Raw genomic sequence first — 72,089 nt, forward strand, 5'->3', positions numbered from 1 at the left:
GACATTGAAAAACTGCTCCTCGTGTATCCAGCTACCTTCTGAAATGTAAATTATGTTAAAAGCAATAATTACAAGCTATATTGTTAGTGCTTTCTCGTATAATACTCTAGGTCACCTTCTTTCAGCAACGTTCTTCACGATACTACACAGTAACCATTCGCAAGGAAGGTATGAGAGTAAAATTTGGCAGTCAATGTTGCGTGAAAGACTATCGTTTCTCTCATTGAGCACATGTCTTTCTGTTTACATTCTCTCCGCAAAAATAAAATAGAGTATGTAGTTTACCTCGTTTACTTCGCCCTAATGGTAGATTGATATTCTAATTATAAATAACGGAATTTAAATTATGCATGCAATAGAGATGGCACTTTTTGCTATTATAATTGTGTTAGTCCATGGAAACTATTATATACCGCGCATGTTAATAGCGGATTCGTTAGGTAAAAATCCAATTAAATTATTATTAAATATACACAAAGCTAACATAATATGCTAGATTAAGATTATATATTCTGCACCTTAAAAATTCAAAGAGTATTCAAGAGTATTCAAGTGAATTGAATAGCGTACTGCTTCTGATCACATTAATAAAAAAAAGTGTGAATTAGTACAGCATTATGATGTGGTGATGATTTTAGAAGTTTGGAGTCTATGAAGAGTTTGTTTTGTATATTTGAGCCTTTCTTTTAAAAGTACATATCACTCATGTGATTAATCCATCTAAAATTCAAACACGTGTCATACTTTTAGCCAACGAATTATTACTAGATTATTGCATACTTTTAGGCGTTTTTCGATTTCTGTCCCAGTTTACAAAATTGATTCAAACTTGTTAAAACACGTTTCGCTAAGAAATTAAAGGCCATATTTAGATTCCACTTTGATTGATCTACCGAGAATAAACAGCTATTTATTGAAAAAGTAGTCATCCCAAGTAACACAGATTTTTTTTATAAGAGTTTAAAATGCAAGTATCGTACTAACTCTGTTGTATTATTCTTGCATTATTCACGTCGTATGGGGTTACTTATATATTCAAAACAGCGAAAAAATGGTGGCTGATAGAATATCTTAAAGGTCATACAATATGTATCCCAATACTTTTATAGTATCAATAATTGCTTTCGATTCAACTCATAATTCAATGCATAAAGATTGATTGCAAAAAAGTAATTGGTAAGCAATTGACACTTGGAAAATACTTCAATAATGCAACTAAATTCATTGGTGGAAACTAAGCTGCTTTTTAGTAATATAACCTGTAGAATATTGTTATATAGCATGCCACATGTATAGGTTCAAAATAAGAAATTTTATAGTTATATAACTTGCGAGAGCCTTGTTTAGAACAAAGTAAAATAAACATGATCTCATAACAAACTGTATTTGCTACGTAATGACTGACAGAAAAAAATATATAAAAAATATATTTATATTTGTAACTTCAACAAGCTGGAAAATTATTTTCAGATGATGTTGTTATTTTATAAAATAAATTAATGAAACAAATTAGTGAAACATATGATTCTACTCATCCATAATTCAACCGCCACTGTATTGAATTGAAATAGAATAAAATATGCAGATTGAATCAACCAAATGAAGCATTTTTTTTCTGAATTGTCTATTTTTTCCAAATTGAAATGAGAGCAATATAGCAACTTTTATATTTGGCTTAAAGTGACGTTCAAAAGTTGAACTTTCAATATTTACCTTATTGAATAACTGATCTTATGACAAGCTACTTGATGTTTATGTTCTACAATTGTCATATAAAAATATTGCAAACGTGATTAAATGAAAAATATTTTTTGTTATTTGTTATCGATCAACACAATTACAACTGGAAATTAACACGACATGTTTTCTGTATCGCTTATAATACACTTAAAACACATCTTTGGAAATATTGTTGCCCAAAGATGTTTTCTGTGTTGCTTGAGACGTGATGCTCCAGTGCGAGCTAACCCATCACAGCCAATTCATTTCCAGCGATGGAAGAATGGCCAGGTACCCATACAAGGTGAACAGCGTATGCTGAATGCTGCTCCTCGATTTGAGTTCGACAAGCGATAACTATCTTCGACCTAGAGTTGGCCGAAGCAAGTGCTTTAATAGCAGCCTGGCTATCTGAACAAAAGTATATTACTTTGCCCATTACGTGCTGCTGAAGTGTCGATAGCACTCCGCACATAAGAGCAAAGATTTTGGTCTGAAAAACGGTGCAGTGTCTACCAAGTGAGTAAGACTGAAACAGCCTTAGCTCACGAGAATAAACACCACCACCTGCTCGACTTTCGAGAAGAGAGCCATCAGTGTAACATACGATGCCGTCTGAAATACTTCTTTCCAGATATCCAGATGTCCACTCTTCCCGGGAAGGGAATTTCGCCAAATGTGGAAACAACGAGGAGTTTCCTCTAGTAGACCGAGTACCCGTAGGTGTTGAAGATCGAAAAAAAAGTTAAGAATGATGCTGGGATACTCTTTAAAATGAATGCTTATTGTGTTTTTATATGTAATTTACAAACGATGAGCATAATAAAACTATTCAAATTTATTTTTTCTTTGATTTTTGAAATGTAGACAAACCAAGAAAGACATTGATACCATGCACATAGTAATCAGAAGCATATTGCCATGGTTGAGCTCACGCCCATAGTAAAATTAACTGTGAAATGTGGTTCAAGAATACTATGAAACGTAAATAAAAATTGACATGGTATATTCAACCCCGCATATGGTAGTTTCTCCAGTTCCTAGTTAGCCTAGTGGTTAAGGCTATGGATCGCCAATCCGGAGACGGCGGGTTCGATTCCCGTTCCGATCGGGAAAATTTTCTCGACTCCCTGGGCATAGTGTATCATTGTCCTTGCCTCACAAGATACAAATTCATGCAATGGTAGGCAAAGAAAGCCCTCCAATTAATAAATGTGGAAGTGCTCAAAGAACACTAAGTTGGAGAGAGGCAGGCCAAGTTCCAGTGAGAAAGTAGAGCCATACAGAAGAAGAAGAAGATATGGTAGTTTCAATAATAAATCATGGTCTACCAAAATCAAGTAGTAAAAATGTTTTAATTTCACCCATGATACGGTCAGAATTACCATGTCCTTTTTTTTCAGTGTATCAGTGCAATAAAAATTAAAATTAGTTTTGTGAAAAGTTTTTCGTGTAATATCAAAACATAAATGAAACGAGATCATTTCCCTTATGCTGTTGGCGTATAATTATTATGCATGATTTGGTAAAAGTTTTAAAATTACTTGAAAACCTAATACTGTAAAATGAGTACAAAATTTGAAATAAAACAAATTTTAGATTGTCGGGGCCCGTGGCGCAGTGGTCCACATGTTCGCTTCATAAGCGGATGGTCATGGGTTCGATCCCAGCCCCGGCACTTGCAATTTTTCGTCAGTTGCTCTTTCCCCCGAGAGCAACTGACACCTGACCCTCTTCGGAGCATATAGCTCTAACGGACCCGGAATTTGGATATCGGCGAACCGCAACTCATAATGGACGACCCCCAATTGGACTGGAAAAGAACAGCAGCCACACATCAGCATCGTCGTGCTCATTATTCTACCGTGGACAGGGTAGAAAAGTTGAAGCAGACAAGGTATCAGTTCGATATAGTTGAATTAGAATAGAATACATGTAGGCGCTATACAAAGTGTAAGTGCAGCGTCCAATTGGAATCGCTCACGTAGTGCCCTAGTGGACAAAAGAGCCGTAAATTAGGTTAAGTGATTAAAAATTTAAAAAAAAAATTAGATGAACTGATAACAAAATATATAATGAATTTGCTGCTGATTGCTAATCATGTTTTCAATTTGCTATTATTTTGTTGTTGGACTTTGCTCGCTAAGTGCGAGTAGAAAAGCCAACAGCATTTTTATAGTTAAAAAGATAAGTTTGTTCTGAATGCTATCGAACTCGATGTAGTTCTTATTTGTAGTGCAGTGGAAAATCTATCCTCAATTGTTTGTCGGGTCCATTTCTGACATGTGCTGGTATGGCATTTCGGATATAATAAATAATACATAATTTAAAGTAAATTTTCTTTAATGTCTTTGCATATCAAAGTTATCATGAATATAACAATAATCTTTTGATAGTTACCTTTTCCTTATGTAAAACCTAGTTTTTATTTACTATATATAGAGGAACATTCGATGTATTTTTTTGTAGATTTGAGACCTATGCTATTTATGAAGTACAGTTTCGCTTACATTTACGATTTGAAAGCATTTTTCATGTATTTACATTTTCATCTGCCTTATTATATAATCTTTTTGCTTTAGTTGGAGAGACTTTGGTTGACAACTAATATCCGCTCACTTTAACATATTTACATAAAGAATGGGACTTACTACGGCATAGGTTAGACCTTCGAACTGACTGTTTGTACAAAATTAAATACGTACTACAAATTACTTTTTGGTATTTTGTTAAGCCTTGAGAGCATACAATTTCAACATAGTGTGCAAAATACAATATTCTAAAATAACTCATTGTGAATATTGAATAACCTGTAGGTTATACAAAGTGTAACATTTTACAAAAAAGGTGAACTATTGATAACAAATTCAAAATCAAATGTATAAATCATATGAGTGTTTTAGCGCAATGGACTACACTATCGAATTACTTGTTCATCATATTCTGCTCAACAGAGAATCTGTTGATCTTCAATATTTATCTTTTTAATAAACAGAACGTTACTGTATATTACATATATAATCAAATATAAATGTTGCATTGCATATAAAATTCATTTTATTTGGACGCTTTTAACAAAAACAGGGTTTTCAAATATCATTTAATGCTCGCATGACCGCGGTGCATATAATAATTAAGTTGTTGAGCTTTTTTGACAGATTAAACTGGTACAGAGCAAAAGTACTCTAATTGATCTTATGACAGTTGATGGGCTTTACTTGTCCATTGCATACACTTCAAAAAAAAAAATGCTGAAAATCAATATTCTTAATGTTTTGTTTCTACTTAAGTACAAAATGAAAATATAATGGGCTGAACAGTACTGTTTTGTTTTGGAGTTTACCTAAACAGTTGACGACTCTCGACTGTTGTCATTGCTATCACCGGCAGATTTCATACTGCTTCCGTCCATAGAAACACTTGCAACGTGTTTTGGAGAGGAACATTGAGTCTCATGAGGCACTAATCCTTCCTTTATTCTTTTTTTCTGCTTCATTCGTCGATTTTGAAACCATATTTTGACCTAAAAATAAAAGAATAAATTAATCATATTGCATTAGATTTAGTAAGTGGAAATTTTTCCACTTTTTTATACATTTTCCCGCCCGGTGGCACCACAAAACGCCTTGCAACAAGTATCTTCGATTTCGAAGATCGGTTTCACAGGACCACTAGCAGGAGCTCCTAGAACTCGGCGCGAAGGCTGAGATACACCGTCGAATACGGAGAGACAGCGGTTGAAAAAACAGCAGACTACGAAAGAATCGCGTGGACGCGTTCTAACAACACGTACAACACGTACTTTCATGGGAACCAGTGGACAGTACGACCTACAGAAGCGACCGAGAATCTCACCGCATCCCGCAACGGCTTCGTTCCGCGAGCCAAAATATGCAGGGAACGGAGGCCTTTTGACAGCCGGACGTGAGGTGATCAAAAGGTGGAAGCAGCACTTCGACGAGCACCTGAATGGCGTGAAGGACGTAGGCACGGGAGAACACGACAGCGGAGGGAACGACTATGCCAATGCAGCAGAGGATGGAAATGAGCCAACTCCCACGCTAAGGAAAGTTAAGGATGCCATCCACCAGCACAAAACCAATAAAGCAGCTGGAAAGGATGGTATCGCAGCTGAGCTCATCAAGATGGGCCCAGAAAAGTTGGCCTCCTGTCTGCACCGATTGGTAGTCTGGATCTGGGAAACCGAAAAACTACCGGAAGAGTGGAAGGAAGGAGTAATCTGCCCATTCACAAGAAAGGCGACCATTTGGAATGTAAGAACTTCAGAGCGATCACCATTTTGAATGCTATCGCTAAGTGCTACCCCATATCATCTTCCGTCGTCTGTCACTTACAACTAATGAGTTCATGGGAAATTATCAAGCCGACTTTATCGACAGTCGGTCGACATTTTCACCGTATGGCAAATCCTCCTAGATTTTCACCGTATAACAAATCCTCCAGATATGCCGTGAATACCAGGTCCCAACGCATCACCTGTTCATTGACTTCAAAGCGCATACAGTACCTAGTACTGTCCCAAGTAACACAATTTGTTATAATTCTGTATATAATACATGTTTCATACAAACGTCCATGTTTTGTTTCAAATATGGGAAACGTATTTTCATACATTTATATAACCGAAAAAGCGCAAAAAATGGCGGCTTATAAAACATCTTTGATGTTACTGAAGATGTTTTTCAATACTTTATTATAACATAAAATTATGTATCGAATATGTTCTCAGCAACATCATAACAACTTACTTATTGCTGGCACGAAATTAATATTTATTAGCCACATACAGCAAATAAATATGGCATCTATTATAAATGCAGTATTTAGTGATGGCTCAAATTAATTATCGGGTCTTACATTTCGTTTGTAATTTACCATCTCGATGTCTTGGCTTTAAGTCATAGTAATTTCATGTGCCGTTCAAAATTTATGGTGAAATAAGCACTTTTTCTCGTCATAAATTCATTCGCTTTCCATCGGATTTGAAATAAGAAGGAAGTTTTTTGACATCTCTGTGGTTTGTAAGAAATTTTCAAACACATTTTCAGACATGCCACATGGTGGCTTCTTGTCATAGTACCGTCAGAATGTTTTGGGATGTTATTTCAATTATGATGTATAAATGATGTTCTTTTAGACTGTAGAATTTGTCTTCGTTATCAATAAGGAAATTATATTATTTCATTACATATTTAAAATGTTCCAGATGGATAATTATTTGCAGAAATATCAGTAGATTAACAAACGGCTATATATAAATTGATAGTGTGAAACTTTTGAGCAGGCACTGTAATTGGTCTGGCCTGATATACGGAAAAACTCAAAGTTTTAGAAATACGTTCAAATTACGACTATTATACATCTCAATAACATGTTTGTCGAATACCACTAGAATCGAATGAAATACATTGAAAAAACATCATAGCAACGTATTTTGAACATATACTTCTCAATAGCATACGACGTTGTCATGTTTGGTTTTGGATGACCTGTTTTGAACATAGGTATAACAATAACAAAGTTTGAGTGCGTTTCCTAGAATGAATACCAATTAATTGTTTTAGTATGTTTCGCGGGATCAAAAATAGTGTAAAAACTGTGCTGGTAAGTGAGATTTAGCCGCCACGTAAGTACCCCCAGTGATTTTTAGGTGATGGGAGGCCTGCCATGCAAATAAATTTGAATGGTGGCGCCCATCTTTCGAGCTATGGTGACTGTGGTCTGCTTGGTGGTCTGCGCCAAGTTTTCTAGAGTCTATTAACATACCCATTTGTAACCCCGTTAAGCATACTTCTAGCGGGATCAAACCGCAAAGCATAAAATTAAAGTTGCTATCGTATTTGGATTGCCTTGAATTTTTAAGTGAAAGAGATGTTTCTTAACTAGTGATCACGTATTTAGTACGTGAAAACAACGTTTAAATAACATGTTTGAGCTCAAAGGTTATTACTATGTGCTACTGATGTTATACATATCATCTTCAATTGAAGCAAAACGATGACACAAATATCTTGTGTAACCAACGTTGAATTTACGTTATTTCAACTTTAGTGAGGATGATAACATTTTTCAGTAACTTGTTATTGCCAAACACAGTTATAACATGATTTCAACATAATATGTGTACAAATACGATTATAGTACTATACTACAACGTCTTTTTTGAAGTTTATTCTCAAAGATGTTTTCTGTGTTACTTGGGGTGACGATAGACAGGGATATCTTCGAGGTGGTTCGTCTATCCTGGATCCTCACTGACGGTGATAACAATGCTAGCCGTGAAATACAAAGGCGCATCAACAGTGAATGTTGTGCCTACTACGGGCTCCAGAAGAAGCTTTGGTCTAAACCGATTCACACGCGCACAAAATGCACCATGTACAAAACGCGAATAAGACCGGTGGTTCTCTACGGACATCATGCTCGAGGAGGACCTGCAAACACTCGGAGTTTTCGAGCGACGCGCGCTGAGGACGATCTTCGGCGGTGTGCAGGAGAATGGGCGACAAACATATCTAAAGATCCAATCTGCAAAAGAGAGGCTCTCTTTGTTCCGATTCTCTTTAACCGTTATGTGTCCGACAAATTTTTTGCTATTTTCTACACCGTGCTTTTCAAATGGGCGCTGGGTACCCGGGTACCCTGTCGGCCACATAAGGGTTAAATTGTTACGATGTCACAGTGGACATTTTGACAATTAGTGATGTGTAGATCGGAAAATGATTGTTTAATCTACCTTCCGACGCAAGAAGTAAATCAAAATTCATAAATATAAGCACATTATAATCGAAAGAGAGCAGACTTAAAGAGAGTCTCTCATCTGCACTTAGGACCTATAGAAATGTTCGGCCTGAATAGTGTGTGGCGGAAAAGGATGAATCACGAGAATGCCGCACAACAACCCTGCAAAGTTGGTGTTCGCACCAGATACGGTTGGCACAAGAAGGCGTGGAGCGGAGAGAGCACGATGGACGGACCAGATGGAGCGTGACTTGGCGAGCATTGGGCGTGACCGAGGATGGAGAGCGACAGGCATGAACCGTGTATTATGGAGAAATATTGTAGATTCAGTTTCATCTCGAATGTGATGTAATCTATATATATATATATAAATGAGTTTGAAGTTTCTTTGAGGCAACAAAACTCAAGAACAGATGAACCGATCAGCATGACTCTTGCACGGTTTGGTTTGTATTCGTGGTGGCTGTGTTTATATGTACAAAAAGTTACGAAAATGCACTAAAAAAGTAAGAAAATTAATAAATTATTGATTTTTCATGAGCTGGGAAGAAAATCAACACGAATGAAATGAAACCAATCTAGAGTGATGTGCTGTTATAATATCAACAGTTGTCAAACCACCAAGCTTGGCAATACAAAGTTTGCCGGGACAGCTAGTACTAAATAAATGAATGAACGAAAACCCTTTATAATATTATATAAGCTCTTTACAGGTATTAATATAAATGCTTTTGATAAAAATACAAAAAATGCTGTTTATTTGTATGCTCGCTATACAAAATTGTACCCATACTTTCTGGGACACCCTATACATAGTCTGATGTTATTCGCTGACAAAACCAAATGATTTTGATATAGGAATCCGAATGAAATTTTCGACTCGATCGAGTACTTATTATGTAGACGATAATTTATAATTGAAATATTTACCTGCGTTTCATTGAGGTGTAGTGAATTTGCAATTTCAATCCTCCTCGCTCGGGTTAAGTATTTATTGAAGTGGAACTCTTTCTCCAGCTCTGTAAGTTGTTTGTTGGTGAAATTCGTACGTCCCGTACTAGTGCCACTCATCAAAAAGGAAGATTGGTGTTGACCCACAGGTGTTGCTGAAATGTAAAAAAAATGAAATGTTTAACTCTCGAAGATTCAGGCATTGTTCGTCCATAAAAAGTTTCAAAATGTGGTGGTTTATGAATCTTTGATATTAGGGCTTTCGATTAAAAAGTTGAATAGTCTCTAGAATCGGTCATTCTGTCTGGTAGCCATTTTTTGATTCTTGGAAGTTTCTGCTTATATCTATCATTTTAACGTTTGACACACATCGTTAAGTAATATTAACATAACATATATTCCATTTCTGTCCATCAGGGTTGCCAGATCTGTCAAAAGACCCTTAGAAATATATATGAGCCATACAAAATCTGTAAAAGTAATATATATGCAGTCACAAAGCTAAAAGAAATATTTTGCTCCCAAATTGAAAACTGATTTCACTCTTTTTGCCATCTACAAAGGTCAGATAATTTTATTGTTCTTTACTGGCTATACCAGTCGGCTGGTATGTCTGAAATAGACGAAAAAACTCAAATTTGTTTCGAAGACACAGTGTGTGTTTAATTGACAAATTGAGAGATAAATTTGTGAAAAAATTACCACTTACTTTGGTGGAATTCGAACACACGACTGCGTATCGCTAGTCTGGCGTTTTAGTCAACTAAGCCACCGAACAAGTTACGATTCTGTGAAATAGAAGGTCAAAATTTCTGGAATCCAGTTTGACTTTCTATTTCACAGAATCGTAACTTGTTCTGTGGCTTAAAAGCGCCGGACTCTCTATACGGAGTCGTGGGTTCAAAACCCACCAAAACAAGTGGTATTTTTTCACAAACAAGACACACTATGTCTTCGAAAAAAGTTTCTTTTCGTCTATAAAGGTCACTCCTATAGCAAAAATATAAAAATAAGAAACAAAACGAATGGCGCTACAAAATATTAGAGTTAAGAACTAGCTTTAGATTAATCTTTGAACATATGATTAAAACTGAGCTTCAATTCTTTCCTTTGTTGTTATTTAAAATGAAAGCGAGATTTTCGGCCCAAGAGGCTCGGTAAAAATCGTGTAGAAGCTATCGACTAGTAATGCTCAAATTTTGGGGTTTTCCGACCACTGGATCTTTTTTTAATTTTTCTATCCGTGCATTTTAGCTTAGGTTAATATGTTTTCAATGCCTAATATTTCGATGATCTTTGCCATTTTTGTCAATGGAGTTTTTTTTCAAATTATTGGTCGTATTATAGGGTAAGAGTACCTAAGTAAGAATAATCTCACGCTCACATATTCATCCCATTCGAAAACAAGCCACGGTGTGTCTGGTAGAACAAATTTATTACAAAAAAATGGGCATCGCTAATTTTTACGCTACGTGAAAGTTGAAGCTACCAGCTTTCATTCAAGCCCAACATCGAAATATTCCATCGGGGGAACTTTTTCATACAAAAATTGGGTATGTTTGTTAAGTAGAAATAGGGATTAATTTGGAACCGTGCATTTTGTATGGAGAAAAACAGTATTCTGAAAAAGTTGTTCGGGATCCCTCGGTGGATTTTTTTGAGGGACCCTGCAAATGAAAGCTGAAAGCCTCTATTTTTGAATAGCGAAAAATTTGACGATGCCTATTTTTTTGTTATAAACTTTTCCCATACACACGCCGTGAAGCGATTACGCCACCGATTGATGCCGCTCTTTTTGTTTTCATATGTGCTCACTTCTAACAAAAAAGAAAACACAAAAATAACAAACAAAGCAAACAGCGCTTCCATCCTTTGTTTTTAGTAGGATGAAAATAGGAGCCACATGCTTCATAAGGGAACCTATACCCTATATTAAAGTGAATATATAACGAAGCCACACCTCGAATTTTCAAGAGCACAAATCTGAGGAAACAAAAGACGGATTTTGCGCTGAAAAGTTGATCGATTGGTGGGTGACTCGTTGGTCGATCAACTTTTCAGCGCAAACTAACCCTCGGTTCTTCAGATTTGTGCTTTTGAAAATTCGCAGTGTGGCTTCGTTATATGGGCTGCAAAACGGTGAGTCGATAAGGAGAGCGTCCAACATAGCTCTGGTCCTCACAAGTTCCTACCTCACGTTTCCACGGGTCAAGCGATGACAAAGACCGCCAGCTAAGCGTTGTGTGCTTAGCTGGTAGTGCAGCCTGAGCACTGTTGTCCTTCTGACTTCAGCTAGATTGAGGAGGTACGACCCAAGCGTCTGTTCACCAAGGAGGTGCGGCTAAAACAGCGTCTGTTCTGGCATCCAGCGGCTGAGTGAGAAACGCTGCACCACGCCCAACTAGATCCGAGGTGGTAGCCCCATCAGCGTGGTTGTCCCAGTGTTGGTTGGGACGTTAAAACATTAAAGAACTGGCACGATGGCTCTCCGGCGAGACAGGAGTGTTGGCGTAGGCCCAATAAGCCACCCGTAAAAATCCCCATTGCGAATAACATAGGAGAAAATACGACTTGATACAATCGGCAATGACCTACGCGACGAAATAAGTATTACGATTGGAAACTTGGAACATGGAATTGCAAGTCACTAGGTTTCGCAGGATGTGACACGATAATTTACGACGATCTACATCCCCGCAACTTCGACATCGTGGCGTTGCAGGAACTTTGTTGGACTGGATCACCAATGAACTGGGAACAGGATTTATAGTGTTGGGCAAGATGCGAGTTAAGGGCCGTTTTTCATCAACTACAGCATCATTAACGTCCACTGCCCACACGAAGGGAGATCTGATGACGAGAAAGAAGCGTTCTACGCGCAGTTAGAGCAAACATACGATGGTTGCTTACCGCGTGCGCTCGTAACGTAGAAGTGTCTCAAGACTACGCGCAGCAGTTAGCAGTGGCCCTACCAACGGAAGAGCAGCTTGGCGCAACTAAACTTGAAGATGGCTGGATCCGCCATAGGTAGTATCTCGGCTACAGCACTAGGCTTCGCGACTCCGAATCACAGAAAGTGCTGGAACGACGGCGAATGTGAACAGTTGAAAAACGAGAAGAATGCAGCATGGGCGAGAATGCTGCAACACAATACGAGAGCGAATGAGGCACGTTACAGACAGGCGCGGGACAGGCAGAACTCAGTCTTCCGGATGAAGAAGCGCCAGCAGGAAGAACGAGATCGCGAAGCGATGGAAGAGCTGTACCGCGCTAAGGGCACACGGAAGTTCTACGAGAAGCTGAACTGCTCGCGCAGAGGCCTTGTGCCACAAGCCGACATGTGCCGAGATAATCACGGGAATATTCTCACGAGCGAGCGTGAGGTGGTCGAGAGGTGGCGGCAGCATTACGATGAGCACCTCAATGGCGACGTTGCAAGTACCGAAGGTAGCGTGGTAACAGATCTAGGAGTATGTGCACAGAACGAAAGACTTCCGGCCCCAGACTTCCAAGAGATTGAGGAGGAGGTTGCCGGTTGAAAAACAACAAAGCCGCTGGAGCAGATCAACTACCAAGCGAGCTTCTAAAATACGGTGGAGAAGCACTGGCGAGAGAACTACACTGGGTCATTACCAAGATTTGGGAGGAGAAAGTATTACCGGAGGAATGGATGGAAGATATCGTGTGTCCCATCCACAAAAAGGACGACAAGTTGGATTGCGGGAACTACCGCGCGATCACATTACTGAGCGCTGCCTACAAGATACTCTCTCAAATTTTATGCCGCCGTCTATCACCGATTGCAAGAGAGTTCGTGGGACAATATCAGGCTGGATTTATGGGTGAACGTGCTACAACGGACCAGATGTTCGCCATCCGCCAAGTGTTGCAGAAATGCCGCGAATACAACGTGCCCACACATCACTTGTTCATCGATTTCAAATCGGCGTATGATACAATCGATCGAGAACAGCTATGACAGATTATGCACGAATACGGATTCCGGATAAACTTATACGATAGATCAAGGCGACGATGGATCGAGTGATGTGCGTAGTTCGAGTATCAGGGACACTCTTGAGTCTCTTCGAATCTCGCAGAGGGTTACGGCAAGGTGATGGTCTTTCGTGCTTGCTGTTCAACATTGCGTTAGAAGGTGTAATATGGAGAGCGGGGATAAACACGAGTGGAACGAATTTCACGAAGTCCATTCAGTTGCTTGGTTTCGCTGATGATATTGATATTATAGCTCGTAAATTTGAGACGATGGCGGAAACGTACATCCGACTAAAGAGTGAAGCCAGGCGAATCGGATTAGCCATTAATTTGTCGAAGACAAAGTACATGATGGCAAAGGGCTCCAGGGAGGAATTACCACGCCCGCCACCCCGAATTTATATCGAAGGTAATGAAATCGAGGCGATTGAAGAATTCGTGTACTTGGGCTCACTGGTGATCGCCGACAACGACAGCAGAGAAATTCAGAGGCGCATTGTGGCAGGAAATCGTGCTTTCTTTGGACTCCGCAGAACTCTACGATCGAATAAAGTTCGCCGTAACACGAAGTTAACTATCTACAAAACGCTGATTAGACCGGCCGTCCTCTATAGACATGAAACATGGACCCTACGTGCAGAGGACCAACGCGCCCTTGGAGTTTTCGGACGGAAGGTGTTGCGTACCATCTACGGCGGAGTGCAGATGGAAGACGGGACTTGGAGAAGGTGAATGAACCACGAGCTGCATCAGCTGTTGAGTGAACCAACCATCGTCCATACCGCGATAATCGGGAGGCTACGGTGGGCGGGTCACGTCATCAGGATGTCGGATAGCAACCCGACTAAAATGGTTCTCGAGAGTCATCCGACCGATACAAGACGACGTGGAGCGCAGCGAGCTAGGTGGGTCGACCAAGTGGAGGACGATCTGCAGACCCTACGCAGAGTGCGGAACTGGAGACAAACAGCCATGGACCGAGTGGACTGGAGACGGCTACTATGTACAGCAGAGGCCACCCCGGCCTGATCGGTAAGGTAAGTAAGGCTTCGTTATATATTCACCCTCAATCAAACAAATACATCTATAGGTTGGGGATACCCTACTACATATACAATTTGTTTTAACACAATAGCTCAAAATTTATATTTAATTCTACACGCTTTCGTACAGTGTTACAGTGTTAGCTTACAACATTTTTGAACTCAGTAAGTAGATGATCATTTTTGGTGTAGAATCAAGTCCTGAGTTCGAGAATGAGAAGGAATATTACAGTAGAGCGGAAATTGTTTCGACTTTCCATACAAGGTTGCTGATTTGAAATCGATTTTTGTTCTATTTTTAAGCGAAGTCGCTCACTTCACACATCTCATTCTTCGCAATCAATGCTCCGATTTAGCTGTTTTTTTTAACGTAACTCGCCCACATATGATATGTCAAATAAACAATGAGAAAGAATTTTTAAATTGTATTATTTTTTGTTATTGAAAAAATACCCTTTTTCAAATATTTTTGGAAATTTTGCTATAATTTCAGGAGAACGTCCCTAAAACTCGTCAATATATTGAACTTCATCAATCTAACGTAAAATCTGCTCTCAGGTGATCGAATGGTATTATATTCAGCTCTTAATTAATGGAAAAAAATTAAATTGGTTGTTTTGCAAGATATTTGAATGCTAGTTAATTTTAAAAAGTTGTAAAACTCAAAATTGTTCTATTTAATTGTTTTTTGAAGCACGGTTTCGAAATCAGCGCTAAATTGGGCTTCAAAAATTGTGGTTGTTGACAGAAGTTCACGACTTTCGTTTTATTGTGTAAACGAGTGTAATCAATTATTGCCCTAAAGTGAGACATCTTTGCCTAAAGTGAGACAGACAAGTGCGAAAAAAGCGAATTGACAACATATTGTTGGAGACTTAATTTCAACGTCATACTAGTAACACTAGTTTACCAAATAAAACAAAAGTCGTGAACTTCTATGTGATAAGGATATGGAAGGACGACTACTAGCTTGGACGGTATAATACAAACTGATTTATTAGACTCTAAGTTTTACAGACTACTATGCTTATATGCTACGGTTGCTTGTATCCTGACACTATGAACAACCAAAATTGTTCATGCACCTCGTGCTGATTTCGAAATCGAGTTCCGTTTTTTTTTTGGGAAAAACAGTTGTTGAATTACAACTGAAAATCGAGCTTTACACTGTTAAAGGTTGAAGAATTCGTCATTGAATTTTCGAAAGCAATTTTTTCGTTTAAAAAACAAATGCTCGTTATAAAATGTATTCATTGTGCTTTTTTTTCAGGTTGAGAATGTAATGCAGTGAATACATTTTCATTATAACCGTTTATGTTTCAAAAGAGAAAACTGCTTTCGAAATTTTAATGATGCCGATGATAACAATGATGGATTCTTGACCCTTAAACGATTGGAATTAACTGAAAATCGAGTATATTTGCTTTGTGATAAACCTATAGCAACTTTTTTGGTATTAAATGAAAACTGAATATAATATCTTTTGATCTTCTGAACACAGTATTTGCGTCATATTGATAAAAGTCGTAATACAGTCAGGTTTTTTTTACGCGGGGGATACGTACCGCGTAAAAAAAACTCAGTTCAAAATTCGAAAAACCGCGTAAAAAAAGTCTCACCACTTCTCGACGAATCATGCAAAAATAAGACGATGATTTTTTTTTGTATGGAGTTTTCATTTACGCGGCCGCGTAAATGAAAACCGCGTAAAAAAAGACCTGACTGTATAAGTGATTTTATTGAATAATTGCTTTAATTTTTTGCAAAATGATTTTCTGACGAAGAACATACAATTGAACAATTCTTTCTCAACGTTCATTTGAAATATAATAAGGGAATTAACTTAGCAGCGTAAACCGTGATTTTTGCCTCCTTCGCGTTTTAGAACTCAGGGCAAGACTATACACTTAAAATTATCAACAGCTTGCCGAGTTAAAAAATGCTGTAAACTAATGGAAATAGGGGAACTTACGTATTTTCGGCAGTTTTGTTCTCTTCGTCATGGGGGGTTTTTTAAAACCTGTTGTTCTCAGAGTTGGCCTCAAATCCTTCCCAATCAAGCTGAATTATATGCCCGAATTTCAGGCGATTTACTACACAAAAACCCCGCATGACGAAGAGAACAAACCTGCCGATAATACCCTTTGTCACCCTAGATGTAAATATATTTTTTTAAGCCGAAAAGTACTGAAAGTTTTATTAATTTCATATGATTTAAAAATAATATATGCAAAACTTACCCAAACTTTGTTCCGCTAGCCCTCTCAAAGGATCAATTACATGATGACTTATGTGGTATTCTGAAACAACCTGTGGTGTTGCTTTTTGAACTGGAAATAAAAAAAAATGTTAGTTGACGTTCATAAAAATAATTAATAAAAATAGAATGTTGTTGCACAATATTACAGCAAAGCAGTATACAATTTTGATGAAATATAGCGCAAGTTCTAATTATTGAATAAAATGGTCCAAAATATTATAACCAATCACAATGATTAAGACCTCAAAAAGAACCGAAAAAACCATGATCTGGTGAATTATGTTTGAAACAAGTTTTATATATAAATGATTATAGTATGATCCACCCTATAGTAATCCTTTTGTATATCTATTGGGGCAGTTATGCGTGGATCGACTGTATAGATTTATTTATTTAACTGTTAATCGTATTGCAAAATTTCACATCAAAGCATTTCAAAGAATACAGAAATACAATTCAAATATTGCTACTCCCAGTTCTGCAATGAAAGGATCAAAGTTCATTCATTCACATTATTATAGAAGTAAGCAGTGTTTCTATATTTCACACTGTATTCGGTAGCTATTTCTCGTTATCTTGACACCGTGTCAGTCTGAATGAAAGCGGATCGATGGTTTCTATTTCGTTTGGGCGATTTTTTCGTGGTGACTGTAGTTATCAGACACTGATCAAATATTTGGTAAGGTTTATTATGTTTTTGAACGTAAAACGATTTCGTGTATGAAGCAAGCTGAGTTTCTCGTCACTTCGAAGCTTACATTTGCTTTCTGATAAGCGTTTGCTACTGTACTTGCACTATACGTATAATCATGAATTGAGTGACGATATTACTAATATTTCTTCTTTCATTCGCCTTTCGTTGCTTTGGCTCAGTTGACGCGCGTATCTCGTACTCTCAAGACCGTTCAACCGAAATATGCCTGCATCATCTTGAACAGTGAATGTTATCGAATTATGAAAAAATGTACGGAAATGGCTTCATTCCATACTTCTGTGGTTTCAGTTTAATATGTATGTGATTAACATAATTGAAAACTGTTTAATTTGAGATCCAATCGTGTGCTAAACTTCTTGTCCTGCTAGGTGCTTGAATGTGGAAGACTAATAAGTTTTTTTATGCAACGAGTTGCAAAAGATGCTTCTAGTTGGTTCCAGTAGCAAATTGCATACACAAGATTGATTTATGTTGTTCAAGTCCCACGTTCGATTTTCCAAAACTCTCAATTTTTGCCTTGTAAACCTGCCTTCGGTGAAAACAAACAGAACAAAACTTTGTAAGACGGCCAAAATCAGACCTTCCGTTCGTAAGTTATGCCACTGCATGCCCAAGTAACATTTTGTGAGTCAAATAGATTAGAAGAGAGTTTTAGAACCATCATAAAACCAAACCCCTCTTCGCATGTCAGTCATGTTGCTTTTCAAAGCGCCTACTTTTTGTACTATAACTCCAATTATTTTCAAAAAAAAAATTCACTTCATACATACACTTTTCGTGGCATATTAAGCTGTGACATGAGGCGGGAAAGATTAAAATTTGTTTAAAATAACCTCGTGAATGAGTGACAAAAATAAGATTCGCATTAGAAACAACATGGGACTGGCATGTGAAGTGTGCACTTCCATCAAATATTTGAACATAAAACTCAACATGACCAGAAGAAATGAAGTACAGTTCCATGTCATTTTTTTATTTTTTTTATTAACGTGTATAAACTATCGCTAAATTTACATTTTTTAAATTAGGGTTATGAAAAATTGAAGTAGAGTAAGAACAAAGTCAGAAGTCCTAAATTTGGCTTCCTAAAAATAAGTAGCACTCCGCTGAACCCTCATTTTTTTTTTTAATTTATTAATCTATTATTTGTATCTATCAAACCTGGAAGTCATTTCTGTTCTGACCAATGGCGATTTTGTGGAATTTTGTGAAAAATGCCTACTGGTAATTTTGGTGATATATTTGGTGTTATAGTCCAATATAGCAGAATCTCTTAAAAAAATGGCACAGCACAAATAAAACGACGTGGATATTATGATGCCTTTCATTTTATGAGAATCTCTGGATATAATCTTAATCATAAAAAGTTGCTAACAATTTTTTTTGAACGTGCAGAATTTTCTTGACCTTTTATGGAAACTCTAAAAACTACGGAATTGACGAAATTTCTGATTATTATATTTTTAAATGATTCTAGGATATCTATGATTTATGATTCTGATTCATATGTTTAAATGTACTCCAGAGTTCCTGGAGTTCTTTGAGGAAAATGTTGAAGCTTTTCCTGAAATATATTCTGAAGTTTATTTTTCAGAAATATCTCTTGCAGGTTCAACATTTTCAAACTAAATTATCATGATTTTCACCAGATACTTCACTAGTATTATTCTACATGAATCTGCGATTATTTTTTTCCAGAAACTCTTTCGTGAATCTCTCAAGTTTTTGATAATTTTATATTAACCTTCCTTTTGCATCACCCTTGTGATCTGCTTGATTACTGTCATGTTTCGGGGTCTCAATGTATCGATAGAGACAGATTCACACTCGTGGTGCCACCAAGAAGCGATACTTTACGTGATCAGAGAATGCGATACGGTTCTGTTTTGTTGTTTTCGATATATTTTAGTTCTATTTGCAGGAAGGAAGTCATACAATTTTCCCTTTCATTTTGTCTATTATGTTTACATTAGTATCATCATTACCCAGCATCCTAGTATTGAAGACAAAAAAAAACAGAAGAATCCAATCGGCTTACTAATAATCAAGCATCAGGTTTTGTAAAAAAAATGGACTGCCGATCTTATAACTTTGTCTGAGACTATATGTCAAAAAATCTTACTGCATAACCGGTACCAACTACGCAAAGGAAAATCACGTTGACCATTTAACAATTACACATTTTCCACAGCTCAATGTACCAAACCAATCTGCCACCTTTCCTAAACCTTAAGGTCATGCACAACTTAAAAGCCACCGGGCTAAAGAGGTTTTAATGTCTACTCCAAATTCCACGGTGTATTATGGACGATGTAAGCTTTTGGACTTGCATTGGAGACTTAGCCCCATGACCCCTTGGTGCATCAATAAAATAAAATTAAATAAAAGGAAATAAAATAAAGCATTCCCTTTGCATCACGTTGGGAACAGCTCGTTGACGTAGTGTACGGTTTTGGTTAGAAACGACCTTTATGCACAAGGAAGGTTTTAAGGATTTTTGGCACGTACACCAGACTTTTGTTCAGGTCTACCATAATGTTTACTACAACAGGGACAGGCAAAATTTCCACTTTTTAAAAAATATTCAACTTGGATACCTGTATGGCACTACCTAAGGAAAACTCTTTGTCCTTCCAAAAATAACGATAAGACTAACGAATGTCATCAATATGTTAAAATATAGCTTAGTTTCCATACTTTACAAGAAAAATATAGAAACGGGTTCAAAACTATTTTTAGTATTCATTACAGCGTGTGCGAATGATAGGAACCCTGTACCAGTTGTGATTACATTATTTAACTTCTGTTCCTGTTCGCATTATTTGCATGCGTTCTTTATGGGATTAGCCAAAAAGGGTGAAAGCCGAAATTTTAAGGAAAATGATTTATTTATTCTATAATTTGAACAAAATGTGGAGTTAAAATGAGTGTAACCATCATTTGTGCACGTAATCTGTTGTTCACATTTTTTTGTTGATTAACATCGTTAAAGGATGAAAATCAACTATGGCGAATAATTGGTACTATAGCCATAATTGGAACTCTGACCCTAGCTGTAACTTTTTTAAAAGTACAACAAATATTCTCAGTTTTGTACTAGTTTCTAGGACACATTTAACTTTCACAAATTTTAATAATTTTTGCTCATCTCCTACAGTATTGTCATAAAAAAAAAAATAACCACAAGACATTAGAGAACATATTCATTTTTTTTAAATTTGATAATTACATATGTATTCTATGTTTCCTTTAATTTTATTTGCATACGTTGTTCGGAGAACTTGTAAGAAACAACTATATCTTCAAATTTATGCTAACATTTTAAATTTTCGACGAACTTTAGTTTAGTTATGATTTTTAGAAGTTCGAAAATAGTCAAAAACACAAAACTGATTTGATGCACCTTTTTTTTTATCTGTATTAACGAGATTTTTAGCCCTAGGCTAGTTCATCTCGGGACCCACGCTTTACTTCCTTTCCGAAGAAAGAACTCACATTTTTGCGAGTTTGTCGGGAGTGGGATTCGATCCCAGGTCCTCGGCGTGATAGTCAAGTGTTCTAACCATCACACCAGATCCGCTCCACTTGATGCACCTTTTAATTATAATGAATTTGGCTGAAATTTTGACCAGTTACTTTTTTTTGGATGCCAATCAAAACATAGGGGTGAACTTGAGAATCAGAGAACATTCTTAAAAAATGGTCAGGCCTACACACCAACATTTTTGAAACGCTTCCAGCACAAAAAAATCAGCAAAATAAATTGCTGAATTTAAGCAAATTTTATGCTGATTTTCAGCACAACGTTGCTGATCAACTGTCAACATTGCTGGATGGTTCAGCAAGTTGAACAATAATTGCTGATATGCAGTAAATTCGTATTGCTGAATGAAATCAGCACAAAAAAATCAGCAAAGTTTGCTAAATACCTGCAATCAAAATTTGCAGTGTAGTGTATATAGATGAAGATAAAGAAGTCTCCCAAGTAACCAAGCTGCTCAAGCCATAATGCATGCATACACTGAAAGACGGCTTGGGATAATGAGCAGCATAAAAATGTTTTCAATTTTACCATGGCGAAACGTAATCATTGACCTACAAACGCTTCTTGTGTGCGTTTTGTTTCCTCCCATATCAACCAGTACGATAGCCGAGTGGTAGCGTGCACGTATGCACAAATTCATGCGGATGTTGGAGTGTTGGTGGGATATGGTTGGCAGAAAGTTCACACATTGGTGCGCGGATGCCAGACGTAAGGTGATAGAATTGAGTGTTTTATTATTCTGAAGATGTGCGACACAGTTCGCTTAATTGTATAACTCGTTATATGATGAAAACTGTGCTGTGAAAATTGGAAGGAAGGGAAGCGGTTTTTTAAATCCATTTCTGTTCGTGCGATAAAGCCTGTGCATTTTAGAATCGGTACACTTACAATCAGCTGCAGATCAAAAACGGTTTGACCTAGAAAAAAATGCTGTAAGAAGCAAATGAAGCTTATCTATTGTATTTTGTAGGAAAAATATAAAACTTGCATATTTTTAAACAAAATTTCACAAAATGGTTTCTGCAAAAACTAAAAACATTTTCCATCCGAAAAAAAAATCAGGAGATACCTTGATCCATACTCTACATGTGCACGAAAACCGATTTTGAAAATATTGCTTCGTTATTTTATGAAAAATCAAAAACCAAAATAATGAGGAATTGCTTCCAGTTTCACCTTAATTAATAATAATAAGACCTTAAACGATTCTATACTGCGGAATTGGTGGATTTGGCAATTTTAAATTCCTACACAAATCTTGAATCTGACGATGATTGGTTTTTGTTCAATTTGTGCAGAAAAAACTGGCACTATTTATGAACTCAGATCAATAGATTCTTAAGCATGTGGCTCCCATTTTCATCCTATGAAAAAAGGAGTGAAGCGCAGCGCTGTTTATTTTGTTTCTTATTTTTGTATTTTTTGTTAGAAGTGATCACCTATGGAAACAAAAAGAACGGAATCAATCGGTGCCGTAATCGCTTGTTTTCGAATAGGATGAATATGGGAGCGTGAGATTACTGACGGCACAAATACCCTATTCATTCATATGTTTTGTTATTGGAAATGCAATCTAAAAGTGGCTCTATTATTTTGTTGGATCGTATATCTGTAACTTTTGGTATCGTTAAGGACAGACTTGTTAGAATCACAAAATGGTCGCCACAATGGCCGACTTTGGTACCTACTCACGATTTCGAGCGCACAAATCTCTTCGTAAACAAAACCAGCGCATCTGATCTTTTTATTTTAACCTTGTGATAAGCTGTAAGCAAGAACAGAATAATAAGATACACTGTTGTTCAAAGCTTGTTTCTTGAGATTTGTGCGTGTGAAGTTCTGATGCACTCTTGAAGCGGGATTTCAAGACGTTTGCCCTTAACAAACCTTAAACAATTCAACGCAAATTAAAATTCACGTAATTTCATGGTGGCTGTCAAAATTATAGCCAAATCGGTTCACTAAAAACCGAGCGCCATATCATCCAACTTGGCCATTTTGTATGAAAAACGGCTGCTAGTCTTATTGTTCTGTCGGGCACCGTACATATGTATTCATCTGATTGGCAATTATGTAGCTTTTGTATCAACAATCCCAAAGCATCATTTATCTTCATACTTTTCAATGAAGATCTCAGTGACAGTCATAATGTGTATGAATGAATCTGTTCGGAAACAAATAATTATAGCACTTTTTTAAATTCAAAAATAAAAAACAGAACAAACACCGCTTCAATTTTTTTATAAAGATGAAATCAGGAGCACCACGCTTAAATAAGAGAATTGATACCCTATGTTTCATAAATACTGGTAAAGTGGGTGAGAATATACACCCAACTGATAAACTTTTAAGTTAACGTTATTAATACAGACGAATGACGCATTCGTAACATATTTGAGCCCGAAGGTTTTAACTATGTGTTGCTAATCATCATCCTTAATTGAAGAAAGACGATGCTACAAAAGCTTGAGTTGTCAAAGTTAAATTTATATCATTGGGCAAATTTGGCTGAGACATCGATTTTGTGAATCGATTCGAATCTGATCTGCAATCGATTCACCGATTTAATCGAATGCTTTGAATCGATGTTTTCACATTGATTCGATGTTACAAAATATTACAAAACTATAAAATAACTCTTTTGCTGCATGTAGGTAGTTCAAGTTCATGGTATGTTTTATTTGTCTAAATAGATTCAACATCAAAATTTGAAATTGCACATCGAACAATTCGCGACTCTGATTCGAAAATGAAAATAACGTTGATACAGTGCATTCTGAAAAAAAAAAATAAAAATTTAATGAGTTTGGATAGAATGAAACATCGAATGTAAAAAATCGATTCGGTCGATTTCTTGGGGCTTCTACATCGATTCAAAAAATCGATTAATCGATACAAAAACCATCGATGTTGCGAACATCGATTCAAAAATATACGTTACTCAAGATAGTGAGGTTCACAAAGTGATGAATGGCAAGATGCGATATAATGGAAATTATTCCATCACTCGATAAAGTGAATGTAAATGAACAAATTTACCATTTATCGTGTCAAAAATGTATCTGCAATGAAACGTGTTTTAATAGCCGTATACGCAGCATCAACTGATTTCGGAACCATCAAAACAAATCGAACAGGTGTTCCCAAAACAAAATAATTTATAATCGCTTGCATTTAAACCATATTCCATCAACCTTCAGTTGCTCCTTAGCAGAGAGTATCAACAAAATGCGTTGCATGATAGGTATGTTTACACACAACTTGAAATCGGATATGTCTCATTGATACCGCATGGATGGTTATTTTATCCCCACACTTCTTTCGGTGTCGTCGCGTTATGCGTTTGACCGCTTTTCCCAAAAAGTATTGAATGACGTAGAACCGATCTCTTGACGTTATGCAATCAGCTTTCAGTATTAATGTTATTTAGATAATAAATATTTGTCATTTAATGGGCTGCGTTCGTTTACTGTAATTCAGGTCGGGTGACCGGATATGCAGTGGTGAGTACAATCTGGAACTCGATTCTCGCGGTTAGTATCATTCGGGTGTAACTGCAATGGTAGAATTCTCTTTGTCGATTTTAAAATTTCATTATTTTCGATTGTTTTTGGTGGTTCAGATGCCAATCCTAGTCGTTCTGAGCAATTATGCGTCCTGCACAGAGAGATTATGCGTACCATATGATCAAAAATCAGTCGTATTCTGTTATTCTTCGTTTTTGTTTTGCACTACGTCTGCGTGTTCGATAATTCTCTGAGAGCAATCCAACTTTTTTTTGCATTTGAACGTACGTGGCGCCCAGTAACCGTTTAGCTGCACCCCAAACCCCATTGAATTCATCACCTTAATATACCCCAGCTAATCTGGACATTGTTCAAATTGTTACAAATCTGGACATTGTAAAATGGCTCAAGCACCCAGTGCCGGATTTAGGGGGAAGGGGGGGCGGCGGGTAGGGCCCCGTTCCCCCACATTTCTGGGGCCCCCAAAAAGTGTCAATGTGAAGCAAGAAAAAAATAAGTTGGAACTTCTCTTGATTTGGTTTTTGTTATAAGTACTCAACATTAGTGTCTACAGGCAAGATGTATGTGATAAGTTGTGAAGCTTTTCAGAAAGATTGCAACTAATTGTCCAGCTATTTATAAAATTCAAAATGTGTCCTCCAAAATTGTAGAACAATTTTTTATTTGTGTAATTCTTTCATATAAATTACTAGAAATCCTGAAGAAAAATATTCGACTGTATTCAGGAGAAACTTCAAAACTATGTGAGAAAAATTAAAAAGGTCCTACTAAATTTCTTTGTTTTTTTACCTATAAAGGTTTTGAGGACATTTGGAAGAATTTTCTAACAGAACTCTAGGAAGATTTTTTTTTTAATTTTGAAGTATTTTATAATTTTTGTGTTTGATTTTACTTAAACAGCTTATGACTTAGGTATTTAAAACGGAGAATACCATAACTGTTGAAACATTTTAGAGATCTAACATGAATTAAAAACAGATTATTTTGAAGAGTTTAAGTCTGAATTTTTTTAGTTGATAGATTTGCTTACTGAAATAAGTATGAATCCATGGCGAACTCCTGAAGAAAATCCGTAGATTCCTTGAGGAAATCGCAGAAGAAAGTTGTAGAGTAATTGTTGAAGATTTTCAAGAAAATTTATTGGAAATTCTATTGCAAATTAAATCAGAAATTCCATAAGGAACTTATAATGGATTCCCGCTTTAATGTATTCAGCATTTTCCATTAGAATTTCCCATGGAATTTTCTCTTTGATGTCAGCGTTTTGAGGAATATTCTTATGAGAGGTCGCCAGAACATCCCCTTGCAGTTACGTTAGAACAAGTTTTTATTATATGTTCATTCTTTATAATGATCGACCAGCTACTTCTCCAGAGATTGCAGCAGGGATACCCTAGAAATTCTCTTTGTATTTCGCAAAAACGACACAACCAATTGTGCAACAAATTTTACTAGAAAATTCTTAAAAATCTCAGCTTTTAATTCTTTTTACAGTTTCTCTATGAACTTTAGTATGAATTTCTACAAAATCTGAGATACCGTCAAGTCACCAGTCACAGTGGGACTCCATTCACCGTGTGCATACGAATATTTTTTCATTGTTTCCATATTACAATTTCACTTCAATTTCACCAATACAACACTAATAAATTGTTTCCATGTGAAAACGCTGGTTAGAAACTTTTTACAGTATCATTTTAACACTAAAGTGTGTTTACATGAAGCAGTATTTTGCTCGTTCACTGAATTCGTAATCATAAAACAAAAACAGCGCTTACGTGATTTACGCGAAAAACTAAAAGTAATTTTAATTCACCAAGAAGCAATGAAATTCACCTATCAGGTATGAATTTTGCATTATCGAAGCAAGTTTACCCAGAATTCCACTTTTTTTAATTGAAACAAAAGGGTACGGTCAATGGATACCATAAAAGTCAATGGTCTCCATTCACCGTGCCCCATATTGCCCCATATAAGTAAAAATATTTGAAAATTTGTACATTTTTTTCTTAATAAATCATGCAAGTTATTACTTAAAAAATATAAACGAAGATAATTAATGTTGCTAGGTTGTTCTGATCATTTTCAAACAAAACAGAAGGAAGCTTTTGATACACGGTGAATGGGTCCTTACTACCACGGTGAATGGTGACCTACCACGGAATCTGGCGACCGTCTCATCCTCTACTAAATGTACTAAATCACCATTTTTTGCGAAAAGTTTCTACTTGTGCAATTATTACTTTAATTCTAACCTATAATGAAGGCAATTAACAGCGGTACCAACAATGTTTATAAGATTGGTGTAAAACGACAGCCTTTATTCGCCCCAAATCTTCTTAGACCCACAGTGAATGGTGACTTGACGGTATAATGCGTGTTTTGTTTCATCTTTATTTATTTTATCATTGTTTTCATGCTGGAGTTTTCAAATATTTTTCATTGTTTGTTTTTTAACGTGTATTTTAACATTGAACTAATTCTGCACTTATGGTTTCAAATCCGTTTTATGAATAAATTTAGTGGATATCAACTTTTTTCACAGCTTTGCTTATTGTTCTAGAATCAAATAATTGCACAACGACAAAATATCTTCATTAATATGTTTTTCTAAGAATGATCAAAATTTTCACACATTTTTCCCCTAAAATATATCTTCTATATAAAGGGCCCCACACACTGTGGCCCTGGGCCTTCACATTTGTTAATCCGCCCTGCAAACACCAGAGCGGAGCCAAGAAGTATACAATAATATAATTATACGTAATATAGTATGTAATAATTTACAAATTTGGTTGCATTAAACACTTTTTTTTCATTACGTGGTAGACACGTCAACTTTGTGCTAAGCAAAAAAAACTTCTCTTTTACCAAAATTAAAGAGCCGGCACTTCTGGCCAACACACATTTTAGGTTGTATAAATAATATCACTGAAGATAAACTGCTCAAATAATATTGATTTGTTTAGCTACGACACTCATGCGTAGCTCGTTCTGTAGAAATATGAAACCTAGAAAAGATCCCATTCAATTTACTGTCACTATATATACACGGAGAAAACAAAGTACTCAAATGTAAGTTTATTTCACCCAACTTCGGGGTTGCGTGCGGGAACCCATATTGACTGAGTTGCAGCGAAAACCAGACCCGTGCAAAAAAAGAATCGGGTGTATCTCGAACTGTCATGATCGATTGGCTCCGATATGTCTATTAGCGTGGGAAACAAAAAGACATTTTACTTCTGTACACTTTTTGAGTTCCATTTTCGCCCCATATCAACTGTGCAAAATTTCAGCCCGATCGAAGCAACTATATTTTAGCGCCAGCCGTTTAAAGTTTTCATACGATTTACTATGGGGAAAATCACTTTTTCAAAGAAAAATCGCCACAGGTTGCCCCTTAACCCCTAAAAATAAATCGATGAATGATTTCTGTTGGAAAATTTATGAAGACCGCAAAGCGATCTAAAGTATGTGGAAAAAGTTATTGACTGGAAACCGAAAGGCGTACCAACGCTGTTTAACATGTAAGGAATAACAATAAATAATAAAATCTCGTCATTTTATCGATCGGGTAAGGCTTAATAACACTAGTTTACAGAATTTTTGAACTCGGTAAGCTGATGATCATTTTTGGTGTAGAATCGTGCCCTGAGTTCGAAAACGCGAAGGAAAAAAATTACAATAGAGCTGAAACTTTTTCGACTTTCCATACAAGGTTGATGATTTAAAATCGATTTTTGTTCTATTTTTAAGCAAAGTCGCTCACTCCATACATCTCATTCTCCGTAATCAATGCATCGATTTGGCTGATTTTTTTAATGCAACTCGCCTACATATGATATGTCAAATAAACGTTGAGAAAGAATTTTTAAATTATTTTTTTCTTATTTAAAAAAATACATTTCTTCTTAATTTTTTTTTTGGAAATTTTGCTAAAATTGCTAAAACTAAAAAACGGTTCTACTTAAAAATTTTTGAAGTACGGTTTCGAAATCAGCGCTAAATTGTGCTTCAAAAATTGGGAGCGGACCTGGTGTGATGGTTAAAGTGCATGCCTTTCACGCCGAGGACCTGGGATCGAATCCCACTCCCGACAAACTCACAAAATGTGAGTTCTTCCTTCGGAAGGGAAGTAAAGCGTGGGTCCCGAGATGAACTAGCCAAGGGTTAAAAATCTCGTTATTACAGATAAAAAAAAAGCTTCAAAAATTTTGGTCGTTGACAGAAGTTCACGACTTTTGTTTTATTTTGTAAACTAGTGTAACTTTTTCCACGAATGTCGCATCGCTTTGCGGTTTTCGGAGGTCTGATTCCTCGTGAAATAATCTACAGAAATCATTCAACGACTTATTTTAAGGGATCAATGGGTGACCTCAAGCGATTTTTCTTTGAAGAAGTAAATTTTCCCCATAGTAAATCGTATGAAAAACTAAGCATTTTTATTTTTTTTATGTCTTTATTTATGAGATTTTCAGCCCGAGGCTGGTTCATCTTAGAAAAACTAAGAATGGCGGGCGCTAAAATATAGTTTCTTTGATCGATCTGAAATTTTGCACAGTTGATATGGGACCAAAATGGAACTTAAGTATATAGGAGTTGGAGTTTTTCCATTTTTTATATTTTCCCATATAAACCGTGTACCAAGCTAATGTCTATCCGGCAGACTGTATATTTAGCGACAGTAATTCAAACAACATATTTCGAAATAGCTAAAATGTCTATACAATTAGGTAGTTGCACAACTCGATTGCGTCCATCAAATGGATATATCCTTTGTAAATTTTGCATAGTGAGCTTGTAAATTACAGTTTCTTATTATATTTTTTGCACGGTGGCATTTAATAAGTGAAATCCATATAGCGGACTGTGTGTATGTATATGTTCCCACATAATCATCCCATGCTTCGTGAATCCAGATACCGAAAATACGCACTGACTTTCTGATGCACAGTGACCTAAATTTGGTAGAGCTTAAATAACTGGTAAAGGAATTGGCTAAACAGACTTCCAAGTCGCCTTAACCATCTAAGGTGAATGACACCCTAGTTATAAGCTGGTTTACACCCATCCATGTACAACTCATTTCAAGGCTAGCCTGAATTTTTCCAAGCTAGTTAAAATACAGCACCCCACCACTAATTATTTTATTGATCCTGTGTAGCACCAACAAATATTATTCAAACAATGGGGTGGCTGGACAGTAAAGTCGGACGAAGCAATGAACTAGGGGTTTGCATGTTAGGTGACGTAGAAATATTATAATTATGCCCAGCGATAAAAATCTTATATTAATGTATGCTTTGCTTTCTAGCCGTCTGTTAATTAGTACCAACACTTTGGCTTGTAGTCCACCGACTATAAGACTTACTTTGTAAAAGCAGACGTTGCAATTTTCATCGAATGTTACAAATAAATGATCGTTAGCAAGATGTGCAGGCACAGAAAACAGCATGATTACATATTTAAATGATTAACTGCAAAGATTAACAAATTCACCATTTCTTTCAATCTACATTTTAACTTAAAAAAATATACATGCAACATTGCATAGCAGTTTAAATACACGTAAAGTCAAAAATGTGACATCACATCATGTTAGCTGCACATTAGTAGCGTGGAAAAAGTGGTGTACAAATCATGAAGCAAAAAATGCGCGAAATTGGGTCTAGCAATCGATAGAAACAGTTCAAAAGATAAATCATATAGAGTAACCATGCCATTGCTACTCTTACCCGCCCACATAGAAGAAACATATTGCAAATCTTACACTGGTTTGCTAATTGAGATGCATATTCAATACCTCTCAACTTTTTTTACCGAATTGGAAAGTAGATGTAAAACTGTTTCTACTTCAATCTAGTCTACAATCTTCTACTACAATCTAGTGACTGAATTAATTCAAAGAAAACGATGTAACCGAGTGCAATAACGTTACATAATGGGTACATCGCCAGCATTTCATACGTGAATATTATAAATTTCTTTACTGTGTACTCAGTAACAACGTCTTAGAGAAGGTACCCAAAAAAGGTGACCTCAGGTGACAGTAAGCGCGCGCTCGGGATGAACTCGTACTTGCAAAATTGAGTTCAGGCTCAAGGCTGCTCAAGTTTTTGGAAAGACTGGTGACCTTACTTACCTTACCAATCAGGCTAAGGCCGGGGTGGCCTCTGCTGTACGTAGTAGCCGTCTCCATTCCACTCGGTCCATGGCAGTTTGTCTCCAGTTGCGCACTCTGCGTAGGGTCCGCAGATCGTCCTCCACTTGGTCGCCCCACCTAGCACACTGCGCTCCACGTCTTCTTGTATCGGTCGGATGACTCTCGAGAACCATTTTAGTCGGGTTGCTATCCGACATCCTGATGACGTGACCCGCCCACCGTAGCCTCCCGATTTTCGCGGTATGGACGATGGTTGGTACTCTTAGCAGCTGATGCAGCTCGTGGTTTATTCACCTTCTCCAAGTCCCGTCTTCCATCTGCACTCCGCCGTAGATGGTACGCAACACCTTCCGTTCGAAAACTTCAAGGGCGCGTTGATCCTCTGCCCGTAGGGTTCATGTTTCGTGCCCATAGAGGACGACCGGTCTAATCAGCGTTTTGTAGATAGTTAACTTCGTGCTACGGTGAACTGTATTCGATCGTAGAGTTTGGCGGAGTCCAAAGTAAGCACGATTTCCTGCCACAATGCGCCTCTGAATTTCTCTGCTGGTGTCGTTCTCGGCGGTCACCAGTGAGCCAAGTACACGAATTCTTCAACCGCCTCGATTTCATCACCGTCGATATAAATTCGGGGTGGCGGGCGCGGTGATTCCTCCCTGGAGCCCTTTGCCATCATGTACTTTGTCTTCGACACATTAATGACTAATCCGATTCGTCTGGCCTCACTCTTTAGCCGGATGTACGTTTCCGCCATCGTCTCAAATTTACGAGCAATAATATCAATATCATCAGCGAAACCAAGCAGCTGAACGGACTTCGTGAAAATCGTACCACTCGTGTTAATCCCGCTCTCCTTATTACACCCTCTAACGCAATGTTGAACAGCAAGCACGAAAGACCATCACCTTGCCGTAACCCTCTGCGAGATTCGAAGGGACTCGAGAGTGTCCCTGATACTCGAACTACGCACATCACTCGATCCATCGTCGCCTTGATCAATCGTATAAGTTTATCAGGGAATCCGTATTCGTGCATAATCTACCATAGCTGTTCTCGATCGATTGTATCATACGCCGATTTCAAATCGATGAGCAAGTGATGTGTGGGCACATTGTATTCGCGGTATTTCTGCAACACCTGGAGGATGGCGAATATCTAATCCGTTGTAGCGCGTTCACCCATGAATCCAGCCTGATATTGCCCCACGAACTCTCTTGCAATCGGTGATAGACGGCGCTCAGTAGTGTGATCGCGCGATAGTTCCCGCGATCCAACTTGTCGCCCTTTTTGTAGATGGGACACACGATACCTTCCATCCATTCCTCCGGTAATACTTCCTCCTCCCAAATATTAGTAATAACCCAGTCTAGTGCTCCCACCGTATTTTAGAAGCTCGCTTGGCTCGTTGATCTACGCTGCAGCGGCTTTGTTGTTTTTCAACCGGTTCCTCAATCTCTTGAAGGTCAGGGGCCGGAAGTCTTTCGTCCTGTGCACATACTCCTAGATCTGTTACCACGCCACCTTCGGTACTTGCAACGTCGCCATTGAGGTGCTCATCGTAATGCTGCCGCCACCTGTCGACCACCTCACGCTCGCTTGTGAGAATATTTTCGTAATTATCTCGGCACATGTCGGCTTGTGGCACGAAGCCTCTGCGCGAGCGGTTCAGCTTCTCGTAGAACTTTCGTGTGTCCTTAGCGCGGTACAGCTCTTCCATCGCTTCGCGATCTCGTTCTTCCTGCTGGCGCTTCTTCATCCGGAAGACTGAGTTCTGCCTGTTCCGCGCCTGTTTGTAACGTGCCTCATTCGCTCTCGTACGGTGTTGCAGCATTCTCGCCCATGCTGCATTCTTCTCGTTTTTCAACTGTTCACATTCGCCGTCGTACCAATCGTTTCTGTGATTCGGAGTCGCGAAGCCTAGTGCTGTAGCCGAGCTACTACCTATGGCGGATCGGATGTCCCTCCAGCCATCTTCAAGTGTAGCTGCGCCAAGCTGCTCTTCCGTTGGTAGGGCCACTGCTAACTGCTGCGCGTAGTCTTGAGCCACTTCTACGTTACGCAGCTCGATGTTGAGTCGCGGCGTTCGACTTCGACGCGTGGTGGTAACTGTCGAAAGTTTTGAGCGCATGCATACAGCTACTAAGTAGTGATCCGAATCTATATTCGCACTGCGGTATGTGCGGACATTGGTTATATCCGAGATGAATTACCGTCGATTAGAATGTGGTCGATTTGGTTTTCTGTTTGATGGTCGGGTGATCTCCAGGTGGCTTTGTGGATATCTTTGCGGGGGACCACCATACCACGGGAAGCTGCAAAGTTTACGCATCGCTGGTCGTTTTCATTCGATACGGCGTGCAGGCTATTTCGCCCGATTACCGGTCGGTACATTTCCTCCCTTCCTACCTGCGCGTTCATGTCGCCGGCAATGATTTTCACGTCACGCGGCGAGCAACCATCGTATGTTTGCTCTAGCTGCGCGTAGAACGCTTCTTTCACCGACGAACCGACGTGACAGTGGTGATTCAAAAGTGTCCCCCCCCCCCCCCAATTTAACGGTCGACCACCGAAGCGATCGCTTCTGTCAAATCAGCGCAGACGCGAACCGTTTCCTATGTGAACACACGGGGGTTCGGTGTCGAGCTATCAAATCATCGCGAGCCGTTATAGAGGTGGCGATAGTGTTCGGCTATTTTTCATCATGGCGTCGCGGACATCAAATTTGAATTTATTTGTTCTAGCTGTCACGTCGGTTCGTCGGTGCTTCTTTCTCGTCATCAGGTCTCCCTTCGTGTGGGTAGTGGACGTTGATGATGCTGTAGTTGAAGAAACGGCCCTTAACTCTCAACATGCACATCCTTGCGTTGATCGGCTGCCACCCGATCACACGTTGTCGCATCTTGCCCAACACTATAAATCCTGTTCCCAGTTCATTGGTGGTGCCACAGCTTTGGTAGAAGAGCCGCTCTATGCCCGCTTTTCCACACTTTCTGTCCAGTCCAACAAAGTTCCTGTAACGCCACGATGTCGAAGTTGCGGGGATGTAGTTCGTCGTAAATTATTCTGTCACATCCTGCGAAACCTAGTGACTTGCAATTCCATGTTTTTTTTTTTTTTTTTTTTTTTTTTTTTTTCCTTCTAAACCATAGGGGGATAATCTGCTCAACAGACACCCTAACAGAAGGTTAGGGTAGTGTAGGTCTGACAGGCCGTCTTCTACAACAAAAGTAAAATCCAGGACTACTCTCTCCTCGTACCCACTAAACCATTCCTATGGTCGCCAAACCCTACGTCTCTCCGGAACCACCAAGAAGGTATTGCTTCAATTCCATGTTCCAAGTTTCCAATCGTAGTCCTTATTTCGTCGCGTGAGTCTTTGCCGATTGTATCGAGTCGTATTTTCTCCTATGTTATTCGCAATGGGGATTAACATGCATCAGTGGAGATCACTCAACGGCTACAAGCCTTCATCAATAGAAGTCTGCGGTATATAATTCGTCCATGGTGGTCTCCACCTGCGGATAGCGACAGAAATTCGGGAGCGAAAATGGAGGTGAGTCAGCCACACTCTACGCAGGGACAGAAACGAAATCTACAAGCAAGCGTTTAATTAGAACCCAGCAGGACATCGCAGCAGAGGCTCATGGCGGCGCAGCCTCCACAATGAAATAAAGGAAGTCGACAGAAATTTGACCTGGCAGGATTTTTATATTCGTCTCTCTGCATCACCATGGGTGCATAGACTGAAAGTAACAATGATAGTTCTAATGGAACATTAGAACCGAGAAACAGGCTTTGTCCCAGATGGGATTTAACACTAAGAAGAACGAACATAAACATTGAAACTCGTTGACCCCGGGAGTATGCTGAGGCCCTGAAGGGAACTCGCCTAGACCCCAAGCTGCTGGTCCAGCCTACGGCAGCTTCCGGGGTGGGCACAGAAGGCCTCTTTTGTCCCGGGTCCCAGGGCGTAACTGCGTCGGGGAGGTTTTCGGATGGTGGGGATCCTACGAAAATTAGTGAAAATTTACCTGGATATATTGTTTATTGGCAGATCCTGAGAAGATGGGCGATGGATTCCGGGAAGGTGGTGATGGCGGTGTGGCAGCAGGCTCGATGGGAGGTCGGTGGGTGGCCGGCGTGCGGCCGTTGAGATACCGGCGGACAGCCTATGGGCAGCCGGTGGGTGGCCGCGGGCAGCCATAGAGATACTAGCAGGCAGCCGATGGGCAGCCGGAGAGTGGTCGACGGGTGGCCGTGGAGATACCGGCGGACAGCCTATGGGCGGCCGGTGGGTGGTCGGTGAAGGAGGTTGGCTCCCCGCGAAAGTCCTTAGGCGACGCACGTGTCGTGCCGTGCCGTTCAAAGCCGTGATTGCCGGCCTCAGGTAGTGGGAGGCCGGCGTGGAGAGATTGCTGCTCGTGGTCAGTAGCGGTGGAACACCTCCGGGATCGGAGTAACGTCGATGGTATGGTCCGCGGACTTCAGCTGCCAGAATAAGTTCCGTATTCGGAACGGTGACGCTATTGGCAGTCTCAACTCACTCGAGGGAATTCCCCCGAGGTTTCGCAATGGCGATCGGTGACCGCGTGTTCTGGACGATGGTCACTGACCGTAGGCGGTGGATCCCAGATCACTTGCGCGGCTCCGCACAACTTATATCTTCTAGAAAACAAACTACCGTGACGCAGTAGAGGGAACACTTGGGAAACTCGCGAATTGTCGAAATCGGCGCGAACTTCCCGAAGAACACTATATTTAGTTTTACTTTTCTTGGCCTTGTCGATCGTAACGAGGTTGGCTATCGAATAATCCCGGTTGCTCGCTCGGTTCCCTTCACCACCTTCGATCACCCGATGTGTGCGTTTGCGATCGAATCCTTCCGCCAATCCATCGCAGCTCACTTCAGGTGGAGTTTTCCAACCACCACCCGCAACACAACGATGGAAATATTTCGTGCGCAAATACTCAATCATCGCCTACTTTATTTAAATTGACGGTTTCCTTCTTTCGACCGTAACAAATATCTTCCCTGAATTCCCACACCAAATAAATAAAAAACAAATGTTGCCATTCGGTAACAACATGAATAGATATACAGATACTACGGAAAATCTGAAATCTCAAAGAAAATATATAGATCCCTTGAACAGTAATCCTACATTCCCAGATTTATCCCATTGCATAGGGTTTTGGTTTTCTTATTAAGCATGTGGCTCCCATTCTCATCCTACTAAAAACAAAAAAAAATAAAGCGATGTTTGTTTTGTTCCTTATTTTTGTATTTTTTGTTAGAAGTGAGCACGCATGAAACCAAAAAGAACGGAATCAATCGGTGCCTTAATCACTTGTTTTCGATGAATATGGGAGCGTGAGATTAATGATGAAACTCGTACCTTATATACTTTTATTTGCACTACATCACATTAACCCGGAGCCGGAAAATTTCGCCAATGCTGTCGCAACCTTCATCGCCGATGTCATATTGACTCCTTCGGCTCCAAAGGGTTAAGATGAAACATAAATAACACCTAGTACGCTACAACACTCAATTTGTGGTTGCCGTTCTCCATCTTCGATCAGGCCCGATGCTCGCCAGATCACGTTCTACCTGGTCCTACATCTTTCCCGCTGAGCTTCTCGTCTTTTTGTACCAACCGGATCTGCGGTAACTCCAATTTCGCAGGGTTGTTGTCCGACATTCTTTCAACATGTCCTACCCACCGTATCTTTTCGGCATTGGGCACTTCATTGCAGCAATTTCGTAGCTCATCCATCACCGCTACACTTTTAGTACCGTAAACTGGGGTGTAGTTGATCAGTGGGGTGAACCTGATCACTCAATTACCCGCGGATATCGACTTTCAAGGAAGTTGCTATTCCATTTTAATGATACGTCATTGGATTGCGAATGGTCAAAATGTAATTGATGCTTCCTTGAAATTCGACATCCGCGGGTAATTGAGTGATCAGGTTCACCCCACTGATCAACTACACCCCAGTTTACGGTACCACGAGCTCGTAGGTTCTCTTCAAGCGTGGTTTACGTTTCTTCTTATTATTCTTCTTTGTGGATCTACGTTCCCACTAGGGCTTAACTTGTCTCATGACCTTAGTGTTCATGAAGCGTTTAACCCCATCGTGGTGCGAAAAACCTAATATCCTAGGAGGGTCAAATAAGGGCGAAAATAATATGACCGATAAAATCATGGACGAGAACGGCTTCTCCAAGAAGCTCATAAGATTAATCAAAGCGGCGATGGGCGGTGTAAGGAACTGCGCACACTGGTTCCAGCCCCATGTAAGGGTGGTCACAAATATGATTTACTAGAGTTTTATGATGAAACCGCTAAATTTGATGCATATTTGCATTCCAAATGCGTTTTACTATTGTTTATTGAAAATACGCTCAATAAAGTTTTTGGCTTTACGGAGCCGAAAATCATTATGTAGTATTAGTTTAAGCTGTCCACGGTATTCAAAACTACTCAAGAATTTGGAAACACATATAATGTGATGAATGGAGAGGGCAAAAGTTGGGAAAAAGAATTCGCTGTAAAGCAATACGGGAGGCATTTGTTTGATTTTGAGGATATTGAAGGTACAACACATACGTGACTACCACCAATCTGGTCGCAAACAGTCGCAGCTTAATTCGCCAGTAAATCATTGTTTAAGATTATTGGAAAATTATGGGGTCGGAAGGGGAAACATTTCAACGGCTTGTTGAAATTTTTCAGTTTTTTATACTTTGTTGAAAAAGTATCTAATTCAGTCACACTTATTCAAATAAAATGATAAAGAATGGCATCTTAATTTGTGATAAACATCGATTTCAACTATGTAAGAATCGAACACAATAAACCAAATACATGTCGAGTAGATGAGACTTTTTAATAGAGTGATGAATGCATAGGACTGAAATTAGAAAAAATCAAATAAAATGTCTACTCAAGACCATCCAGTTGCATGAGCTCTGCGGAAAAGTTTCGGCACACATTTGATAACAGTAATGATTGCTCCTTGTTATTAAAGCATTAAACTTGGTGTTACCGCAATGATATCACAGTTTCATTGAGGTCAATTTTTTGGATTAATGACCTATGGCGGAGCCACTGTGCTGCGTTAGCGTTTTGGGCGATCTCTCTAGTTCGTTCGAATTTCGTCGGGGACTACGACAAGGTGATGGACTCTCATGCCTGCTGTTCAACATCGCCCTGGAAGGGTTATGCGACGAGCCGGGCTCAACAGCCGAGGAAGGATTTACACGAAATCCGGGCAATTTGTCTATTTTGCGAATAACATTGATATTGTTGCTAGAACATTTGGAACTAGAACTGTACACCCGCCTGAAACGTGAATCAGCAAAGGTCGGACTCACGGTGAACGCGTCGAAAACGAACTACTTGCTGGGTTGAACCTCTCCGATTATCAATGTTCCATACTCTGATGCTCCCCATGCTTTGCCAAATTAAGAAAAACCCCTCCTTTTGACGTAGGACTACGTCTCTCTTTTCTATACCGGGTGTCATTCTAAATTTTCAGAAATCGGCCGCGTTACGTTTAAAGTGGAGATTTTGAGCGTTAATAGCTCAGCCATTTCTTGTTGAATTTTCAAAATTTTGGCACCAATCGATTGCAAATCTTTACAGCAATTATGTCCAATAATAATATTTGCTGTTTTTCAATAACAAGCTATTGAAAAATTGGGAAAAGTGAACCCATGTTTATTCCAGCCAATCACGATCGAGCACATTTTGGAGCACATTTTGGATGCTCCCGTCGAATATAAAAGCTACTGCTTCTTCGCATCTTCCCTCATTTGCCTTTGTCGGCTCGAGGTGAACGCATCGAACGAGAGCTGCCCACTTTCTTCGTTTGCGTTTTCGCTCATTATTCTTTGACGGCCGTGTTGGCTCGGCGTCGGTGGTTGTCGGCAAGGGTGCTGTTGCACATTCGCCTTCTAACCGTCTAACGCGGCAGACGAAGGAAAGAATACGTTTCATCGATTGCTCGGCGGTGGTGGCAGAGGCAGCAAAATCCACAGAAAGATCAGCGACATACGAATTTGCGAGTTGCGTCGCTGTCCTCGGGGCTCGGTCCTTTCACCGATTGATTGGCGGTGGCGCATTGATGATAGCATCAGGAACATCCAGGGCAACAAGCGGCGGGCCAATTTTCGACGGCGTTCAGCATTCAGCACGGAGGAATCCAACACGCATTGCGTGGCATGATAAATTCATGTCATTTTTTGTCTAAAATCGTCCAATATTCAATCGGTTCTTTTCAGGACCATAGAAAATTATTCATCAAGAGTTGTGAATCAGATAATTATTTCATTCCATCATCGATCGGTAAAAGTGTGGTGCAACCGAAAAGTGAAAGATTGAATGCTTGGTGGCCCCGCAAGAATGATGATGCCGGCCACTAATGGTTCCATCCGGAATTTATCAACCCTATCCGAACCATTTTTCGTGAAACATCGATAAATTATAACGTTGTTCGAGTTAAAATGATCTTAACCTTACAATATTTTGATTACTTTATTCGTTAAATGGAAATTTTCTCATTTCTCGGTTGATTAACCGTTTCAAGCGTCTGGTGCATGCGGGGCGGGTCATGCAAATAAAATATACTGAAAAGCCAGCCGAATGGGAGGAGCTTCATCTGCTAATCTAGGGCATAAAAGCTGCTCCCTCTGATTTCTTTCGTCATTTTCGTTGGATCAGTCAAGCAGGGTGGATGTCACCTCCACACCTGAGCACTACCCATCGGCGACTCTCGGCTATCGTGCTGATAGCGTCATGAATCTTATCCACGGCAGAAAGCGGCCTACCAATTTTCGGTGGCATCCTGCAGGATTAGCACGGAAAAAACCAACACGCATTGCGTGGCAAGTCGGTTTCATGCCATTTTCTTCCTGAAATCGTTACTTTATCAAACGGTCCTTATCAGGATCACCAAAAAATGATTCTTCAAGAGTTGTAAATCAGATAATTTTACTCCATCAATCGAGAAAAGTGTGGTTCACCCGAAAAATGAATGATTGAATTCCGGCCACTAATTCGCCTTGACGGAGGCTCTCTGAGAGAATTGCGCTGTGCGTGAAAATAATTTTTTTTAACATGGGAAAGGATAGGAGCTGCATTTTCAAATGCTTCTAATTCTTTATAGAATTTTTTTGAGGCAAAACGTTCTTAATGTTATCGAATGAGATTTTGATGCGCTATATTATAGACATAACATTGTGATTTAAAAACTTTTTGTCTAAAACCAGTTATAGTGTAGCTAATTGAAAGTATATTGCAAAACATTAACTCTTTCTTCAATCTGAAGTCCCTAAAACATTTTAGAAGCATTTGAAAATTCAGCTCCTATCCTTTCCCATGTTAAAAAAATTTGTTTTCACGCACAGCGCAATTCTCTCAGAGAGCCTCCGTCAAGGCGAATGGTTCCACCCAGAATTCAGCAACGCATTACCCTATCAGAACTATTTTCCGTAAAACATTGTTTAACTCTAACAATTTTCGAATTAAAATGATCTAAATCATCCAATATTTTGTTTACTTTAACGCTTAATGAAAAAATTTTCCATTTCTGGGTTGATTAATCGTTTGAAGCGTCTGAAGCAGGCGGGGCGGGCCATGCAAATGAAATATTCTGGAAAGCCAGCCGAATGGGAGGAGCTGCATCTGCTAATCTAGGGGTATAAAAGCTGATCCCTCTGATTTCTTTCTGGATTCCGCCAGACTGAAAAAATGTCGAATGTCGGGTTAAAGTCGGGTCAATTTTTATCGAATGTTGGGCCACTGTTGGACCAACATCGATCAACTATTGGGTCTATGTTAGGTTTGGTGGCTAAAATCAAAATAGGTGAATGATAGGTTGATGTCGGGTTTGACGTCATCAACTATGGTAAAAGCTTCAAACCTACAACACCACAAATTTATGCTTCCTAGCTGGGGCTCAATTGAATGCTGTGCCTTGACTGAGGCTGGAGCTGAAAATTAGTAAAAGCTCGAGATCAGTCTTACCCAACCAATCACAATCAAGCATAGTTCTGTGAGGCGACACGACGAAACTTATATAAGTGGTGCACACACTCATTTCGATCATTTCATCGGCACACACAGCAGTGGACGGACAGCGCCGAGCGGCAGCAAGATCCCAAAAAAGATCCGCTTCAACGGATGAGCAAGCGGGTGGCACCGCCCTCTGTCTAATGAAGCCTCGATTCTTTTCGGATCCATCGGCGGTGGAGGCAACAGCGGAAGCAACATCCAAAGAAAAATCCGCCTCGGCAAACGAAAATTCAATTGGCGTCACTTTTCGTTTGCCGGGGCCCCGATTCTTTCATGGATTGTCGGTGGCAGCAGCAGCAAGATCCCAAAAAAGATCCGCTTCAACGGTTGAGCATGCGGGTGGCACCGCCCTCTGTCCAATGAAGCCTCGATTCTTTTCGGATCCATCGGCAGTGGAGGCAGCAGCGGAAGCAACATCCAAAGAAAAATCCGCCTCGGCAAACGAAAATTCGATTGGCGTCACTTTTCGTTTGCCGGGGCCCCGATTCTTTCATGGATTGTCGGCGGCAGCAGCAGCAAGATCCCAAAAAAGATCCGCTTCAACGGATGAGCATGCGGGTGGCACCGCCCTCTGTCCAATGAAGCCTCGATTCTTTTCGGATCAATCGGTGGTGGCGGCATGGGTGGCAATGAATTATACCAAAATGGTTCTTTTAAGGGCCCCAAAGCTTCCGAAAGAGTTATTTGGAGCATTATTCAATTATTTCTAAAAATTCAACTAATTCTAATTTTTTATAGTTTAGTTTATCGATAAAGTTTAATTTTTATACTAAATATACACCGCTGTATATTTGGTATTTGAAATTGCAAATTTACTGTCAATGTCATTCCAATCGAGTAGGATACCTGTCAAATGCGCTTTAAGGTTGAAGGATTCGTCATTGACATAATCGTCATCATTGAAAGTTCGAAAGCAGTTTTCTCATTCTAAACTGAAATTTCTGCAGTGAAAATAAGTTCACTGTACTCCAATCTTCAGCCGCAATACAGTGAATACATTTTCACTGCGGAAATTACAGTTTTGTACGAGAAAACTGCTTTCGAATTGTCAATGATGACGATTATTTCAATGACGAATCCTTCAACTTTAAAGGCATTGCTCGGCAGCATCATCGTCATGATACGGGAATCATCATCACCAGCAACAATCGCCAGATTTCGAGTCTTTAGCATATAGTGATTTTACTCTGGCCGTTATTTTTGCTGAATAGATACACGTTTACTTCATCTGTGAGCCCCATATTCTTTAATATGCGTTAAAAATTAGTCCTACGTCAACATTGCGGTTATGTCTCAGACATTACACACTCCTAGTTTTTTCAATGCACGGGCAAGCCTAGACAGCAGTGTTACGATAGACGGGGCCACTTTCGAGGTGGTGGAGGATTTCGTCTACCTCGGGTCCTCAGTAACAGTAGACAACAACGTTGGCCGCGAAATGCGCACTATCAGTGGAAGTCAGGCCTACTATGGGCTCAGCAGTCGAAAAGATTCGGCTTCGCATCAAATGTGCAATGTATAAACCGTCCAAAGGTGACTCCCAGTCCTCACATCTTACCCTACTAACATATACACCATCCCTGCTGGTTGTGGGAACGCAGAGTGCTCTCGGTCTCTGGTAGCAACAACCATCACACTCTAATTTTTCTTTGCCTTCCCAACTGACTGTAAGGGCTTGGCTGACGCTGGTATTGATCCAAATGTAACTCCCAATAATAAGATAGAATTGTACAATGAAATCAAACTGAATAGAACTGAACATTGGGCCATTTTCACCGAAAATGACGATTTAAATATTGTTTCCAATATGGAACATTGGGCCATTTTCACCGAAAATGACGATTTAAATATTGTTTCCAATATGGAAACAATATTTAAATCGTCATTTTCGGTGAAAATGGCCCAATGTTCAGTTCTATTCAGTTTAATTTCATTTTTATATAGGGTATGTGTTCCATCAGTAATCTCACGCTCCCATATTCATCCTATTCGAAAACAAGCGATTACGGCACCGATTGATTCCGTTCTTCTTGTTTTCATGGGTGCTCACTGCTAACAAAAAATACAAAAATAAGAAACAAAACAAACAGCGCTTCAATCCTTTGTTTTTCGTAGGATGAAAATGGGAGCCACATGCTTAATAAGGGAACCAATACCCTATCTTGAAATTTTTAATTTTAAATAGCAAAAAATAACAATTTGCATCACCAGTTCACCGTTTTGACTCTAGTCTTACTTAAAGAAGGTCGTAAAGGGACACATCTGTAAGGGGCGATTTCTTCACCCTGGCTTAAGCATTAAAACAGGTTTAACTATATGGGTAAGCCTGGTTTACCAGTTAAGTCGAGGTGAAGAAATCGGGCCTAAGTGTTCGGTTTGTTAACTGGTGGTGTTGAAGTGATTTTGTATTTGTATGTGCGGAAATATATATAGGACAGTTAGATTTTATGTTGGATGTTTAGGTTTTTCTCTAGCAGTCCCACCTGGCATACAAGTAGGGCACTAGTAGGCGAAACCAGCTACCACCACCGAAAACAGTGATTTTTCAAGATGGATAAATAATGGATAAAAAGTCAAATTTGTTTTAGTTGTCGAAATACGTTTTTAGATTTTTTTTTCGACACGATTTTGTAGAAGTTTGCAATTAAAAAGTGATGATGATTAACCTGGGCTTGTTAGGGGAATATCTGTAAATAAAAAGAAAATCGGGTTAAGTACGGTTCCTTTGAATTCCACCAAGAATTTGCATCCTTTGACAGATACGTATTTCGACCTCAACTGTAAAGTCGTCTTCAGTGTCTTGTACTTGACTCGACTTCGAGTCAAAGGATGCAAATTCTTAGTGGAATTCAAAGGAACAGTACTTAACGCGATTTTCTTTTTACTTAATTAAAAAGTGATTTTACTATAAAATTTACTAAAAATGTCCAGCTTTCGAGCGTTTTCAAATGTTTTTCAAGTCATGAAGGTTTTTTTTCTGGAAAATCCATGGAAAAAAAACGAAAAACGAACAAAAATATTATAAGTTTACAATGTTTCTATTATACACGCTAACATATAAATTATTTTTGATATGGAAATATTCCAACTAAAAATAAAAAAACCCAAATTAATCCACCTAGTGGTGATAGTGCCTTTCTCGTCGAATATGTTCTCCAATCTTTCCGTCGACGTAAGTCAAAGTGTTCCTGCATCCGGATATTTTTGAAGTAAATAAAGCATTTTATCAAAGCCATCTTTGAATTGACTTAAAACTTATTGATGGCACATAGTCCGACGTTATGTTCAACGTATAAGCAGGGCTGAATAATATCAGACTTATCAGTTGACTGCTTGAACACTGCTTTTGGTTTACATTTTACCACTTACCGATTGTCCTTGATGTGGTCTTAGTCTAGTTTCATGCAAATTATTAATAAGTTTTCCTAGAAAGTCGCGAATCGATGTACCGCATGCATGGGTGTGGTTCATTTGTGCATTTTGCCAGTTCCGGCAAGACACTCGAAACTGGTTCCGGAACACTACCGGTAGTCTTAAATGTGGCTTGAGACTATTTTCTTGCTGACCGTTCTTCGCGCTATCGAAGAAGCCGTTATTAATTGTGCTGCGTGCATGCGTTTGGTTCCGTTTTACATTTGACCACTTCCGGCGGGGCACATTGAACCAGTCACTATTGGTTTTCCAAAGTGTGGTCTATGATTGTTTTTCTTGTTAACCGTTCATCAGGTTACCTAAAAAGTCATTTAATATGTCGCATTTATGGGTTTGGTTTTCCTTTACATTTGACCACTTCCGATGGGGCACCCGTAATCGGTTGTGGAACACTACCGGTTGTCCCAAATATAGCATAGCATAGCATAGCATAGCATAGCCGACCGTACACATCCTGGGGTGGCTGTCGATAGAGACGTTTAATGCGCCAGAAAAGTTGCCTGGGATTTGACAAACCTTTCATTTAACGAACTCTCGACACCTGGCCAGGTCCTTACGATCAGCGGGGATGGGGAGGAAATGTTGATTTGATATCTACTCAGAATATGTCCAAGAACTTGGCCCACTTCATAGATATCTGGATTTGGAAATTGGATAGGGTTTAATGGGGTGCTTTCCTTGGCGAAAAAGCGTACGAGAAATTGTCATGTTGACAAATGTTAACCAAAAAATTTTACTTACAAGTGTGTAATATAAATCAAAGCAAATCAGAAAGATCTCACCGGTTTGTCTGATGATCGTCAAAAAGATGCTGCAACGGCTGCACGTCAATCTTGATCCCCAACAATCCATCGTCAACGTCATGACGAGCCAGAAATTCCGGAATCCACTTGATCTTCCACAATAAATCTTCAATCAATCCTACAGTCAACTCGCGCACTGTAACTGTAAGCTTCTTACGTTGTATCCCCAGCTCAACAAAACAGGATTTCCAAACTCGATTCTAATTTTCCGATATATTTTCCTTTAGAGTATCAGCCGAATTGAAGTTTCGTCGTACAAAAATAAAAATTCACCCACTACCGGTTGTCCCAAATATGGCCGGAAACTTTTTTTGAAAATAAAAAGAAAATCGCGATAAGTACTGTTCCTTTGAATTCCACAAAGAATTTGCATCCTTTGATAGATACGTATTTCGACCTCAACTGTAATGTCTTCCTCAGTGTCTTGTACTTGACTCGACTCCTTTTTTTGCCAAATCAAAATGCCTAAAAATCCGCGATTTCATGTGTCGCATTTTTATTTTATTTATTTGGCCATTTCCGGCGGGACACCCGGAACCGGTTCCGGATCACTACCGCCTCAGATATGTTCTGAGAATATTTTCCTGCTAACTGTTCATCAGGATATCAAAAAAGCCACTATTTGATATGTCGCATGCATGGGTTTGGTTAACTTTTATACCTGCCCACCTCCGACAGGAGGTTCCGATATGGTCTGAGAATGCTTTCCTGCGCACTGTTCATCAGTTTATCGAAAAAGCCGCGGTATGATATGTCGCATGCATGGTTTTAGTTCAATTTTATATTTGGCCACTTCCGGCGGGACACCCGGAACCGGTTCCGGAACACAACCGGTCAAAATATGGAGCATACTTTCCTGCTTACCGTTCATCAGGATATCAAAAAAGCCACTATTTGATATGTCACATGCGTGGGTTTGGTTAACTTTTATACTTGACCATCTCATCGGGAACCGGTTCCGGAATACTACCGGTTCCGATTTGGTCTGAGAATGTTTTCCTTCTTACTGTTCATCAGGTTATCGAAAAGGCCAAGGTCTGATATGGCACATGCATGAGTTTAGTTCACTTTTATGTTTATCCGCTTCCGGCGGGACACTCGGAACCGGTTCCGGGACACTACCGGTTCAGATATGGTCTGAGACCATTTTTCTGCTTACCGTTCATCAAGTTATTGAAAATGCCGTAGTTTGATGTGTTGCATGGATGGGTTTGTAGCGTTTTCATATCTGGTCCCTTCCTGGGGTACCGGTTCGGAACACCTAAATGGCCATAACTTCGGAACGGATGGACCGATCCGAACCATTTTCAATAGGAAACAATGGGACCAGATTCCGCGTCGAATCAACCGTCGGTCATTAAAATCGGTTGAGGTTTACTGCCAAAAAGTGATGTGAGTTTTTTTGTACACATACACACATACATACACACACACATACACACACACATACACACACACATACACACACACAGACATCACCTCAATTCGTCGAGCTGAGTTGATTGGTATATGTGACTCGACCCTCCGGGCCTTCTATCAAAAAGTCATTTTTCGAGTGAACATATAGCCTTTCCAGTACACTCAGTGTACGAGAAAGGCATATAAAGTCGAAAATTTAGAAAATTTCGAAAGTCAATAAATTACGTAACGCTATGAGAGGGGGGGGGGGGGTTATGGTTTAGCAAAGGTCTCGTACAAAAAGGGTGACACCGGGGGGTTGGGGATTTAAAATGATCATTTTTAGCCTGCACAATAAATGAATGCAATGAATGCACGACATGTGCAAATAAATCGCAGATAGATGAATGTTGTTCTATCTGCGATTTATTTTAATATAAAAGGCATGTTCGATCATTTAAGTATTTTAGTTATTCCCCAAAAATTTGTATAATGGTTCTATATCTGTTAATTCAATCCGGTCAATTTGTGTGCTTTGCGGACGGTATTGACATTATCGCCGGAACATTTGGAACGGTGGCAGAGCTGTACACCCACCTGAAACGCGAAGCAGCAAGGGTCGGACTAGTGGTGAATGCCTAAAAATTACATGCTTTCAGGCGGAACCGAACACGACCGGATCCGTCTGGGTAGTAATGTTACGATAGACGGGGTGGTGGAGGAATTCGTCTACCACGGATCCTTACTGACGACTGACAACAACGTGAGCCGTTAAATTCGAAGGCGCATCATCAGCGGAAGTCGGGCCTACTACGGGCTCCCGAAGAAGCTGAGGTCTAAAAAGATTCACCCACGCACCAAATGCACCATGTACAAAACGCTAATAAGACCGGTGGTCCTCTGCTCTACGGGCACGAGACATGGACCATGCTCGAGGAGGACCTGCAAGCACTCGGAGTTTTCGAGCGACGCTTGCTTAGGACGATCTTCGGCGGTTTGCAGGAAAACGGTGTGTGGCGTAGGATGAATCATGAGCTCGCTGCACTCTACGCCGAACCCAATATCCAGAAGGTAACCAAATAAAGGGTTTAAGGTAATGTATCTTAACCCTCTAATACCAAAATTTTTGATTTTGTTCTGAATATCATTTTTCGTCATCTAAAATCGATTTAAACATGTTTTGGAATATGATTCTTTTGAATTCTCGATTTCGTGAATTTCAGTTTTTGATTTTTCTAATTTTTATTTTTGAACATCCTCACACTTTTATATTTTTCCTGGAAGCCAATTTAGGGATCGGATTTTTTGAGATCAAATCATTTTGAGATTTTATGATTATTATTAAAACATAATTATTTTAATTTTTTTTTTACAGATAATTTTATTTTCCGTGTAATTTTAAGGAAAATAATTTTAGAGTGTATTCCCTTAAACTATTAATGAAGGATAGAATAATTTGGGAAAAAATTAAAATATGTTAATTGTAGCGATTCAATACAAAATAAACAATGACTTCTAAAAGGTGACTAAAACATCAATTTTTAAATGACTTTTAAAAAATGTAAATACGCTTTGAAATACACCAAAAACCATTTTGAGATATACAGAACAGTCCTAAATATCAGTCAAAAATATAAAAAAAAAAAATATTTTCCTCGAAACAAAAATTACAAAAATGCTCAAACTATACCCCGTCTAAAGGCGGGATTGGGTATTAGAGGGTTAATCATTTGTTTCAAAATCTTGCTTTTGTCTTAATTTTGGTGGGGCCCTAAAAAATGGAGGCCGGAGACCATGGCCCTCTGGATCCCTTGAATCCAGTCCTGCGTATAGAAATGAACGGATTAGAAGCACGCTGTCTGAAACATGGCTTATTACATTTTTTTTGTTAATTATTTCCTGGCAAATTCCGTTAATAATAAAAGGGTACAAAAATATATTTTGATTGGTTTGAAAATGAACAAATTATAGCTTTGAAGCGTCCTAAAACGACTAACTGCCAAAATGGCCCCACACTCTATTTCACACAGCCGCCAAATTTCCATTAACATAGGGTATTGGTTCCCTTCTTAAGCATGTGGCTCCCATTTTCATCCTACGAAAAACAAAGGATTGGAGCGCTGTTTGTTTTGTTTCTTATTTTTGTCGCTTGTTTTCGAATAGGATGAATATGGGAGCGTGAGATTAATGATGGAACACATACCCTATTACCAATTTAGATGAATAGATAAATACTGCATCAACACTTATATTATTACAATACTTATAAATAATGATATTGGTTTAAAGCACAAAATTGACACTTACTTTGGGGTTTTGGCACATTTCTTTTGACCTGCATCCATTTGTACGTTGGTGCATTTTGTTGATTTTGCTGTTGAATTGAATCATGCCTTGTTGATAGGACATGACTGTTTTCACCACTGTGCGTAGCTACATTGCTGCTGCCGACGGTGCTAATTTTTGCCTCTATTTCTAAGCCTTGTGAATCGAGGTTTCCACTAGTAGTATATCCCGATGAACAGTTTTGTTGAGCGTGATGTATGCCGTTCTCAGAATACAAACTGTGCGTCCAGGAAGCATTTGGTATTGGATGGTGCAATTGATGATCACTAGAATTTTCACTTATTGCTGACATACCACTAAATGAACCATAGCGGTGTAAATGCAACTTATTTTCTTGAACCGCCAAGCTTTCTCCGCAGTCTTGTTGACTATACATGTAATCTAAATTAGTATAGCTCATACCATTATCAGCACTAATAATTCTTGTCTGCGGGAAGGGTCCAGGTGTGACCTGACTATTATTATAAATCATATTCTGTGCTTCACTATCAAAGTAAAGATCTGATGGAGAGTTCGAAGTTGTAATTCCATATTCTATAGCCGAAGGACTATAAAGATGAGAATGGGAGTATTGTTGAGGAACTGAGTTTGATGAACAATTGATTACTGCACTATTTGTATTGTTAACTGGTTGAGAAGCAAATGGTGTAGCTTCTGGTGGATTACTGCAGTTGACAGTAGACGCCGTTTGTCGCTGATGATAATAGTGATTATGGTGATGATTCGAAGGCAAATAAGGATATCCATCTGATCCTAGATCGCTTCCCTGAAAACCACTTGCGTGCATTGCATGGCTTCCATACACGCTCACATCAATCATATTGAGCCACAAAGTACACTTGATATGCTGTCACGCTTCACTTTTCAGAAAATTATCATCTTCACTTACTTATTTGTGAAGATATGAATGAGATATTTGCATTTTTCTTTTACTTCTCACGATATGAACTCCAATAATAACTCTTTACTTTTTAAACACACAATCAATCTTCTGAGCACAGTTGCGACGGAAGCACGCGAAGTTGTTGCTATATGAACAAACCGTTTGATACTGAATCAGATACACTAAACACACGCGCATTGAAGTGGGTATCATATAAAAAGGCTATGAAAAAGGTTGTATATAGTTGTCTCGTTTGCACATCATAGCTTTATTCCCTGCTTTCATTTCTTTCATTCTTACGATGTTTTCGAAAACAAACCCGCTAACCGGTATTGCTTTACTGCTCTTCGAATGTGTCTGCTCAGGCATTCATGATGATGGGCGGAGCCATATGGACCAATAGGAATCGTTCTTTTCGACTAATAATAAAACACAAAGATATTCTCTGAACTTGCTGTCTAATTTTCAACATTATATTGAGAATGTTCATTTGTTTTGAATGGGATTAACATTTATTTAAGCAGAATACTTATAATATTTAGCTTGGGCAAAGTAAATATTGAAACATACTTGTATCAATGACAAGCATAGTACTTTATGATATAAACTACATATTTCCCATCATATAATTGCACATTGACAAATAAAAGTCATCTTCATACGTTTTAAGGCTTTTTACGGCATCATCAGCATCGGCAGCCATGTTGGATATGAGCCTCAAAATTTCAAAGTGATAATTCTCTGCCACCAAAGCGTATATTCGTATGAAAAAGTATCATCCTATATGCTCACTCGCAGTGATTACGATGATACTTTTTCCGCTGCGTTGCTGCAGAATTGACAGTTTTTTATCAATTCAAAAATGCGAGGCAAACAATCATTGAAAAGCAAAAAGTCAATGATTCGTTTGAAAACTTAGTGATGCAGTAAGACACCTTAACCGTTCAACATTTTCATAATAAATTGCTCAAGAAGCAATTAGGGTGGGTTTATGATATAAACTACATATTTCCCATCATATAATTGCACATTGACAAATAAAAGTCATCTTCATACGTTTTAACGGTTCAACATTTTCACAATAAATTGCACAAGGGGCAATTAGGGTGGGTTTAAAAGGATTTTTTTTTACATACATAACCGCCTTCGCCTAACAAGCACATTTTTATATCAAGTGGAAAAATTGAATATCGATACGTTGGAGATAAGTACATTACCTTTGTCATGTACACTCATTTCTGTTTTTAGACAATGGATGCGTCCGCGCAAAAAAAGTCCGTATAAAAAAAGTTCACGTAACTTCGAGAAATCGCGCAAAAAAATTCAAAGGAAATTTTTTTTACACGATTTGCCCTCCGCAAATTACCAGAATCGCGTAAAAAAAGTCGCATAACATCGAGAAACTCGTGTAAAAACAGGATTGAGTGTATTAGTTTTGAAATTGTTGATACTGTAAGAACTTGTCTATGGTCTGCCTCTCGTAATCTTTTCCGCAGTCACGAACGTCTGGTGGAGTGTCAGTTAAATACATTTTTTTTTGCAATTGAGTTACAATGCCCGTTTACGTTGTAATGAACGAATGCATTTCACTAACTTTGATAATGCATCCGAATGCTCTTTTCGCAGCATGATTAGCAACATTACTTACCTTACTGGTCAGATTAAGACCTGAGTGTCCTCTGCTGTACGTAGGAGCAACATTAGTTTACATTCTCAACTGCAACCTAGCTACCCTCACTTTTGTTCAGCGTGTGCGATTCAAATTTTTAATCTTTACTAAATCTGTCGCTCAACACCTGCTTTTTTAAAAGATATAAAAAAAAAGAAACACTCACTCAACTGGCATATTGATGCTTTAGTAACGTAATTCTGGATTAGAGTGGGTCATCCGTTATATGGGAATGTGGAAAATTTGATGGCATCACATCAGATCAAAGTGTTTTGGGTCCCATTTCAGGACCCAAATAACTGTGCAAAATTTGGGCACGATCGGTTATGTCTACGTTTTGCGCATCGCGATTGAAGTTTGTATGGGATTTATCATGGTAAAACATACTTTTTGCATTTCTCTCATGAGAAGCTCGAGTTATTCTGGAATCATGTAACCGATAATGTGTAAACATAACCTAGGGTGTCCTGAAAAACTTTGTTTATGATCACGAAGTGATCTGATGCCTATTTAAAAAATATAGCGTTGGCATTGCTTGCCGAAACAGCATGATTTTGTTGCTATTGTTATTCCTTTACACATGCATGCGGCTTGTTTAACCTTCCAGGACGCGCGCCATCAAGCAACCGAAACTGCACCGCGCTGTAGTGTACTTTTTATAGTAGCGCGCGTCATGAAGGGTTAATATAACTTTATTACTGTTGTGAACCCTATTATAGCTACAGAATCCATCTAGTAGTTAGGTAGTAGTGAGCTTGTAAATCTAAATAATTGTACACACACAAAATGGATTATGATCTTGACAACTTTCACCACACACTCTCCCTCATGCAATCTGTTCATGGTAAAACAATGCCTTTTGTTATGTCTGCTATAAAAGACCATGCGTCCCCTTTGGTCGGTCTCTTTTGCCGATCGATCACGCTGTAAGTATAGTCCAGTGAATCAAGTGTTAAGTAATAAATTAGAGAATAGAAGAAGTTCGTTGTTAAGCATCGGATCGTTTTGTGCTCTTCAACAAAGGGTTTCAGATCATCCTAGACTATTATTTTACATCATCGGTTAAAAAGTTTTTTTTTGTGTATTTTAACTTATTGCAAATTCTACACTTGATTGAAAAGTGTCAGACAAACTTTTTCAACTTATGACAAACATTTTTATTGCAATGCGCAAAGTGTAGATGCAGCCGATCGTGCCCAAATTTTGCACAGATACTCAGGACCCAAAATGAAAACCAAAAAATACTTTGATCTGAGAAATCGGTTCCGATGACCCACGCTAATGTGGATACACAATTGTTGTTGGATCATGTCAAACCATTCTTCTTCTTTTTCTTAATGGTTCGACATTCGCATTGGAACTTGGCCTGCCTCTCTTCAACTTAGTGTTCTTAGAGCACTTCCACAGTTAAGCTAGTATGTCATTCTTTGACCAATGCCAAATGTTTGACCACTTTGGCAGTTAAATTTTGACCAAGGTGTTCTGGGCAAAGACAAATATTTGTCACTCTAGAGAAACGAATGGGGATAAACAGAACCAAACAACATGCAAAAATTTATCTGTCAAAAGTGGTCAAGTATTTGGCGTCTGGGCGTGTACGAGCACCTTTATTAATTGAAGGGCTTTCTTTGCCTGCCATTGCATGAATTTGTATATTGTGTGGCAAGTATGTACAATAAAGTGGGTCATTGTTTATATGGAAAAATGAAAAATTCAATGGTATCCCATCAGATCAAAGCTTTTTTGATCCCATTTCAGGGCCCAAATAAGTGTGCAAAATGTGGGCAGGATCGGTTATGTCTACGTTTTGCGCATCGCATTTGAAGTTTGTATGGGGTTTTACATGGAAGAACACACTTTTTTGCATTTCTCTCATAACAAGCTCGAATGTTTCTAAAACCATGTAACCGATGTCCTGAAAAACTTTGTCGAAGACCACGAAGAGATCTGATGCTTATGAAAAAAGTTATAGCGTTGGCATTGCTTGGCGAAACAGCATGATTTTGTTGCTATTGTTATTCCTTTACATGTTAAAACATAAACACGTGCATCCGGTTCGCTGGTTATAACTATTCAGAAGTAACACAACATGTTTTATATTAGTTTAAAATACACCATTCATACCTAATGAACTGTATTTTTACTGTATTATTGACTTAATACCGAACACTTATATACTCAAAACAGCGCAAAAAATGGCGGCTAATAAAACATCTTACAGGTTATATAAGATGTATTGTAATACACCAATAGTACTATCATGGTGCATTCTAACCAACTCTTTAATATCGATTGGTTGAAATCAAGTATTTTGTTAATTGTTCTACTTGCAGAATACGCATATAACACAATCATATTCTTAAGTTAGAATCAAGCTAATTTAATGTGGTACAACCTGTAAAACACATTTATATTGCTTATCATTTCAACTTTTGCAATTAGGCTATTTTAATGTTATATAGCTTGAATAATCCACTTATATTACCTGTTGTTAGTACTGTGAAACTGACGGTATGTAAAGTGAGGAATTGAACAGTAAAACGAAAAAAAAAGATAAACAAAAACGAAATTATTTGTTTTTTTTTTTTCGATAATGTAAATAACTTTTCAAACATGGAAAATTATTTCCAAGTGATGGAGTTGGTATGATATTTTTATATTTCAGACAACGAATTAAATAAAGACTTAAACCTAGTGGCGTAAGTAGTGTTTTATTTGCGCTTCAGGATTTATGGAGAAACTTATAATTTCACTCGTGCATAATTCATGCGCCACTAAGCTGAGTTCAAAAATGAGGCCTAAATCAGCCATTCGATGTGATTTTATTATTATTTTTTTAATAATCCACACGAAAACGCAATATGGCAGATAATTTATGGAGCATACAGTGCCGTTCAAAATATTTTGAATAATGATAAGTCTACAGTCATAATTATAATTTAAGTTCATGTTTCATTACTGACTAACTATGATTTATGGAAAATCGAGTATCATGAAAAACAATGTTTTGCTCAATATGATCAATGAATCTAATGTAATTTGGTTACATATTTTAATTTTGTACTCATACATTTGCTCGGTACTGTTAATTGTCGCATTTTTCTGATGACATGAAGAGAAACAGAAAACATTTCAACAATTTTGTCGTTCCAATTCAGAAATAGGTTGAAATGGTTTCGAAATTATGTCTCACGAGCAATTATAAAACAGATTTAGCAAGAAATTGTTATAACGTTTATAATACGTCTTGAAAACATATTCTCTACAAACATACCTATTAGTGTATTTTGCGATCATCATTACAACTTGAAAATAACTACATTACAACTGTTTTCCTGGTCTGGCCAGACCTGTCAAAACGTCACAATTTATTCAACAATAAAGACAAATCGATCTGCTGATAGTCCACAAGTTCGTTAATGTTTTATAGATTCCGCGGGATTTTGCCATTCGCAGTGAACCATCATCGATTAGTCTTTATCCGGAACAGCTCCTTGTCCATGAATATGTTCATGAGTTAGGAGAATTGGCCTACAGCTCGGCAACGCGAATAATGACCACGAATCACTCGAGATTGGAGCATTGGAAGTCTCGGTGGTAGATGTGAGTAGATTTTGTCGAAAGGATCCTGGCAGCTTATTTGAACATTCTAATGAAGCAAAGCACCAGAGCAAGGTAACCGGTCGAATGCTTTTCAGATTTGTGACTATTGTGTTAGCAAGTTCATGAGACTAGTAGGTTGTACAATTAATGGAACGTTGTGGAACGGTATATGATAAGTGGACCGGGTGAAGTCACAGTCGCAGCGTTCAGGAAAAAAAGCGCGGAGACGCTTTCTTCCTGGAAGCTTACCTAGTCATTGGTACTACTCAATTCTGACGAACTTTCTGCCGTAGGTATATTTACCCCAATAGCAGTGTGATGGCCTTCGTGAATAAATCGCATAACCCAACAGACACGACAAGATCACCGCATTATCAAATCGCAAAGTTTTACTAAGTGTAAACATAAACATTGATGGTCGTCAAAATTCAATAGTGATTTATGGCTAATGTTCTAGAATTGTTGAATAATTGCATCATCAACATATTTCTTCATGTTATGAAGCCATTTATATTTGTTTGCTCTTTGTAACCAGCCAACGTAAAGAAAGCTTTGAAATAACACCAGATGTTTTCTGATGCTCTTATAATGCAATTATAAAACATCTTTTGAAATTTTGATTTCCCAAGATGTTTTCTGTGTTACTTGGGTTTTCTTCACAAGCATCGGATCGCTTTGCGGTCTTCAACAAAGTTTTTCAGAACATCCTAGGCTAAAATTTTACAGTATCGGTTAAAAAGTTTCAGACAAACTTTTTCAACTTATGACAAAAATGCAAAAAAGTATGTTTTCCCATACAAAATCCCATACAAATTTCAATTGCAATGCGCAAAGTGTAGACGTAACCGATCGTGCTCAAATTTTGCACAGATACTCAGGATCCGAAACGGAACCGAAAAAGCTTTGATCTGAGAAAACGGTTCCGATGACCCACGCTAATGTACAATGATACACTATGCCCAGGAAGTCAAGAAAATTCTCCCGACCGGAACAGGAAACGAACCCGCCGTCTCCGAATTGGCGATATATAACCTTAACCACTAGGCTAACTGGAGATTTTTTTTAGATTTTATTTATGTGTATTTTAACTTAGATGCTTATTCTACACTCTACACTAACTGGAGACCCTCAAACCCATTATTAGGTGGGGAAAGGGTTGCAACATACGTTGTGTACATACGTCCGACGAAGCCGGCACACCTGACGTGGTCTTCCAACTGAAAAAGTAGGTATCTACGTGCCACAAAAGTTCAGCCTATTGGACGCAGTGGCTTAATTTCCCCAACAGGGGAGGAAAAAAAATCTACGTCTGCGGGTTGAAGCAATCTGAGCCATTCTGGAACCGTACGATACATAGTCACAGCTAGTCGCGTTCGGTAATTTTTACCGAAATCTCAACAGCTGAGCAATCGGTAATGGTTTTTTACCGAAATCCTGTAAAAAATACCAAATTTCGGTAAAATTTTATCGTTTATCTGTCAAAATTTAACGAAGTTCGGTAAACGTCACTGAATTTTCCCGGTAAAAGCTTAACGGTTGAGATTTCGGTAAAAAAATTACCGAAGTCGGTGATTTTTTCCAAGTGTGATAGGTTGAAGAAGTTCTGGTTTGTCCAGTTAATCGTAGATGCATGTCCATACGAGCGTTCTAGGGGTGAACAAGTGAAGTGATATTGCGGATATTGCAAGCCTTGTCGTAGGGTCGGCTTGGATATTGATCGGGAATACAAACACGAGGTATCTCTTAATTATCGGTCGTTTATTGTGGGTACTTACAATATTCGTGTAGGTGTGTGTGTGTGTGTGTGTGTGTGTGTGTGTGTGTGTGTGTGTGTGTGTGTGTGTGTGTGTGTGTGTGTGTGTGTGTGTGTGTGTGTGTGTGTGTGTGTGTGTGTGTGTGTGTGTGTGTGTGTGTGTGTGTGTGTGTGTGTGTGTGTGTGTGTGTGTGTGTGTGTGTGTGTGTGTGTGTGTGTGTGTGTGTGTGTGTGTGTGTGTGTGTGTGTGTGTGTGTGTGTGTGTGAGTGTTGACGGTGGCCGGCCGGCGTGGTGATCTCTGCTGCGACAGTGACTTCGTAGGATGGGAGCTGACGATGGATGGTAGGGGCGATGCCGGGACTGCGACGTAGGCAGCGACGGGGACGTCGGATCGGGCGAGTTACCACGCGGTCGATCGGGCTTTGGGTGCTACGACTTCGCTGGCGAAGACCTTAAGGCGGCAACTGACGGAGAGGGCGGAATGGACGCTCGACCTTTTCTGCTGGTTTCTGACCACGTCTTCTCCTTGGGTGGTACTCATCCGACACCGGATGGGACTCGCTGAGATGCGTTTGCTTTTGGCACGAGGTGGGCATGTGCTCAGCAGCCCTTCAATTCACACTATACAGCGGGTGGATTAATTGAGGGAAAACCGCCTCAATTTGGGTAGTTGATACCAATGGGTCCTCATGGGAAAATAGGGAAATGGGGTCCAATGAGGACTATGCTAACCGGTCCACCTTTTCTCAACAATTTACCTGATTCTTCAGTATTCAGCTCAGGAGTAACTTCTCCACTTGAATAAACTTCACTTGAGCACTAACGTGATACTCCACGTTTTATAATAACTTCCTCTGACTTTAGAACACTTGTTGGTGGTTGGCGTGGAAAAGATCGGATCTTCCCGATCGGACCGGTAGCTGACCCCAAATTTCCCTTTCCCATTACATGTCCCAAATGTCCCATTCTCCTTTCTTATCCATTATCCATTGCATTATCCAAATTTCCCATTACTCCATGAACCCCTTTGGTGGGCGTTGTTTGGTGTATGTCAAGTGTAATTTGTGTATTCAATCTGACCGTTCATACTGGAGTGTTCGCATTCATTTCACCTATCTCCTATGCTCTGTTTTACCTTAAGGTCATTCAGTATTACTTCTCTAATATTTTAATCAAATATTTCTGACTGGAATCTTTATTTTGTGGCTTCGTGGTCGTGCGGCTAAGGTCACCAAGCCTTTAGTCGCATCGTGCTAAGGAGCGCGGGTTCGATTCCCGCCGCAGCTGTCAGGAAAAGTTTTCGGCTGTGCCACTGGGCGTTGCATGCTAGTCCGTTGTCTAGTGTCGTGCTTCCTTCAAAGAGCAAATAGCTCACTGGAAGCATTAAACGTGTCTGTGTCTTCTTTTGAATTTTGTGTTTATCATTATATTTATTTTTAATACTATGGCACTCATGCTCTTCTTGCCGAACAGCAGTATGCTGCTGGTCTGTTCTCTCATCCGGTTTAATTTGAGAGTGCCACTCTCGCTCTGTTAGGGCTTATCTCTTAGGGTAAAAGTACCTAAACGGTAACACCCCAAGAAACAATTATTAATTTAAGAATGGTTTCTAAAAGCATTGTTATTAAACCATATGTCGAATAATATTTGGTTTAGTGGGAATGAAACTGTTGTTCAACTCTTGTTAGCCCAGAAATGGAGAATCTGTTCAACAACGACCGTTATATAAGCATCGAGAAAAGTATGTTTATTCAATGAATGTTCCTTAGTTATGCAACTGTTGTTCAACGTTCAAACCATCAGATGTTTACACATATTTTAGAAGCTTTTCTTCAACGTTGATTAAACCAAGTTGTATGATGCTTTTTTGTATAATCATCTAATAAAGATCTTAGAAACCATTGTTGCGAATTAGCTGTTAGGTTCATAATAACAAGCTTTCTACAACAATTATTCCATCACAATACAATAAAAACATGAATATCATGTCTATTTATAGATTTGATAGAATTAATGCTGCAAAACGTGTATCTTAAACGTTTCTTCAATATTACTGTACCAATTAATTGGCAAAAATACCAATAAATTACCATTTTACGTTTTTTCACATATATTTAACTTGAAATAACTTGAAATTACTTACAGCTATGCATTTAAATTACATTTTTATGAAAAACTTTCAACAATGACAAGACTCGAACTCGGGACCTACTGCTTCACTGTCGTCTGCATCTGCTCTTCACCAATCCGGGATACAGGATTTGAGAAAAATTAGGCAGTATTTAAATATTAAGTAGACGACGTTTCCTTCCATGCGTTGATTAAACATCGCTTGAGTATTATTATTCAACTAATCGTCTCTAGATGAACATTGAAGCTGATCAATGTTTGATTAATCATTACCGCAACGTTTATTCGTGTTGATAAACTTTTAAGCAAGCTTTGTTCATCAGCAGCGCTACTGGAGCTTAACAGCAGCTGCATGTAGCTAACGTTGTTGTTTTGCAAAATTACCAGCTGTTCAATCATTTTTCATCCATTTCGAACACCCAGTCAATTGAGCGGTGGTTAAATAGTTTTCACATTTTTCGTATCGGATGTAAAAAAGTGTGATTTCAGTGAAAATCTCCAGGCATTAAGTGGATCTCGAGCCTGAATGAAAACAATGTCCGCGTTGTGGTGAAGAAATGAACCGCTGGGGAACTTTCTGTCGGTGGTAGTTAGAGGGGCCACTCCAGCTGCCGTTTTTGAAGAACAGTGGTTTAGCCATCGTTAATCAGTGTAGTATTGAAGGTAAGTTGTGATGTTTTAAGAGTGTTAGGTATATAATTATTTGCTGCTGCAATACTCTTGATTGATGTTTAATCCAGTGCAGGCAAAAAAAAACAGCGATCATGTTTACAAATGTGAGCATGGCGAACAATGACTATGAAGTGATACTATTACACTACTAATCAGCAACTGAATAAAATAACTAAGCAAGTATTATTAAACTATACTTAAGCTACTTGTTCCACTGAGAATCATATGTGGAACAACGACATCTAATGAGTTAGAAGCAGCTTCTCTTCTAACATTGTTACAACATTATTATGCTATTGACGGTAATTTCTAAACAACTTTCTTTAAACTTTTGTTCGACTAGTTATTAAATTAACATCTATATGATGAACAAAAGTTCTACTTTAACCGTTTGTAATGTTTGTTCGTCACTTTGATCAACGCATGCTCTTGTTCAACTGTCGGCGCTTTTGTAGAATGTTTATTAAACTGGCATGCTTATTAGTGGTTCTGAATTGTTACTTGGGACACTACTGCATAGGGAACGCCTTTGGATGACGCATGATAGATATTCATTCACACTTAATTCAGATTGCCGATTGTGTGAAAAGCGGATGATTGAGTCTGCAATACCAACTCCACGTTACGTCTAACCTGCCAATGAAACTACTGTTTACAATCTAGCCCTTACATTGCATGACATACACCTTACAATTGGGTTCTATCCAGTAGCACACTAAGAACAATCCGTACTAAAGTGAGACTGAGTAGAATTTCAAATTTAGCCGTGGAATAGTGATGAATTTCAGTCTTCTATAGAGAGCACGTAGAGTGACTTTTCATTTCATTCAGCCGATCACCAATGATATTTTCTCTCCTTCTGTGCCTTGACATTTCTCGGACAGCCGTTGGTCGCGTTTAGTGGAGTCGCCGTAACGAGGGACCTCGTCGCCACAACAGTATCACAGACCAGGATATCGTTCTGGAAAATAATTGAGCCTCATCGATTGGATAAAATATTGCTCAAATATAGAATGAAAAGACCGCTGAAGCCGTCAATTCCCCTATAATTGAAAACTGTATATGTAGTAGGGTTTCTCATACTATGGGTTTGACCCACTGGTGTGTCGTGGGCTTATTTTTGGTGGGTCGCAAAGGCTTGGCGCTATCGTTATAAATATTTTCTTTCACTTATACCGAATGATATTGTTCCATTTTTTAATATAGACGAGTGCACCGATGAATACTGAGTTCACTGAGCCTGAAAATTTTTGACAGCACAGCGGGGTCGACTCTCAACAACTTCTACTCAGAGATGCATGCTTACATGAATTTCCATTTAAAGTGATGCATATGCATATAGTTAACGCACTAGTTCATATTTTTGCAACTTCATCGCGCAAACTAGATGCAATAAATTAAACAATTTTTTTGCTGGGTAGAAGTTGTTCAGAGTCGACCCCGCTGTGGTGTCAAAATTCGCTGCCCGAGTGAACTTTCTGCGGGCGGTGCACTCGTCTAAAGAGTAAGGTGGGGCAAAAGTTCGACCTTAGTTGAAAATTCAACTTTTTTCAAGAAATCGAAGCAGATAAAAATAAATAAATATGGCGCACAAACCCCAAAAAATTATTCCCACCTTTGGGTTTCCGCGCCGAAGACCCAGCGCCAGATTCTGCGACAAAGAGACATGACAGCAGTTGCCGGACAGTTGGTAATCCTGATATTTGACGCCGGTCGCCCGTTAGTTATGGGAGTGGATTGTAGTCATTCAAATAGAGCTTTTCGCTGAAAATGCATGTGAGTTGAGTTAATTTTTTTTCTGTATTAACGAGATTTTTAGCCCTAGGCTAGTTCATCTCGGGACCCACGCTTTACTTCCCTTCCGAAGGAAGAACCCACATTTTTGTGAGCTTGTCGGGAGTGGGATTCGATCCCAGGTCCTCGGCGTGATAGTCAAGTGTTCTAACCATCACACCAGGTCCGCTTCACAGTTGAGTTATTGTTGACAGACTTTTAGCTGTGTTAGTTTGAAATTTAGCGATTTGCTGTGTCGCGTAAACCTTCGCTGGAAGAAAACGTCATGTTGTTCAGCGAAGCAACGAAAATTGCCACCGTGGGGCAAAAGTTCGAATCTAGTGTTTGTGGAATTTCACTAACCGTAGCACACTATTTTGACACTTTGGTAATCTGAATACCTAAAACCAATTGATATTTGATGTGGGAACTGAAATACACTTTAAAGTTCTATCTGGATTTTACCCAAATCAGGGTCGAATTTACTACACCAAAAATTAGTAATTCTCCGTCAAATTCAGCTGAAACAACTTTTTTTTTCAACTTTGATCGAATTTTCTCACTCATTCCATCATTTTTAGAGATAATATGTATTTAGAGTGGGTCATCGTTTATATGAAAAAATGAAAAATTCAATGGTATCCCATCAGATCAAAGCTTTTTTGATCCCATTTCAGGATCCAAATAAGTGTGCAAAATTTGGACACGATCGGTTATGTCTGCGTTTTGCGCATCGCGTTTGAAGTTTGTATGGGGTTTTACATGGGAAAACACACTTTTTTGCATTTCTTTCATTACAAGTACAAGCTCAAATTTTTCTAAAACCATGTAACCGATAAAGTGAAAACATAGCCTAGGGTGTCCCGAAAAACTTTGTCGAAGACCTCAAAGTGTTCTGATGCTTATGAAAAAAGTTATAGCGTTGGCATTGCTTGGTGAAACAGCATGATGTTGTTGCTATTGTTATTCCTTTACATGTAAAAACATAAACACATGCATGCGGTTCCGTTGGTTATAACTATTTTTACAAGCATCGGATCGCTTTGCGGTCTTTAACAAAGTTTTTCAGAACATCCTAGGCTATCATTTTACAGTATCGGTTAAAAAGTTTCAGACAAACTTTTTCAACTTATGACAAAAATGCAAAAAAGTATGTTTCCCCATACAAAATTCCATACAATTTTCAATTGCAATGCGCAACCGATCGCTCAAATTTTGCACAGATACTCAGGACCCGAAACGGAACTAAAAAAGCGTTGATCAGAGAAAACGGTTCCGATGACCCACACTAATGTACATTTTGCAGAATTTTAGGTTTTAACATAAAGTTGCTACATGACTCGAACTCTTGCCCCACAATTCGAACTTTTGCCCCACTATGTGTAATGGCAGCTATATTATCGCTCAATTAAAAATTAGAAATTAGTAATAAACTTGATTAAAATCGCCTAACACTTTGTATGGGCGAAGCAATAAAAATTCAAGTTTTTGCTGAATTACTGGAAGACCTAAGGATATTTTTCAATAGTTTTTGATGCAGATGATAAAAAGAAGGAACATCTTTCTGGTAATAAAGACTTCGATCATTTTAATATTTTTTTTCTGTGAGATATTGACTATTGCTAGTTTGCTAGTTGTGTAAAATATGATTTCCAAATCTTTTTTTGCAAAAAGTTATACATGCTAAAGCATCTTCAAAATATACCTAGTTACGCCCCAAAATAAAATGTCGAATTCGATTTCATTACAATTCCATTCCATGCGTTGGAAGGACCATCGCATATTACAATTTTTTGATCAAAAACCAACATTTTGTCATAACTTTTCGAAATATTGATTAATTTTCATAATTTTTTGAGTGAAAGACTCTATTTCAAAAAGGCTTCGAACAACCTTGACACCCGAAAGAAATAATTTGAATTTAGCTCAAAAACTTCAAAAGAAACTCTTGCCCTACTCGAACTTTTGCCCTACTTTACTCTACTAATGCGCTCTTGGAGAATTGGTTCTCCTCGAACTTTTGTATTATAAGTCTTTGTCTAGAGCCTCTACCAAATTTCGACATGTAACCAACAAAAATTTGTTATCCCGTAGATTGAAAAGTGAATGTTCGTGACTTTCACCTTAAATTTGGTAAAATTTTAATGAGTTTCGATAATTTAATTTTGATTTCGGAAATCAGACTAGCTAAAAAGGGATTTCAATAAATTAAATGTAAAATAAGTGTGTATGAACATAGACGCCAACTTGTGACGTTGTTTGGGGGGGGGGGGGGGGGGGGGCGAAACTCTCAAAAATTGGACAATATTGAACTTTTTTTTGGATGAATGAACTAATATTCACGTGAATATGTATAAATAAGGTAAACTGCGTCGATATTTCCTGAATTTCTTTGATTTTGAGAGGCCTTGTTTTGCATTTTAAAAGTATTTCAGAATTGATTCCTTTACTCCGCAAGAAAAAAAAAGTTGTATCAATGTTTAATTCCATCATAGTTCCGAAATATGTACCGTGCGGCAAAAATGTAAACCACAGTGGAACGGTTCGCGTGTGGCATATGATAAGGTTTCTTTCCGATCTTACCCAACCGGACGACAACCTGCTGTTTAAACCGTATAGTTATTTATGTTGAAAATGTATAACATTCGTGACTTATTCTTGATCTGCATAGGCCATTTTAGGCTTGCGTAATATTTCCATATTAATAAAAAAAAGTAAACCTAAGTGGGATTGTGACAATGCCACACTCAATCTTATTTGTTATCATTTGACTGCAACACAAATAACAGGCTTCTAAACATTTGACAGTGCCTGAATGATAAATGTTTCTACGCATGTCACTCTAGAAAAGATAAATTTGTGTCTGAAACGATTACGATAGGTGTGATAAGAATGACAAATCAGAAGTGTTGATACGGTCTCAATATTGATGACTAGTTCCGAAATAAAAGAAATATGATAACGTGTTTACTCTTTTGGGATTATATCAATCGCAGACAATGTGCGATTACTGGCTGGTTAAGAAAATTATAAGTAATTTTAAATACTTGGGTGGAACTAGGATCATCATAACTCTTAAAGCAACACATTAGTTATTTCTAGCAGATTTGTATGTATGAATCTACTAGCTTAGCTTAAAGCTTTTATGCATATCGTATTAAAGTCTTAAGCAAGGAAACATAATCGATATAATCCAGTAGACCGTCACAATGACCATCATTGTATTCTACTCTGAAAGTTCTTGCCTACGTATGTTTCCCAGCAGCATTTTTGTTGATTTGCAACCAATAGTGACCTTTGTTTCACAAAATCATTAAGTTAAGGTAAATAATAATAACATAAGCTTCAATGCATTTTCCTCAAGAGTTTCAGCTATTTTGTGTCGTTAGCAGGATTTTTTTGGAGACGGGATAATAAGTAAACAATATATGAGAATTTTCAAAATAATGAAGAAGTTCTACAATTTCTATGAAATCATATGTTTTGAAAATCATGAAAAGTATAGGAAAAATATTAGCAGGGGTTTTCAAGGTTTTATGTTGTGACCCATATTACTACATGGTATAAATCTACAACATGACAAACATTGACAGCAATTGTATTGAATTTTGGCAAACATTCAAATAATTTACTTATTTTTAAAATGTTTAATTTGCATACTGTGGTACCGAGATCCGAGTCGCACGCGTCTAAATCACAGAATGAATGAATACGCTTGTCCCGCGGTTAGTTGAACCGTCGATGGCATCAAGGTGGCACCAATACACATTCGACACATACACGAGAAGAAACCATACTTACTACTTGAGCTGTCTACCACATCTCCCTTTTTATAAATTAAAGACTTTTATTATGAATAAAACATTTAATACATGTAAGTATCTGAAATAAAATGTAAACTCAGCTTTTGCGATACAACGAAGTTCAATAAAATCGCTTACCTTTCTATTTAACTGTTTAGTACCTACTCGGCAACTTGCGTAGTCTCTCCGATCGTCTAGGAACTTCAGCATCTGGAGTTTCCGAGGAATTCTCAGTTTCTTCGATGTTGACCGCTGACTCCGATATCTTCTTCAAATGAGAAACGTTTCTGTCGTACATTTTCCCCGTTTCCAATGATTTAACTCTAATGTTAGAGTTATTACGATCCTCAACGAGAAACTTCTCTTTGAGGAAGTTTGTCGAGAATTTATTTGCTGGATGAACGTTTCGCATAAGTACAACATCACCAATGGCGATGTTGCTCAGCTTAGCTCTACGAATGGTATCCTCACGCTCTTTTCCCGAAAATTTTCGAATTTTATCTCGGTCAGCGAAATCCGTCGAAGAAACTGCTGTAGAAATGTCGTCTAAATCTGGAAGCTTCGAACGAGGCTTACGATTTTGTAGTAGTTCATTCGGCGTCTTTCCGGTAGTCGAGTGAGGAGTATTGTTGTACATTTCCAGGTATCGATCCATTTCCGTTCGCCATGTACCGTATAACGCATTGGCGATTTTCAGCCTTTTCAACAGAGAGCGATTTTGGCGTTCTACTTCACCGTTTGCTTGAGGCCAATACGGTGAAGTGTGGTTCAAGAATATTCCTTTTGTCCGACAGTACTCCTCGAACTCTGTTGCGACGAACTGTTTCGCGTTATCTAGCGTAATGGTACGTGGTATACCCCAGATTCGAAAGATTTTGTCCAGCCTTTTAATTGTTTCTTTCGCAGTGATGGTCATCATAATTTCGAGATCGACATGACGGCTAAAATAGTCGATTACTACCAAAATATATTCCCCTGATGGTAGTGGTCCAAGGAAATCAATGGCTATGTCAATCCACGGTTTATCTGGCAACGATCTGCGCTGCATTGGTTCTGGGGGATCTGGAACCTGTACCAACCGACATCCTTCACATTTCTCACATACTGACACTGCCTCTTGGTCCATGTTTGGCCACCAACATCTGTCTCGCAAACGTCTTTTCATACTCGATTGACCAGGATGTCCTTCGTGAGCTAGCATCAGCATTCTGCTTCTCAAAACCAACGGAATAACTAGCTTAGAGCCTCGGAGAACAAGGTTGTTTGCGTACGAGAGCTCACTACGGAAGGGAGAATAAGATTTCACCTGAACCGACACCCAGTTCTCATTCATGATAGCATCTCTCACAGCCTGCAGTTCACTATCGCTCTTGGTAGCCTCAGCAACCTCAGAAATGTCAATCGCCGCAGTTTCTTGGATAGAGCGAATCGCGCATTCGATGTCTTGGTCATAATTGCACTCAGTTTTCGTTTCCGATAATTTAGCCAGCGTGGAAGCAATACAACGCCTAATGTATGTTTCGGAATCTTCTTGCCAGGAATGATCTTCGACATGGGCGGCTAAACGAGACAGTGTGTCAGCGATATTTGATGAACCTTTTCTATAAACGACCCTGAATCTGAACGCCTGCAGCCTAAGCAACCACCTTTCAATTCTTGCTGTCGGACGTGAGTTGGGTGTGAATAAAACCTAAGTACAATACCGATTAAAATTAAATGTTTCCAACAACAGAATGAAATTAATTACCTCGAGTGGACGATGATCAGTTTCTAAGGTGAACGATATACCAATCAAGTAAACCTTGAAGCGTTCAATGCTCCAAACAATTCCAAGCGCTTCTTTTTCTATCGGAGGGTATCGTTTCTCAGCTTCAGACAGACTACGTGATGCATAGCTGATGACACGAGGCAGATTGTCTTTCAACTGGACCAGTACTGCACCGAGTCCTACTCCTGAAGCATCAGTCACCAAAATTGTTTGATCTTTTGGGTCGTAATATCCGAGATGTTCCAAGTTTGTGATCCGCAGCTTGAGCTTCTCAAAACAGTTGTTGTGTTGTGGCAGCCATTGAAAATTGTTCGAAGTTTTTAGCAGCTCTCGGAGGGAATGACTTTCGGTTGCCAAATTCGGAATGAAGCGAGAAACGTACGTGACAAGACCGAGAAAACTGCGTAGTTCTTCCTTATTCCTCGGAGGTCGGCATTCTGATAGAGATCGTATCTTATCATCAGAAGGAAGTACGCCATTTTCAGATAGTATGTGCCCATGGAACTGTACCTCCTGCTGCTTAAATTTACATTTACTGACGTTGAGGGATAGTCCATATTTATTGAGAACGTCCAGTGTATGTTTCACCGCTTTATCATGTTCCTCTTCTGTCGCTCCCCACATCAAAATATCGTCAATGAAAACCACTGTATTGGGGCATTGCGCTAGTATGCTCTCCATTAGGTTTTGGAAAAACTCTGGAGCGTAATTCACACCGAACAACAGACGAGTGTAGCGATATAGACCCCAGTTTGTTATGAAAGTGGTGATATCTCGACTTTCTTCCACCAGTTCAACCTGATGAAACGCCTGCTTGATATCTAACGTGGTGAAGTACTTCGCACCACTGAATCTGGGTAACAGATCGTCAAACACGGGCAAAGGATGATTCAATCGCTGAATTGCTTGATTTGCTCGCCGCATGTCGACGCACAATCTTAGGTCTCCATTATCTTTTATAATAGGTACTAGAGGTGACACCCAAGAACTCGGTTTTGTTACCCGTTCGATGATTCCCATCTTCAGTAATTCGTCTAGTTTGGATTTCACTCGACCAAGAATGGGAATCGGACATCGGCGAAGAGGTTGAATGACGGGGGAAACAGAACGATCAATCGGCAATGTCAACTGAAAATCCTTGATTTTCGGAAACAATTTTGTGTTCTCTACAAGGTTGACATCCTTCCCAAACGAACTTGGCAGACCGACATGTAAAAGTCCCAATTTCCTTGCTGTAATTTTTCCCAGCAACGGTTGTTGACCACCTTCAATAACGTAGAATGACGTCTCCGTTGAGATAGTTTCGGCACCGTCTTTAACTTCAAGTACGGCGTCGAACACCGTTAACAGCTTCAGTGGTAATCGCCCATACGCCAAAAACCGCTTCGAGTCATCGTCTCTCTCGGCTGTGAATCTGGCATCTTTCAACTTCAAGAGTTCCCAGGTTGCATCATCAATTAGGTTGTACGTAGAACCAGAGTCGATAAGCATTTCGATTTCCACTCCTCCTACGCGACATTTAATAAATTCATCATCGTCATCAGCAATGTTGTAGACCGGCAGCTCCTCCTTTTTGATTTCGTCGCGCTCATGAGTTTCGATATTTCTCACTGTTCTTGATCTCTTGATGTAGGAATCCTGTCCGGATCTGTATGGCGAGTGTCTCCGCTTAGTACCCTTAATGAAACGATGAACAGTAATTTAGAATTTAACAAAAAGAAAACCTAACGTCAAAGAATATTCTTACATTTCCTTCTACTTTCGATTTACACATTGACTGAAAATGGCCTTTTGTGTGACAACGATGGCAAGCTCTATCCAAAGCGGGACACCTTTCACTGTCTCGGTGCTGGAATCTGCCACAACGGGAACATCTTGCTTTGTAAGCAGGAATTCCAGTATCTCTGTAATACGGAACTCTCTGCTTGTTAACTACAAGGCGGTTGATATCCACTTTTGATCCAGATTTCATCAGGGACGCTTGTTGTTTAATCGACTGGTGTGCGTTGATGATCTTTGTGGTATCATCTAGGTTGAGATGTTCCTTTTCTAGAAGTTTACGTTTAAGATCCTCCGGAGAATTTTGGATAACCTTGTCCATAATTGCAATTTGACGGCATTGTTGTTCGCTTCGTCCAAAGAAACATTTGTGGGCCTTTTGCTGAACCCTCAGCAGAAATTTTTCGATGGGTTCGTCATCTGCTGGAGACATCGACCAAAACTGGAATCGCTCAAAACTCTCGTGTTGTTTGGGAGAAAAGTGTTCAGAAAGCTTCTGTTTTGCCTGCTCGTACGGGTTACGGTTGTCATTGTTATCATCTACGTCAGCTCCGGGAATGCCGTAGAAAACGTTCTGTAACTCCATCCCTCCCATTGCCAGCATTTGGGCTTTCCGAGTTCTTCCATCGTTGATATTCGTTGCAGTCATTACATTCTCGAACCATCGAATCCAACCAATCCAAGCATTTCTTATCTCAGATGGCGGGAGATGAGCGAATTTGAACTGTGGTAGATTGTAGGATGCCGGACTAAACACGGGTATCAGCGGAACCTCTTGTACAATTTCTTCTGCCGACGAATCCATTGTTCTACGAAGTAAAACCAGAAGAACCTTGTCATATCCAGCCAACTTAACAGGAAATTCTAATCCGAATTCATACTACAAGACACCGCCATAGAACATCTCTTTACTAGTGAATTTAATCACGTTTACGCTTCTTTGTTCAACTTTCATTCATTTACGCTCGTTTAGTGAATCAAATCACTTTTCCATTGAATTAAATCACTTCATCTTTTCATACACATCAGTGAATCAAATCACGCATGCGTAAGTGAATTGAATCACATACAGTACATAGCTAACACCTCTAAACCATACAAATCATTCAAAACATAAACCGAAGGAATGCATTAAAGAGATTGGTTATCGTGATTGCCGTTGAACGAAACTAGAGACACGAGCAGAGAAAAAAACACCAGAACAAACATGCGACGCAAAGCAGACACTCACCGTCCCACTACATACCAGCGAGCACCGCACATTCAAGGTTAACTCGCGCGATCCTACTCTTTCCTCTCTTTGCTCTCCACAGTGAATTCAATCACAAACTCATTCAAGCAAACATTTTTCGTTCCAATTGGATTTGCTTTTCAGCGAGCCCTTGGTCTCGCCGGTAACGGAATCACACATGCCCCATTCAGAGAATTGAAACTCACACAGAAAAACTTTCACTCTGTGTGTGCTTCCAATCGGCTCTCTGCGGTCTCGTTTGTAGAGAGATAACCTCCGCTGAGAGAGCAATACAAGTTGCTGGCAATATTTTCACTCTTAGCAACCCCGTGTATGCACCTACCAACACGCTTAGCTGGTGTCAGGCGGGGCACGCAGGGTGCGCACATGGTTATAGTCACGTGGTGGTGTGAACGCCTACGGTTGAATGGGTGCGTTTTTTTTTCTCGTTTCGATAGTTGGTTATTGATCACTAATACTTTATTACATTTTCCCCTCATGATCCACTGTCTCAATTGATGGCCAAAGCAAAAATCGCCATTTTGTTCGTGCTTCAAAATGATGCCACGAAAAAAAGAAAAAACTAGATTTTATTTCTGGGCATGCATCGCCGTCGAATACAATTCATAGATTTGTACATACCTTGAATGCTGCAATTATCGCTCAGTATCCTCACACGCTCGAACAAGCTTACCAAATCGTTCATCATGATGCAATAGCCACGGATTGCACTTATCTCGAAAATTCCATGGCGCATACCTTCCTGCACCCATCGGTAAAACTCAATCATTCACAACACAAAAAAAAACTTCAATCGCCACATTTCTTCACAATCATATCGCAGAGCACATAATCGAACATTTTCTTTTATTTCCCATTCATTTCCATTTTTTTTCATTCACTATCGATCACATAGATGGTAGATTTTTTTTTCCTTCAACATTTTACACTTTTTCAAATATGGCGGGTCGCGAGCATGGTCGGTTAGAATTTCCAATTTTTTCTCTGATGTAGATTTCTTCACATGAACTTTGATTTTTTTTTTACCTGGTCACAAAAAATGCTTTTCCCAATTTTCTTCAATTTCCACCCAAAAAAATTTTTTTTCACTTCCAACACTTTAGTTTTCACCTTCGTCGCCAACCTGTGGTACCGAGATCCGAGTCGCACGCGTCTAAATCACAGAATGAATGAATACGCTTGTCCCGCGGTTAGTTGAACCGTCGATGGCATCAAGGTGGCACCAATACACATTCGACACATACACGAGAAGAAACCATACTTACTACTTGAGCTGTCTACCACACATACATTTTAAATATATTTAATAATTTCTGATTGATGCTCTTGTAGATTTACTGTTCGCCATTTCACTCGAACCAAAGATGATTCTATGCATTTATTCGACCATCGTGAAACCTATTATTACTTATGCCTCTATTTTTTCGTAGAAAACAAAAAAACCCAAACAAAATGCCACCCAAACCAAGTTAACCTTCACGTACCCGACCCCCAACAACCAATTTTCAAAATGCTGGCATTTCGTCAATTTTCATCCGATTTTTTTGAAGTCGCCCTCAATAGATCATTAATTGGTGGTAGATCATCGTACTCAAGTGGCAATGCAATATCTGGAACCATTCCGGAGATATTCCGGATTGTGCTGGGGTCAGGGGGTTGCCAAAAAGGCTAAAAGTGGGGCTTCATTATGGGTACTTCTGGTTTTCAACCTAAACATGCCGTGCGATATACCAATCTTCATGATTTCGATTGACTGAGGCCGAAACGATAGACTGAAGTCTGTATCAACTAATATGGCCACTACGGTACATCTAGTACAGGTTTCAAGGGGTGTCATCAGGGGCATTTCTAGTATGCAAGCAAAACATGGCATGCGACGTACACTCAATCCTGTTTTAGACGATTTTATTTTGCACGACTTTTTTTACGCGATTTCTCAAAGTTTTTTTACACAATTTTGATCATTTGCGAAGGGCAAATCGCGTAAAAAAATTCCCTTGTTTTTTTTTCGCGATTTCTCGAAGTTACGCAAACTTTTTTGCGCGGACGCATCCATCGTGTAAAAACAGAATTGAGTATATCAATCTTTATTATTTTGAAATAATGGGGAAGAACAAACTGGCTGAGTATGTATCAACTTTTGTGGCCGCTCCGGAACACCTGGAACAGGTTCCGCGGGGACCTCTCAAACACAATAACACACGAAATAATCACTTATTAGCCATTTGGCAAAATAGCTTCAGATTGTCGATTCATTGAACC

At 39.0% G+C, this 72,089-nt stretch overlaps 2 protein-coding genes across 4 annotated transcripts in view; both read right to left on the bottom strand.

Moving 5' to 3' along the window:
• Window positions 1-364, bottom strand: part of LOC109409654 (neprilysin-1) — a 6,911-nt gene extending 6,547 nt beyond the window's left edge. The window contains exons 1-2 of one of the 3 annotated variants that reach the window (XM_019683115.3): window positions 116-363; window positions 1-38 (exon numbers count right to left, since the gene is read on the bottom strand). The exon at window positions 1-38 is cut by the window's left edge and continues 121 nt beyond it. The gene's annotated coding sequence lies outside the window, so the exon portion shown is untranslated. The other 2 variants (XM_062842920.1, XM_029870130.2) reach the window with 2 other exon arrangements.
• Window positions 365-4,044: 3,680 nt separating this feature from the next.
• Window positions 4,045-49,818, bottom strand: LOC109409653 (homeotic protein labial). The gene is made up of 4 exons (XM_019683114.3): window positions 48,703-49,818; window positions 16,712-16,801; window positions 9,412-9,587; window positions 4,045-5,242 (listed from the first exon to the last, which is right to left on the bottom strand). Exons 1-4 carry the CDS (start codon window positions 49,559-49,561, stop codon window positions 5,063-5,065), a joined length of 1,305 nt encoding a protein of 434 aa, XP_019538659.2. The 5' UTR covers window positions 49,562-49,818; the 3' UTR covers window positions 4,045-5,062.
• Window positions 49,819-72,089: the final 22,271 nt, after the last annotated feature.

The sequence above is a fragment of the Aedes albopictus genome, chromosome 1, assembly GCF_035046485.1.
Source record: "Aedes albopictus strain Foshan chromosome 1, AalbF5, whole genome shotgun sequence".
In the NCBI taxonomy this organism is placed as follows: Eukaryota; Metazoa; Arthropoda; class Insecta; order Diptera; family Culicidae; genus Aedes; species Aedes albopictus.

Bases quoted from the DNA above. Each gene is read 5' to 3' on its own strand.
- LOC109409653 (XM_019683114.3), bottom strand. From the start codon at position 49,561: ATGATTGATGTGAGCGTGTATGGAAGCCATGCAATGCACGCAAGTGGT. The intron at 16,802-48,702 runs GTAAGTGTCAAT...TTTTATTTCCAG, and splicing joins AAATGTGCCAAAACCCCAAA to TTCAAAAAGCAACACCACAG. The intron at 9,588-16,711 runs GTAAGTTTTGCA...TTTACATTTCAG, and splicing joins GCTAGCGGAACAAAGTTTGG to CAACACCTGTGGGTCAACAC.